The sequence below is a fragment of the Periplaneta americana genome, chromosome 11 (genome assembly GCF_040183065.1).
Source record: "Periplaneta americana isolate PAMFEO1 chromosome 11, P.americana_PAMFEO1_priV1, whole genome shotgun sequence".
Lineage (NCBI taxonomy): Eukaryota > Metazoa > Arthropoda > Insecta > Blattodea > Blattidae > Periplaneta > Periplaneta americana.
The window spans coordinates 118,651,721-118,717,043 of NC_091127.1; the positions used below are offsets into that span (position 1 = coordinate 118,651,721).

The window sequence follows — 65,323 nt, forward strand, 5'->3', positions numbered from 1 at the left end:
ATAACACAAATAACGTTTCATTACATATCACTAATACCTTTTAACGTTCGTTTTGTGCCTGTTCCAAGGTCACTTTTCGTAAATAGCAAAATAATTTATAAGTGATCACGATACAGTATACGAAAATCTACCATTTTTTGTGAATTTGTGCTGAATTATTTACATATATATACTGAAATCGTTGAAGTTAATAACGTGGTTTGATATATCAACTTTTCGAATAAAAAAGCCGTTTCCATACAGTGTAGAAAATGAATGTTTATCTTCTTATTCGGATGAGAGTAGATAATTTAACTTACGTGTCCGCATGTCTTTCGAACTATACTTAGGAAAATAAACTGCAACCAGGAATACCATGACTAAGAACTGAATGAAATTGCTGCGAAACACGTAAAACACGCAATAAAAAGTATGTGTTACATTCACGATACCTATTCTTATAAAGCTCCTATCCATAGGTATCAGAATCCTCAGAGACGATGAGGCATGAAGGAAAGACACGCAGGCAGGCAGGCAGCAGTGACGTGGTGGTCAAGGCTGGAGAGTCCCGCTCGTCGCCGACGGCCGGCTGGACCTGCCCGAACGGTAGATCCACTCCTCCAGAACAACGGTAACGTGGAGCAGAAACTGACCCGCTTAACACATGAGTGCGAGGCTGACAGAGGTAGTCGCCCGCGCCCGGATTCTGTGCATTACGTTTCTCTTACTGTATCATTTGTTTCTCTTCCTACTTTTATCTCCTTGTCCATTCCTTCTCCTTTTTCTCATTTTCCTCTCATACCTTCTTCATATCCTTTTAATCCTTCCCTTTCTTCTTTTGTTCGTCTTCTTATACTTCTGTACTTCTTCCTTTCCTTTTCATTCTCTCTTCTTTCCCCGATTCTACTGTATTTCGTTTATTTTTGTTAATCGTTCTTTCCTCATTTTGCTAATCATATCCCTTCTCCAACCATTCCCTATCCCCTTCCGTTTTTCTCCTCCTCCTTTATTATTCATCATTCGTAGGTCTATATTTCTCTACTACTCCCTTACGATGCTAATTGATCTTAGTAAGGCTTTCAACACAGTTGATACAGACCTACTAATACACAAATTAAGATTTCTTAACCTCTCTGAAATTGCTGTCTCTTGGTTTGACTCCTATCTTCGCGACCGTCAACAATGTGTCATAGCAGGTAGTCCTTCTGAATGGCTAGTTGTGATGTCTGGAGTCCCGCAGGGATCTTGTCTAGGCTCTTTACTATTTATGATTTACATCAATGACGTTACAAAAACAATAAAGCGTAAATATCACACGTATGCTAACGACGAAACGAATGATGCAATAAGTAGAATGAATGACGATTTGAACCCTATCTCCATCTGGGCCCATAAGTTTGGATTTAGGATTAAACCCAGAAAAATCTCAATATATTATAATAGGACATCAACGTCTGCATGGAACACTTAACCGTGATAACCTACCACACACAAAGCTAAATGGTAAATCAATAGAATATTCTGAAACCGTTAAGAATCTTGGATTCTTTATGGACAGTGACCTAAATTGGAATATACGGGTAACATACATATGTAAGAGAATATTCTCGTTGCTCCATTCTTTAAATCACATGAGAAAATTTCTACATTTACCCTAAAAAAATCTTATTCAGACGCTTGTGATGCCCCATTTTGATTATTGCGATTCCTTGCTGACAAATGTAACCCATAACCTAGCTGAGAGATCTACTGATGTACTACAAGTTAAATTGGAAGTATCGAAAAACTCGGTGATACAGCGTTGAACTTGTACGTAATTGAGAACGTATGCTTAAAATTTAAATGCTATGAAGTGGATAATAAACAGAATTATCATTAATCACACTTTGTCGTGTCTGCTCAAGCGTAAAACATGACGTATACTATCAACAATTCACGCACATGTACGAGAAAAGGTAAACAGTTGCTGGTTAATTTTTACGTCAAAGCAAACGTTGTGCTTAAAACAGATGTAATTAGTTCTTATTTTAAAATACATTGTAACTCAAATTGAAAATAACGTCATTTCTGTCAAATTTCGAATATGTCTACTGTCAATAATTTATGTGTTTGTGTAAAATATTTTTAGTAACAAACTGACAACTTGCTTTCTTTCAGTTCATGCTATCATCTGTAAGTTATGAAAGATAATTGCATGTTCCAAAATAATAGTCTTTCTCCTCCAAGGCTTGTTCATTTTTTTATGAAAATGGACAGACAGAATAAGAAATGAAGCTGTGTTGGAAAGAATGAGTGAAGAAAGAATAATGCTGAAACTGACCAGGAAGAGAAAAAGGAATTGATTGGGTCTCTGGCTGAGAAGAAACTGCCTATAGTAGGATGCACTGGAAGAAATGTTGAACAGGAGAAAAGTTCGGGGCAGAAGATAGCTATTAAGATATATGCGGGGACTAAGAGGAAGACAGAAAATAGGAAAGATTGAAGAATGCTGTGTTTGCAGTCAAAGACCTGCTCTTGGGCAGATAACTATGAATGATAATTGAAACATAATCATAATCAACAGCAAAACCACTCCATCATTATCATCATTATCGCCGTTCTAGGCCATTCGTCATCTCGTTAAACAAAATGCATGCGTGCGCCAGATCTTATAGTAAGAACCTCATTGTGAGGGTAAGTGAGCTAGCTAGCTGCAAGGGAAGGCGTAGAGAGAGAGAGAGAGAGAGAGAGAGAGAGAGAGAGGGAAATTTCCCAGTTCACTCTCTACTTTCCCTGACGCGCAGGTAAGTATCACGAGATAACGCATGGCCTATAAAATTATTGTATCATAACCTATAATAAAATTAATGAAAGACTTATTAGATTATCCAACAACACATTCTGTTCACTTTAAGATAATAGCAGCAGTCGATTGAAAACACAGGAAAGGGTTAAATAAATTGCTCTTAAAGAAAGATCATAACACTGGGTAACAACGAAAATGTTTCTCCCGATATTTTAATTATGTCTGGTTCATTTTTTTGCGCTGATTTCAAATCTGTAATTATTTTTTTTCTGAAATGATAACGGTTCCAGAAATATAACGATATTCTTAATTATGTTTGTTCTACTTTGAAGCATGACTTCTAGAGGTGATTGCAGAAATCCACTGGGCTCTTTCTGTTACGTTTGTGAATATTACATCAGTACAAAGCAGAAGAAGCATAACATAAGACCTGGCACCGAATATTATAAAGCTCGCAATGCTTACTTTGAAGTACCAATACGAGACCAAGACAATTCATGGGCACCACATGTGTGCTATGGTTCCTGTAATACAACTTTGGAAGGATGGCTACGGGGATCTCGGAAATGTGTGCCTTTCTCTGTTCCCAGAGTTTGGAGGGAACCAACCAATCACCATGAAAGTTGCTACTTTTGCATGGTCGATATGTCATCTTTGAAAAATTTAAAACAACCTGCACTCCTATTTGGACTTCTTTATGCAGAATCTAGGTGATGTGTCTGAAGAACATGGAAAACGATTCCACCAAGACATGCAAACTATGGAATTGCGATATAAAGGAAAACGGAGTACAGCCATGATCTTTTTTTTCTTTGCTGTCTTTTTTTCTTTTATCCCTCTTTTTCGTTTCTCTTTTCTGTTTTTCCGCTTTCTTAAACTAGTACGTATACAACATCCATGCCAAAGGCGGGACTCGAACCCATAACCTTTCGTACCAAACGATAGAGACATGCCGTGCCCCTATCGCTTGAGCCATCCAGGTTGGCTTGCACGCATTATACAGTAGATGGGAGACTAAGTGTGGGGTTTTGTCAGGGATAGTAATCAGTAACACAAAAGGAAAGCATGATCACATCTGCATTTATAACATACTTAATTCAAGACTGTTATTGTATAAATATGTATTGTCCATCGTAAATATTATATTATATAGTCATTATTCTTTCTGGTAGACCTAATAAATATGCATATTACTTAAACATATACAGTTAATTTCCCATATAACTATTGATGCTACATTGAAAATACTGATATTTCTGAACTCAGCGTCTGTGATTTATCGATATGAAACCAAAAAACCAGGAGAAACAAAAAGTTCCTCCAAATTTGTTACCCAGTGAATCAATGGCATGAGACCTGAGCTATTTATACCAAAGAAAAACTATCTGGTTTGGTCTTAGCATGGCTATATTAAAGCTCAACGCCACAGAGACGATAAGTACCAAATATTCTCCCGATAAATGCCTTCATGTCTACAAAGACGGGTCAAAAATAGACACTGATAGCTATGTTGGCATAGGACTTTTGGAAATTTTTCTCTCACCATGCCACCCAGGTTACAATAAATCTGTTTTTATGGCAAAACCAGAGCTATACTTGTCGTTCTTGACTAATTAACATGTAGAACTTCAGAATTCAGCCGTGTTATTATTTTAGTGAATTGAATTAATTCGTCAAAAGACATTACAGCATAATTGTACCGTCATAATTTAAAATATAAGTATATAAAACATCACCACATAATATCATAATATATCTGTAACGTTTTTATGTATATGTTATTATTAAATAAAATCTAAATCTAAATCTAAATCTAAATATAAATCTTTGCTTGATATGAATTGTACAATTTTGTATACCTCAACAAAAGTATGCTTGTAAATTGAATTAATATATTTACTTTGAATTGTATAATATGTTTGTATAGTTTGGCTGATGAATTGTATATGCTTTAAATTGAATAGTAATCTGTATAGCTTCACTGATGAGTTGTTTATGCTTGTAATTTGAAGTAATTTGCATGATATGTATTATTAATTTCTGTATGTCTCAACTGATTGAATTGTTTATGTCTTTAAATTGAATTAACTTACTTCCTATGTATTATATTTTATAGCTCAGCTAATGAATAATCGTTTTGGTTTGTAAATTTAATAATCTGATAGGCTATGTGCTATATATTTTTGTAGAGCCATCACTGTAGCTCAGTCGGCAGGCTGTCCTGCTGATCCGGATTCCTCGTTTGGTGTGATTGATTTCTTCCGAGGTTTTTCCCAGCCGTGGGACTGATGCGGGTTAGTCTATGGCGAGTCCTCGGCCTCACTTCACTTCACTCTCGTTTGGTATCATTACCTGGTTGGGTTTTTTTCCGAGATTTTCCCCAACTATAAGGCAAATATCAGGTAATCTGTTGGAGAACCCTCAGCCTCACCTCATCTCACTACATATCGCCAAAAATGGTAAAAAATTAAAATTGAAATTGTAAAGAAATTGTAAAAATTGCAATTGTAATCTTGTAAAATTTTGACTCGTTCCACATCTTAAAGCTTCATTGCTAATGTAAGATCTATGGAATATAATAAATGAAATGAAAGGAAAAAAATCCTTTCACGTTATAAATAGGGATTAATTTAAGTTTAGATGTTATTTTTCCTTTAAATGTCAGAATAGGTAGTTCTTAATACTGATAGGGAGAATATTAAAGAAGTTTATAGACATAAGTTATATTCAAAACTGTTCTGCGAAAGAGAATATTTCAATTTATCCAAATGTATATTAAAATTGCCACGACTAAATGATCATGAATTTCATGGGACTTTTTAAACGTATCCATATTTTCCTGGCATATAAAAGCCAAGCCATAACATCAATAGAAGGCAAAGTGGTTTACAATGCTCTTTGTGGTGAGCTCTACATATAATTCTAACAGCTCTCTTCTGTAATAGGAAAAAAGTCTTGGAGGAAGCATGATTACCCCATAACAATGTACCATAGCTCAAAAAACTGTGAATACATCCATAATACACAGTGAGTAAACTATCATAGTTTACACTATCGTTTAGTATTCTAAGAATAAATAAACTTATACTAATTTTTTTTTGCAATGCGATTAACTAGGCATTCCAACCAAGATTAGATTCAATCTCAATGCCAAGAAATCGAGTTGAATTTGTAGGTAAAGTTTCATTACGATTTAAAGTAATTTTCATGTCTACAGTTTCATCAATGTTAAGTGAAGGAGAATGCAAACAATGGCATCAATTTGATTAAAAATTCGTTTGATTCCAACACTTGTCTTAAATCATTCTAAAACCACGGTTCTACCATTTTCGTTAACATCTGTTGGTATGAAATCTCCTGATTCGCTCTTGTGTTTAAAACTGCATAGGCCTACATCCAACTGTTCTTCTAATAGTTGTAACTGTCCTATTCTACATTAATCTTCTCAAGTTAAGTATATCGGAATTATAATCGACCAACATTTACGTTGGGATAAACAAGTTCTTCCTCTGTGCAATAGATTAAGAAAAATTATTCACTATTCTGTCATCCTACGAAATTACTTGACTGTCCATACTTTACGACTCATTTACCTCGCATTAGTACAAGCTATATTACAATATGTCATTATAGGATGGGGTAGTGCTTATACTATAAGCTTTATAGTATACCTCCCTCATGCCAATACCTCTGCCACAGAAAAAAATAATAAAAATATGCCTTAATAAACCTCTTGATTATCCTTCAGAGCTGCTGTATTAAAATTTAAAGAATCTGACTTCCATCAAATTTATAAAAATATATTACTGAATTTCGTACATAAAAACCGAAACATATTTAGTTTATATTCACATAAATATAAAATCAAAAGATCAGACAACATTTGCTTGACAGTTCCTAAATGTACTACAACTGTAGCATATAATCACAATAGCAACTTCAGTCCAAGGCTTTATAACATGATAATAGGTAAATTCCCAAACGTACAATGTGCTAATGCTCCTTATTTAAAAAAATCTATTACAAATTGCTGTTAACAGAGAAAATTTAAAGTACAATAATTTTTCTTCTTTTTTTCTTTTATTGCTTTTTTACTCTGTTATTCAATAAAATGTCTTAACATTAGGCTAACTTATGTGGAATGCTCCCTGAGCACGAGTATGTATAACTTACTCTTTCTGGGGGTGCTAGTGAGTTCTTATATTTAAAAAAATCAATATGTATCTTTGTTGTGACAATAAAGTATTATGATTATTATTATTATTATTATTATTATTATTATTATTATTATTATTATTTACACTGCACCAATCATGAATAAGTAAATGAAGATCATTAACAGAAACAATATCACTGACGTTACAACTGATTTTTAGTGCAAGATCATCTGCAAAAAAGGTAAGGCATTATATTATTATGTCCACTGATATTTGTTCGGAAGATAAGACTGCATGGATTCAAAACTAGAATTTACAAAACCATAAAACTTAATAACATTACGTAAGAAAGTAACATGAGAAACCGTGGATTCTAAGGCAAGCCATTTAAGGGTCATAGCAAATATTTCGTATAACACCACCACAAGAGACGTATGGAGATTTGTTGGGATGTCACAGGGAAACCGGAGCTTCCGAAGAAAACCCCTGTGATACCTGGACCACGGGCTTAACCAATACGTCATAAATTGGGGGTATGCAGGATCATCGCTGTAAGCATTGGACCGCTATGACAGCTGAAGAGAAGATATATATATATATATATATATATATATATATATATATATATATATACTTACTTACTTACTTACAAATGGCTTTTAAGGAACACGCAGGTTCATTGCCGCCCTCACATAAGTCCGTCATCGGTCCTTATCCTGTGCAAGATTAATCCAGTTTCTATCATCATATCCCAGCTCCCTCAAATTCATTTTAATATTATCCTCCCATCTACGTCTCGGCCTCCCCAAAGGTCTTTTCCTCCGGACTTCCGACTAACATTCTATATGCATTTCTGGATTTGCCCATATGTGTTGCATGCGATGCCCATCACAAACGTCTGGATTTAATGTTCCTAATTATGTCAGGTGAAGAATACAATAGGTGCAGTTCTGCGTTGTGTTACTTTCTCCATTCTCCTGTAACTTCATTCCTCTTAGCCCCAAATATTTTCCTAGGAACTTTATTCTCAAATACCTTTAATCTCTATTCCTCCCTCAAAGTGAGAGTCCAAGTTTCACAACCATACAGAACAACCGGTAATATAACTGTTTTATAAATTCTAACTTGCAGATTTTTTGACAGCAGTCTAGATGACAAAAGCTTCTCAAACGAATAATAACAGGCATTTCCCATATCTATTCTGCGTTTAATTTCCTCCCGAGTGTCATTTATATTTGTTAAAAAGGCAAAAAAAAGGAGAGGAGGAAAAGAAGAAAAAATTAAGGATAGAAGAGAAGGAACGAGGAGAGGATGACAAGACTAAGAAAAAGAAAAAAAGGAGAGGAGGAAAAGAAGAGAAAAATAAGGGATAGAAGAAAAGGAAAAAGGAGAGGATGACAAGAATGAGAAAAAGGAAAAAAGGAGAGAGGAAAAGAAGAGAAAAATTAAGTATACGAGAAAAGGAAAAAGGAGAGGATGACAAGAATGAGAAAAAGAAAAAAAGGAGAGGAGGAAAAGATGAGAAAAATTAAGGATAGAAGAAAAGGAAAAAGGAGAGGATGACAAGAATGAGAAAAAGAAAAAAAGGAGAGGAAGAAAAAATGAGAAAAATTAAGGATAGAAGAAAAGGAAAAAGGAGAGGATGACAAGAATGAGAAAAAGGAAAAAAAGGAGAGGAGGAAAAGGAGAGAAAAATTAAGAATAGAAGAAAAGGAAAAGGAGAGGATGACAAGAATGAGAAAAAGAATAAAGGAGAGGAGGAAAAGAAGAGGAAAATTAAGGATAGAAGAAAAGGGAAAAGGAGAGGATGACAAGAAAGAGAAAAAGAAAAAAAAACGAGAGGAGGAAAAGATGAGAAATATTAAGGATAGAAGAAAAGGATAAAGGAGAGGATGACAAGAATGAGAAAAAGAAAAAAAGGAGAGGAGGAAAAGGAGATAAAAATTAAGAATAGAAGAAAAGGAAAAAGGAGAGGATGACAAGAATGAGAAAAAGAAAGAAAGGAGAGGAGGAAAAGGAGAGAGAAATTAAGGATAGAAGAAGAGAAAAAGGAGAGGATGACAAGAATGAGAAAAAGAAAGAAAGGAGAGGAGGAAAAGGAGAGAGAAATTAAGGATAGAAGAAGAGAAAAAGGAGAGGATGACAAGAATGAGAAAAAGAAAGGAAGGAGAGGAGGAAAAGGAGAGAGAAATTAAGGATAGAAGAAGAGAAAAAGGAGAGGATGACAAGAATGAGAAACAGAAAAAAGGCGAGGAGGAAAAGAAGAGAAAAATTAAGGATAGAAGAAAAGGAAAGAGGAAAGGATGACAAAAGAGAAAAGAAAAGAAGGAATAAAAGAGAAAGTTAAGGATAGAAGAGGAGGAAAGAGGAGAAGATGACAAGAATGAGAAAAAGAAAAAAGGAGAGGAGGAAAAGTAGACAAAAATTAAGGATAGAAGAAAAGAAAAGAGGAGAGGATGACAAGAATGAGAGAAAGTAAAAGAAGAGAAGAGCAAAAGAAGACAAAAATTAGAAGAGAATGAAATAGAACGGAAGAGATCAGTGAAGTAGAAGAAGAAAGAGGTAGAGTAGGAAGAGGAAAAGAATTATTGCGGGAAAATGAGAAACAAAAACGAGGAAAATAGATTAAAGAGAACGAGGAAGAGAAGTTTTAGATAGAAGATATTATGAAATGATTATGAAGAGAATGAGGAAAAGAATGAGAGATTAAGAACGAACAGAAGAAGTTGCTTATGAAAATGTAGTTCTAGTGATGAATTACGTGTACTGAGAACAAGCTTCATCAAAATTCTGCACCGCCGCTGGCCACGCAGTGGATGCCACTCAACCTTACTCAACAAATTACTCTGGTCAACAGGCAATTTTCATCAAGCTAAGTGATGTGTGAGTTTGACAGAGCTCGAGGCTCTGATTTACAAATGAATTTGCGGTTTTTTCTCCACCAAAACTAGATTCTGAGATCAGAGCAACTTTATTACAAAATTTCCTTTGAAACATTTGATGGAAATTTGTTCTTATGGAGTATTGCGTCGACTTTGACACACAATTCTAGGTTCGTAAAGGGTTCAAGCGAAGGAGTATGACATCACGAAGTCTTGACCTGCAGCGCCATGATATTGTAAAGTTGGGTAGTTAGACAATTATTTAAGAAATATAATGAAACTTTAAGAAACATTGCACAGGATAGGGACCGATGGAGGGCTTATGTGGGGGCGGCAATGAACCTCCGGGTTCCTTAAAAGCCATTTGTAAGTAGGTAAGTAATCAAACTTTAAGAAATATAATGAAACATGTTTTAACATAGCATTTTCATTTAGCTGTCTCACATAATAGTGGCATGTTTACAATGAGGACGAAGCCAAGTGAAATTTTTGACGAACAGTATCTATGATGTCAGAGGAGGTTTCCTTGGAGTACTCTCATTTGATAAAATGATCTTACAATTACTCCATCTTTATCTCATCATTCACGAGGAAGTGACAGATTATGTTAGCATAACGTCAAATTCTTAGGCACACAGTAGGTGTTTCACATCTTGAGCTAGAAACGAAGTAAGAGAGAAATAACTCAAATTACTTTGACGAGATTGTACTTACTTACTTACTTACTTATGGCTTTTAAGAAACCCGGAGATTCATTGCCGCCCTCACATAAGCCCGCCATAGGTCCCTACCCTGAGCAAGATTAATCCAGTCCCTACCATCATATCCCACCTCCCTGAAATCCATTTTTATATTATCCTCCCATCTACGTCCCGGCTTCCCCAAAGGTCTTTTTCCCTCCAGTCTCCCAACTAACACTCTACATGCATTTCTGGATTCGCCCATACGTGCTACATGCCCTCCCCATCTCAAACGTCTGGATTTAATGTTCCTAATAATGTCAGGTGAAGAATACAATGCGTGCAGTTCTGCGTTGCGTTACTTTCTCCATTCTCCTGTAACTTCATCCCTCTTAGCCCCAACTATTTTCCTAAGAATCTTATTCTCAAACACCCTTAATCTCTGTTCCTCTCTCAAAGTGAGAGTCCAAGTTTCACAACCATACAGAACAACCGGTAATATAACTGTTTTATAAATTCTAACTTTCAGATTGTACTTACTTAGAGTTATTCAGAAGAGAGTTATACAGAGTATAAACTGTCAAAATTGTACAGACAGTACATATCGGTCTACTGAACAAAATATCTATTGAAACTTAATTATTTCTTATAATTTTATTTTTAATTTGTAAAATACTATGTTTTTTTAGATTGATAATAGTCTAATTATTTGTTTACATTTCGACTGAACGTGAATGCTATTGCCAACGACCTTGCGTTCAACACATTACTTGGTTATTTAAGGACGCTGTATCAACCACGAGTTTATTTAGTGTCGATGGGATTGGTGATAGCGAGATGATGCCGAGGATTCGCCATAGATTATCTGACATTTGCCTTATGGTTGGGAAAAACCTCGGAAAAAATCCAACCAGGTAATCAGCCCAAAAGGGAATCGAACCCGTGCCCGAACGCAACTCCGGATCGGCAGGCAAGTGCCTTAGCCGACTGAGCTACGCCTCTAGCCGCGTTCAAGACACATTAATACACAACAGAGTAACTAACAAGTGATTCAGCGTACGAATCGGGCAAAGTGGCAAAATAATGCCTGTTTATTCACATTTTGAAATAGTGAGACTCACAAAATACATTTTTTTTTTCTGGGAAAACCTTGAAATTTGCAGAAAAAACATTATTTTACTTTTTTCTTCAGTTATTTATGCTCTACCACCAGTATTTTTTGGCAGTTTATATTGTTTACATCCTGTACGAGTATATTGGAATTCATACAACTTAGGGAAATAAATGTACTTAAAATCATAAAAACAAGATTATATTATACTTGTTGACAAACATTCAAATGATATTTATTGCCATTCGTATTGAATTTTACTAAAAGTCGTCAATTTCTACACTGTTTAAAAGTGTTTCTGGCTTTATACGTAAGTTGGTATAAGTCTTATTCATGATATTGTAATCATATTCGTTTATACTATACGTCTGTAAAATAGCTCTTAATTAACACATTTCTTAGTTTATCATACTTATAAGTAGGCATTTCCACAACGTCTCACCAGAGCGTATCAGGTATCAGTCCCGTAGATTTTGCTTTCGGGCTTCCAGTGAACTAAAAGATTCAACTTCACAAAAATTACAGTTTATTCACAAATTTACTGGAGAATTGCGTGAACTGTAGCTATACAAAGTGAATGTTACTTGTACTGGAATAACATAGCGTTTGTATGTCATTTATGAACCAATTACCAATTCAAGTTTTTACTCTCGCATAAGTGCCTACTTTTTTAATATTTACGGCAATTAAAATAATAATGCTCTCTTGAATAACACTGTGGAATAATGTAAATAATATTTACAACACTAGAAGAGTCTGGTGTTATAGGTCTATCACTTTTTTTCTAGAAAAAAAGTCACAGTGAAATGTAGAGAAACAGAAGCACTTGAAAGTGTTGAACTAACCAAGGAATTTCTGTTTGACGTTAGTGTATGGATAAATAAAAATAGGCAAGTATGTTTGCTACCTGTACGCAATTTATAACCACGTGCTTAGCAAACGTCAGAAACCAGCTCTATTATAGTCCAGGAAGGTATTCCTCGACCATATCTGGAGGTACTACATTCAATCGGACAAAGATGAAAACGCACACCTGAGTAAGAAACCGTTGCTGATGCGACGTTGCCAGACTTAAATTGTATACTCAACAAAATTTTTGCTAATATTAACAGTATGAATTAGTGAATGTTTGTGCATAGTGCTAAATTTTTTTTTGTTTATATTGCTCGTTTGTAAATATTGTATACATTTATTTGAGGTAAAATGCTGACCTGTAACTTCCTGAAATCTAATAGTGTACGTACATTAAGAATACTATTTTCGTAATTTAAATCTTATTTTTGCACGAAAAACTTAGTACCACGAAATTAGCCGAGTCTGCCCTATATAATTTTTACGATTTTTGTGATACTACTTCAACGATGTAGCCTATTTGTATAATTATTCATGTAGATTTTAAATTAAGAAAAAATAAATTTAGAAAAGTAATCAATAAGTTTTTAAGCATATTTTGATTTTTCGTTTGTAAAAAATTTAGAGGAGATGTTTGAAGTTCCACTCCACGCAATAATGCCTAATTGGATGGTGGACTGAAAAAGAGTTAAATAAAGTAATTTTAATATTTCGTTAAGCTTTTACATTTACTGTACATGAGCAGAATAATGCGGCTCTTATCGCCTGCGTAACGTAGCGCGCTTGAATGAAGTGACAGTATTAACAGAATGTATCGGTATGACCAGATTTCTCGAATGTGAAGCGCAAAATCTTTTCACGTTAAAAAATATTAAATCATACAGAAAATCTCTGGATTTGGTGACACTAATTTTGATTTCAATTTCAAATAAAATTCCAGTAATTGTTTACAAGAAGTTATATTTCATGTGCATCACTGCCAGTAAATTGAATTATTCCTGTTTCTAAAATATTACCTGGATACGCCTCTGACGTAGCAACCAACTATACTGAGGATCACGTACGCATAATTCCTAAAAGACTAATTTGGCCGTCTCTTCAGTGTTGCCAACTAATACTAGATATCACCAAAAGAGGATAAAATCACACAATGCCACGTACCTACTGTAATAATAATAATAATAATAATAATAATAATAATAATAATAATATAGTATTAACAATAACGATATCTTACTTATTTACCACATCTCATCTTTATGTTGGGGAGGTGTTTTCTAAAAGGTTCAATACTTTGTGAAGGAGTATATTTTTCTTCTGGACCTCTCGCACATTATGTTAGTAGTTAGTAGATTAGTGTATGATCTAATATTAAAATGTATTTTGTCTGACAACATGATATTCATTGCTTTGATTAAACAGTTTACGAATCACGAGACCTAACCTAAAAATGTATTTTGTTTCATCACGTGAATTGATTAGTATGAATTCCGAAAACGAATGCCACTTTGAAATGTATGCTTTAGAATATTTACTATATTATTGTAATAAAAGTCTAACACGAAAGAAATTAATTAAATTGTCAAATGGTATTTCTATCGATTAATCAAGTAATCACACGAAATATGTTATGTTCATTTACACTTAGCCTACCTGATTCTAATCCTGAAATTGTAACCACAACACAAAGCAGCACATACAATAACTATTATATATTAATATTAATACTGATATTAATTTTTTAGTAGGTTATTTTACGACGCTTTATCAACATCTCAGGTTATTTAGCGTCTGAATGAGATAAAGGTGATAATGCCGGTGAAATGAGTCCGGGGTCCAGCACTGAAAGTTACCCAGCATTTGCTCATATTGGGCTGAGGAAAAACCCCGGAAAAGACCTCAACCAAGTAACTTGCCCCGAACTGGAATCGAACCCGGGCCACCTGGTTTCGCGGCCAGACGCTCTAACCGTTACTCCACAGGTATGGACTGATATTAATTAATTATTAGTATGTTCAAATTTCACTAGATTCCAGTAATGGGCTCAGAAATCCAGAACAATTTGAATTTCAGAATTTAAAGTACAGTAGAACCCCGATTATCCGTCACCCTATTAACCGATTGGCGGATTATCCGACTGTCTATTTCTCGCTCTTCTTTTTCTTCAGAAATAAATAACTTATATGAAGTACTGTTTTGTGCAAGTAGGTTCTACATGTTTTTGCTAGAGAGTGTTATTACAAGCCTTTATCATTACACAGCATTGTCTACTGTTCGAATTGCCGTTCTATAATATAACTTGTATATAAAATGTTTTCCACGGGTGTTAACAGGAAACGTGTTGTGCTAAGTATCGAAAAAAAATGGAAATAATTGAATGATTTGAGAAAGAGAAACTGTGGCTCATCTCGCATCAGAATACGAGATTGGAGTTACAACTACGCGATTTAATAAAAAAAAACCAAGGATAAAGTGTAAAAAATTATGTAAATCTACAACATGTGAGCTCCTTTATTCCTATCTTTCCTGAGACAGTCATTACAAAGGGTTTTCTTGCTTCTTAAAAACCCGTCGTTTACAACCAGACTTAAATTAGTGAACTTCTGATCCACTACCTTGCGAGTTAAATACAAGACCATGGAGGAAATAACGAAATCTTTTATTGTACGGATTATCCGATATTTTCGATCAACCGTTCAGTCCATACCCTTCATTACCACGGATAATAGAGGTTCTACTGTACTGACAACTTGTGTCACTACTGCCAACATAACAGTTACAAAATCACTACCAGTTTTAGTATTTCTCAATACCGAAATTCGAAACTAGGTTGGCAAAAGAAAATTCAACCTGCAAACTAGAAAATCACCATAATCCACTAGCTTATGTAGTAATGAGGGAAACATGGTTAGGATTCATCCTTAGGGTATTAAGTGAGCTGACCCGGACTATAGTCGTAGTTCAGGAGGAAACAACACGAGGAAAACAGACAGAGAAACGCAATTCTGAAAACGATCATTTCCGTGAAAATCTCAATTTTTGTACTCTTTATGATGAAAAATGCAGTTATGGTTCAAAGAGGGAATTCCGAGGGAGGGGTTGCTTCCTCGAGCCATTGTATGCTGTCCAGCCAGGCGATGAGTCCTTCCTACGTGACTTCCATACAAATGTGCCTCGTTGTTCCTTTGTATTGTAATGACTAACAGCTTGTCATTCTGAGCATTTCCGAATCTGCAAGCCATACACACCGATAATGGCTGCACGGACAATCAAATTACAGCACATCACGTCCCATCAGCTTAAATGACGCGCTGCCTATATATTCCACAGATTCAGGGTTCAACCCCCAAGGCCGGCAAAGACGCCTTTAGTTAGGTAAAAGAAACAATGGGGACTTGAGCCTCGTCCTCCGCTGTGACGCAAGTGGTGGCTACAAATGAAGTCGATCCGAGTTCGATTTCCGGAGCAAAGGGGATTTCCTTCTATAACAACTGGACATATGTCCATTATCTTGCGATAGCTTTTCGCCATGCTGAACATACAAACAGAGTCCTCCCGGGTCTAGGACGTTTCGTCACAGTCTAGTTTAGTCACTGGCAGTTCGTCACAATGAAAATTTGGTCACGATATCTGTTGGTCACAATGATAAGCTCTTCACAAGTATTTTTTGTAACATGTGACATATTCGTTACAATGACAACATGATCACAGTACTCTTGCTGCCAATATGAATGAATGAATATTGTAGTCTTAAAAATTTTATTAATCTTATTATATAATCAGTTACTTTTTTAATTTAATTATAAAACTTTAAAATCTCGACGATTAATAAATAGTCAAATTTTACTCTATAAGACTGTTAACGGTATATTGAATAACTGCGATTTTCTTAAATTCCTTCAGTTCAATGCAAAAAAAAAAAAACAGAATTACGTCATAGGCAACCCTTTGTCATTCCCATTCCTAGAACTGTTTTCTTCAGGAACTCTCCATTGTTTGTTATGTGTAATACAACTCTCTGTCTTTAAACTGTGATTCTCAATTAAATTTCAGTTTAACAGCTGAAAAATGTAATATAACATTAAAAAGAATTGTAGCCTATTTCCTTAGATATTTAAATTATGAAGAAGTTTATTATAATGTTTTTACTCTAGTTTTTAAATAATACTGCATCATTATATTGACATTTGGCACTATATTAACTGAAATATTATATTCTAGCATCTATTACCGTTATATATTTTCTTTCTTTCGTTTATGTTGTTTTTGTTTTTTTTTCTTATTATGTATTTTGTGTACGTATCTGTGTAAGCCACCTGTAATTGGAAGCCTGCTTCTGCTGGTGGTGGATTTAAATAAATAAATTATGTTTTCAATATATAAAGGTCAAAAATGTCCTCCTACGTTATGTCCGAGACACCTTAAGTACCCTAATATATTTTTCAACACTTATCTGAATTATTTTATCTAAGTCAACGTATTTCTTTTTCTTGCGTGAAGATATGCCACTTGTCATTCTTTCAATTTCCACGTTGATTTCTGCCGTCTCTCTCTCTTAAGGAGTGCCAGAAGATGATATAGTGAGGGGTGCGCTTTTCCCATCTAAAGTTTAAGTCGCCTATGCCAAGCTTCACGGGTGTTTGTTGTTCTTGGTATTTCCTTTAAGGTCATATCATAGCAGTTCCCTATGTTCGCGCGTCTTCGATCTCTAATGAAATTGTCTTCCACATAATCGAAAATGGGGAACAGTTCTTCTTCAGACTATCCATCACGAAATATATGGGAACAGTAGACAAGCTCACAGATTGTATCGGGCCTAGTACCCACATAGGAGACATCCGGCCTATACCATCTATCCACGACAGTTCCAAAGGTTAAGGGAAGGAGGGCACGTGGTGCGAAATCACAATTTCATTTCCACACAACTATTTTTGCTCATAACATTCGACTCAGTCATTTCCGGACCAGAGTTCCTTATCTCAAATTGATACATGTGCCCTTTCCCATCATCCCCGAAAGTTTGTAACACCAGCCCGGAAAAACCCTGTATTTATTTGTGCTAATTTTATATATTAAATATTTGTTTGAATGGAATGTGAAACCGAAACTGTGGAAACATTTATACAATTTTTTTAATGGTATGTGAAATCGTAACTGCGGAATGATATTGTTATACAAAAATGTAATGTGTTACGAATCGCCGGGTAACGAAATTGTAATGTGTTACGAATCGTCCTAGTGGCAAAAAATTTGTGACGAATGATCCGGATCCCAGTCCTCCCACCCTTTTCTGTGAATGCCTAGTGTTCGTTCAAAATCATCACGAAGTAATGAAACAAGAGATCAAGAGAGTTCATTGTAACAGTGGCGATGATGATGATGATGATGATGATGCAATGTGGCCTTACTACTGTGCAATTACTATTACTACCACGGGACATGAGTAATGGCTCAGTACTGAATAATGATGTAGGCTACTTCTTACAAACACTAGTAGTAATGCATGAAACATACCGCGTTTCCTATCCTAACACTTCCCATGTTTCTAATGGCGATGCCATTATTACGCCTAGAACAACTTACTCTGCCCCTTTCGAATTACTCGTTTTCCAGTATTTCAACATGTCTGTAGAATCTATTGCGGTGTTTCATCCTGAAAGATAGTTTATTGCAGCCCACACTTGGGCGTACAATGTACCACATCTCTCCCCTTGCATTGACTATTATCCCATTATCTCGCGCTGGAATGTAGATTCCTTTATGAGAGCCGCATAATTCGGAAATGTAGGTGCAGTGGTCTTGCAGTGTTGAATGCCGTGTCTTAGGTGAAGGAATTTGTGAGGCATAGGGGCGACTTCTTTGAAATATTGGGAGAAGGGGCAGGACTCTGCGCAAAAGTCTGAGGAAACTTTAATTGTTGTTTCTAAAAAAAATGTCGTTACGTATTTTTCAGAAAATAACATCGTCTGATTTTTCATGCAGTACCCATAGAAATTGCTTAACCCAAAATAGTTGAAAACTACAGCCCTTATATTAGGGTAAAGTTGCCTAATGCCGTGATACCCCTAATCCCGTGATACTTTTTTTAAACTGAATGTCAGTCAAAGTTTTACCGTTCGATCATAGTGTCAGACATATTCCTCGAAAGAGTGCATCTTTCAGCTACTTTTGAGATATCGGTGAACTTTCAAGCAAGATACCCAATCCCGTGATAGTCAGTGAAAAAAGCGTATCACGGAATTAGGGGTATCACGGCATTACGCAACTTTACCCTACACTACCTTTTCTCTTTCACTGCTTTGCTCGCCCTTTGTTGATCCTTGCAGCGATGATGAATGTGAGCTATTAGTTTCACTGCCACTGCCATAACCCAGTTTATCATTGTTCCCGTTTTTTGCAGTTTTATTTTGGACAGTTTTCTTTATTAGCCATTATCAGTAATATTAACATTGCACTCGCTGATCACTTAACGATCGACGATTATCAAGAGTAATCTCACTAGAGATTTTGATTTATCTAGAGAAAATCATAACTCGAGTGGGATCTAATTGACTATTACACGATTTGAAGAAAGTATATAAAGATTAGAAGAAATAAAGTACTCTAATACATTAAAATATTGATTGATTTATTTAATAGGCGAGAATAATATAAACAGAATTTTATTTTGATATTATCGAGAAACGACCAGTAAATTTTGTCCGGAACGCTTGTATTGAGAAACAGTACTCTTTTATGTCTCATAATATCCGACATGCAACACTGGAAACTAATTCCCTTCCGATAGGAGGCATATTAAGAAATGAATCACTTCCGATGATATAATGAGAGGCAAGAATATTGACTAGCAAAGTTGAATTTTAACATGGAAGAAAAATGCACTTTCTTTGAGGGACAGAATTCTTTAAAATGCCGTAAATATATTACACGTACGGAAATCCCCGGTATTAATTAAATCCCGAAAAATAAAAACCGTACAGAGAAATTTTAAAGTGAAATGTTTAAGCTCGAGAGTCAAATGTTACGGAAAATTCAACATCTGACGTCAGTTGTTTAGCAACGGCAATGAGTTACGTTACGCTATTCTGACGTCACCTTCTTAGCAACGAATCATTCACATGAAACACAGTAATTTCATTGTAAATACTAATAAGCCTACAGATATGTGATATACAATAAGTAATGTCATTAATTTCAGGGGGCTATTCTTTGAGATACTTCAAATAAAACTTTTAATAAAATTGTTCTTATTTTCTCTTCCTTTCCAAGACAAAAATTGTTTTATATGAAACATTTATAGCGCGTTCTGGGAAAGCCATTCTTTTAATTTCCAAATGCTCGGTCAATTTAAGAAAGCAGTGTATTATGATATTTATTAATGAAATAATATTAGTTTTGTCCTTTAAGTGAGCAGAAATTTGACCCGAACAAATGTAACTTTTCGTTATGCAAAGGAATATTACAACAACGCTGTAAAAGTTAATGTCTGGAGAGAGCATAAGCCTAGATACCCTGAAGTTTGCGTATACGTTTGTGAAAGGGGTGACAACGCAAAATGTAAACGGAAGATGTGAACATAACACAAACAATTACATTTTCAGAAATTTGATTTATTGTATGTGAGATTACCAGTTATTACTTTAAACATTAAAGTGAGCGAGAACTATTTCTGATCGGCTGAAGAAAGTGTTTTCAGTACGATAAATTGAGTTTTTTAATCATTAAGTTGATTTGTATGAAGAAAAATTACGCTTTTCTTATTGCCTGTGTTCACTGAATAATTAATTAAAACTAAATCGAAGACTTTACAATATTTTTCATTTCGTTCGTTTAGCGTAAAATAAGCATATCGTATTTTCTGTTTTTTTTTTCCTGTAAAATTTTAAATGATTTAAAATTTTGTTCCTATAACATGAAATAAAATCATTATTGTTTATGTTCTCCAGAACATTAAATTGAAATGGGAACGTCGAAGTATTTGTTAATCTTTTAAATTTAGTTTAAAATAAGCGTATCTTATTGTCTGTGTTCTCCGAACACTTAATTAAAATCACTTCGTGGCGTTTGTTTTAAATTTTCCAAGTTCTTTTCTGTAACGTAAGTTTCCGTTCTCTGATACAATTTAAGCATAAAAATTACACGATGTAGCAACTGTACTATTTCGTACGATTTTAAAAGCGATATACAAGGCAATGACTTCCCACTCACCTATTCAAACAAGCCAAGTGAAGGGGTTGTTCAGAGAAATACAACAACATACAGGGCATTCTCTACTGATTATAGCGTTGCACGATCGCACAACTAATGTCTTTTAAAATGCACGTTTCTTCTGAAAAACTATTCACAATCCAGCAAAATGTTACTTGGCTTCTTTGTTGCTGTTTAATAAGGGAATCACCCACCAGAATAAGTGATATTACTTACTGTTCATTCTGTATATTGAATGAAGAAATGAAGGGAAGATAACAGTGCAGTGGATCAATCGAAATATTTAATCGATTAACGGTTTGAATTTAATAGATTAATCGAATTTTGATCAATTTGGAATATGTAGTTTTAATACTGTATACTGTAATACACAATTATTGTTAAATTTAATTTGTGTTCGGTGATAAGCATAAGTATAAAATGTTGCACATTTGTATGTACTGTATCGTTGTATTACAAAACAATACTAGCCTATTTTAGTTATTTACTAACATATTTATTATATAGGCTTATAATTTATCGTGTCAATTTCTCCGGAAATTTTTGAGACAAACATAAGTATCAAATCTATGGGACTCACTTAGTTAATATTGCTTCATCCATGATTTTAAACATGTGAGTGTATTCACATGCTCCGAATTAAGTGTCATTCTACGTTTAGTAACAATGTTTCCTGCATCACAAAAAAAAAAAAAACTTTTTTTCTGTCAAGCACTTATCCACGATCGTTCAATTTAAATCCAAACGTTTCACCGAGTTTACCTCTCAATTTCTCATATGACATAACGGAGTTTTCACTTTTCACAGACCACAGAAATCTGTTTTTTTTTCTTTAGCAAACTAAACACAAAAGCTTAATCTAAAAACTCAGTAAAGAAACTGCAACAGTGCAGCGATCCAAAACAACAGACTGGCCCCTATTGGAATCGGGTTACAAAATTGTAGAAAGAGAAGTTACTCTCTCACTTACACACAGTGTATTCATGGATAAGGGATAAGGGGGCGAATCCCAGAAAAGTATGTATTTCATATGCTAGGAAAACGAAGTGACAACAACATGGAAGTTTTCTTAAAAAACCATAAAACTTATTAAGGGTTTCGCATTGTTTCAACTTTCAATAGAGATAGACCAGGTCACTGTCTTCATATCTCCATCTCTTTTTGAATTGTTTGTGCAAAGATTTGTCCTATGCTATCTGCCACCTGCTTTTGTAATTTCAAAATTGTGCTTTTAAGTAACCAGTTTCTGACAGACGAATATTGTTGGAATTTTTAGTCTGAGTTTGCATTAACAAAATAATAACATTACACTACACAAACACACCCCCAGAGTAAACAAAACAAGAGGAGCCAAGACCAGCAACGACCACTTCTGAAGAAGATCAATAATAGGTCGAAACATGTAAACCAGGTACGATAGAATTTAACACGAGAAAGTCATATAATACATATTCCGAAGTGATACAGTGTTAAAAGTTGTGTAACCACTTATAACAGAAATTGATCGGTTAATCGAACAGATTAATCGATTAAACACTAGAACATAATAATAATTATTAATACAACAAATAAATTGCTCACTGCAATCATATTCACAATCAGTCTAAATAAGAACCAATTCGTTAGAAATCTAAAGATCACAATAACACACAACAGAAAGCACAAACGTTGCATAAAATTACAGATATCCTACGAATTCCCTGTCAGTTTTTGTTAAAATAACGGGTAAAGGCGGAGTTCTGACGTGGATAAAAAATTGTCAGTACATTCTGTCCGAAGTTTAATTTCCCTTCAAAGGAAGTAGTAAGAATTTTTGTTGTCCTTTAAACCCCATCGACCGGATTTGAAGGCGCGGTCCTCGCTAAGTATAATGGCAATTAGAACACAGTACGACTGCTAGCGGCATATCATCGCCTTCTGATGAACTGGTCAAAATTCCCAGCATCGTCGCACACGCCCCCCGCTCAACACCTTGCAGACGTAGAGTGATCTTGTCCCAGGCCGCGCGGTGGTGGGGAGGTGACGTAGAGGTCAATAACTCTCTCATTGTATATATCGAGGCGGCGGAACGACCGGGAAATTCGGACGTCGCATCTCATCAGTTGGACTTGTGGCATCGGCAGCAGCGGACGCAAGGTAAGCACCGTGCTCCTCACCACTGTTAAGAAATGTCACTCTAGTTTCTAACTGGATGACATTTTAACTTAAGCAAAGAACAGAATGAACAACCGATTTTAACAAAATTTAGGACTAATTCGATTAAAAACATTGAAAACTTCTAAAAACAATAATTTATATTAAATCAACGTTAATTTATTGAAATATAAAACTTTTCCCATCAGTTCTTACATTTTAATGAGAAATTAGTACAATATATCAATTAACGACAACTGATATATTTATAATATATTTCGAATGCTATATTATAAAATGTTGGCAGTTATTTCTTTAATAATGTTACTTTAATCTGGAGTTAGACTCTTCCCTCCTCCGAAAAATTTTACTTATTACTACTAAAAATATCTTAAACTCTAATAAAAGAGTAACTGAATGCTATAAAAAATTGTGTAAGAATTATTTTTGAAAAAATATTACATTTATTTGTGTCTAAACTCGGTCTATCGTAATATTCGTTTTCTCCAATTGTGTAAGAATTATTTTTGAAAAAAATATTACATTTATTTGTGTCCAAACTCGGTCTATCGTAATATTCGTTTTCTCCAACTGAAAATGAGAATGACGAATCAAACTGATAACTCATAACGTAAAAATTTCTTGTGGAATCATTAGAATAATTTTTGGGGATTTTAATGGAAGCATTACTTTAAATTGCACATGATTTCTCTCTCCGACTAAATATATATAAAGCAAGTATGAAATACTTTGAACTTCACTGTTTTGACAATCATTGTATTAGATGTTTCAACATTTTGTAAATTTTGAATTAATCATATTATCGTAATAAAATGCTATTAAGATTGAAATGCTAAAGAAATCGTAATATTATTACGATTTTGACATCCATCTGGATTAAATGGATTAAATGTTTATAGTTTACAATTTTAAAGAAATTACATTACTACGATTTTGAAAACAATACTTATTAAATTTAAAAAAAAATGGAATTCTATAGAAATTATATTATTACATTGTGATAAAAATCTTACTACATGTTTTCGAAAATAGGAATTTTAAAAGAATTTTAATATTACAATTTTAATAATCATCCTACTAAGTGTTTTGAAAAATTGGAATGAAAAGAAATTATATTACTAAATTTTTACGAATATCGTGTTACGCGTTTCTATAAATGGAAATTTAAAGATACTTTATTACTATCATTCTGGCAAATATTGTACTAAATGTTTCAAACAATTGGAATTTTCATGAAATTGTATTGCAACGATTTTGACAAACAACGTACTAAAGTCTTAAAATTGGAATTCAAAACATATTATGATATTGACAACCGTCTTATTAAATGTTTTAAAAATTTGAATTTTAAATAAATTATATTGCTACAATTTCGACAATCGCAGTAAATGCTTCAAAAAGATATTTTAAATATATTATATTACTATGATTTTTGACAAGCATCCCATTATGTTTAAAAAAATTGGAATTCTAAGGGAACTGCATTCACCACGACTTTTACAAATATCGTATTAAATATTTTAGATAACGAGATTTTATACAAATTGTATTACTACGATTTTTGCAACCATTTTATTACATATTTAAAAATTTGATATTTTAAAGAAATTATATTACTATATTTTACAAATATCGAATTGCATGATTTAAAATATGGAATTTTACAGAAATTGTATTACTACGATTTTGACAATCATCTTATTAAATGTTTCAGAAATTTTGACAACCTCATATTAAACGTTTTAGAAATTGGAATTTGAAAGAAATCATATTTCTACGATTTTCGACAACCTCGTATTAATTGTTTTAGAAACTGCAATTTAAAAGAAATTATATTACTTCGATTTTCGACAACCTCGTATTAATTGTTTTAGAAACTGGAATTTGAAATAAATATTACTACGATTTTTGACAACCTCGTATTAAATGTTTTAGAAACTGGAATTTGAAACAAATTATATTAATACGATTTTCGACAATCTAGTATTAAGTGTTTTAGAAACTGGAATTTGAAAGAAATTATATTACTACGATTTTTGACAACCTCGTATTAAATGTTTTAGAAACTGGAATTTGAAAGGAATTATATTAATACGATTTTCGACAACTTAGTATTAAATGTTTTAGAAACTGGAATTTGAAAGAAATTATATTATACGATTTTTGACAACCTCGTATTAAATGTCTTAGAAACTGGAATTTGAAAGGAATTATATTAATACGATTTTCGACAACCTCGTATTAAATGTTTTAGAAACTGGAATTTGAAAGAAATTATATTACTACGATTTTTGATAACCTCGTATTAAATGTTTCAGAAACTGGAATTTGAAAGAAATATTACTACGATTTTTGACAACCCCATATTAAATGTTTTAGAAACTGGAATTTGAAAGAAATTATATTACTACGATTTTTGACAATGATCTCATTAAATGTGATAGAAATTGGAATTTGAAAGAAATTATGACTACGATTTTTGACAATCATCTTATTAAATGTGTTAGAAATTGGAATTTTAAATAATTATGTTATTATGATGTTAACAAACATCCTATTACGTGTTAAAAAATTGGAATCTTAAAGAAATTATATTACTGTATTTCAAAAACATCGTATTACATGGTTTAAAATATAAATTTTAAAGAAATTGTGTTACTACGATTTTGACAATCATCTTGTTAAATATTTCAGAAGTTGGAATTTGAAAGAAATTACAATACTACTAAAATCTCGTATTAAATGTTTTAGAAAATGGTACTTTAAAGAATTTATAGCCTAAGTTCGGAATTCTAAAAAAATTATATTATTATATTTCACAAACATCATATTACATGGCTTAAAATATGGAATGTTAAAGAAATTGTGTTACTACGATTTTGACAATTATCTTATTAAATGATTTAGAAATTGGAATTTTAAAGGAATTGTATTACTACGGTTTGGACAACCTCGTATTAAATGGTTTTTAAAAGTGGAATTTTAAAGAAGTTATAAAAACTTACTACGTTATTGACAAATATCGTATTATATGTTTTTCTTAACTGCAATTTTAAAGAAATTATATTATTCCAATAAGTAAACATATCTACTTTTATATTAAATTTAATATATTCCAATTTGGATAAATTTATATAATACATCGGCAGCATGGATGGTAAAATTCGTATTATGAATGTAGTGTGTCTACAGATGTGATAATCAAGAACAGCATATGCAAAAATACACGAAAATTACCAAATCGAAGATAGATTATATCTGTTGTATTATTTAGATCAATATAGACTACTTTGTGCTGATGACTAATTCGTCTAAGGAATAAATCATAGGCCAAATCATAGAGTCATACCATATGAAATGCTCGGGTTGGTGTGTGCGATCAAGCAAGTAGTGAGAGATCAACAACCAATTTCAGTAACGCTCCTGTTACGATATACATCATAATAAATTAAATGTTAGAAAATTAGGCAACCCCTCTTGCATGTACAAGGTGCAATCAATGTATTTCCGAAATGCACTTGTATTTATTGTACCGCTAAACATGTATTGCGCGTGTCACTGAAGTTCATTGCTTCCCTGACTGTTGAATCTATCAAACAGCGCCAGATTGTCTTTAAGAACTGAGCTTCTACACGTTATTTTGTGCAAGAACATGTCCAAGACATATTGCGATTTTTCCTGAGTCTCTCCTTATATATCTTATGGTTAGTCTTCTGCTCTGCCTTTCAAATGATGCATTTAGTATAGATTCCAGACGTTTCCTTTATTATTATAACTTCTCCGTTTCCTATGTCCTGTTTCTTGCGTACATTCAGGACAGTCCGGAAACTTATTGATTCTTCCTTGTACTATATTGAGACGAATTGTTGAACTTCAAGAAGCGAAATTGAAACTTACTTTTCTGTACATTACTCATTAGTATTACTGTAATATTACCACAAGCTAGTGTTCTCTACGTCTTTTTAGTGTCCTCTTTAATATAAAATAGTAAGTGATAAATTCTAAATTGGCTCGAACGATTTTTTTTTTCCTAATTCGTGCATAATATAAAGAGAGAATTAAGTAAGTAGAGCAGTATTATTATTATTATTATTATTATTATTATTATTATTACTACTACTACTACTAGCGCATTAACATTTATATAAGTTTTCAAAATGGCGACCTACAGCTTGGATGAGGCGATGTATCATCGAAATATGGATTGACGTTCACAGACAGCAAAGTTTTTCGAAAAAAATTGCATTGCTTTGTCCACTCAGTGTTTCTCAATCATTTTTATGATAAGGACTCCCTTTTCCTCACATGATTTTAGTGCTTCCCCCTGGCTAAGTTATAGAGTGAACTCACAGTACACGTATTTAAATATGTATATAGACTGTAGTGAAATATAGAACATAGTAATGTGAAATTTGGTATCAGTTTAAAAAGAAAAAAATTGTAGTTATGTCTTATTTAATACAAAATAGTCGGATGTTTAAATTTTTATACAAAACTAAAAACAAATCATAATGATAATAATTATAATTATATTGTTATATTATTCTTATTCTTATTATTATTATTATTATTATTATTTTGTTCGCGGCCCTCCGGTTGGGAATCACTGATCCATGCCGTACACATTTATTGCAAGAAGGTTTACCTAATTACTCGACATTGTCACAGCCTACTGAAGGATGCACTAGAAAGAATGATGAACGGAAGAAGAGTTCGGGTCAAAAGATATAAAATAATAGACGACATTAAGATATATGGGTCATATGCGGAGACTAAGGGGAAGGCAGAAAATACAGAAAGACTGGAGAACGCTGGGTTTGCAGTGAAAGACCTGCCCTTGGACAGAACACTATGAATGAATGTAATGACAATACTATTTATAACAAACTTTTTAAGAGAGAAGTTGCTGACCTTCCTAATTTCACATTGTTTCTTTTGATCCCTTTTATCATCCTACAAGTTCGTAAAACAATGACCCTGTATAGCCTAGGGAACCGATCATGTGTAGCTTTAACGGTATATGGAAGTCACGGTCATGGGTTCGAAGCCGTTTAGGGCGCGCAAGTTTTTTTAATCGTTAATGTGATGTTCTGTGTTATCTTAGATGGACACTGGGCACCCTTCCAACTCCAGTAGTACGCATCAGTGAACCATTCAAGCAAGGTTTAAAAGAAGTAGTAATTTGCATAGAGCCTCATTATAAGCCACCAGTCTAATTTTGACATTATGACTTCCACGGTGGCTCAGTGTTAGAGCATTGGGCTTATAAGAGAGAGGGTCCAGGTTCAAATCCTACTACTTTTTGAGTTTAGGACTTGTTGGGAAAATACGAGGTCTAGGTAACACGGGAATTTTCTGCGGATACTCCGGTTCCTCTGTGACTTCTAAACAATTCTTCATTATCATCATCATCATCATTCATTGCGTATGCAACATATTGTAGACTCACCGCCTGTGGTGCATTCTGGTTTTGGATAGTCTCTGACGAACTAAGTGCTCTACGCTTCTCGAAACTAGCGACATCTATGAGCCAGCTGGTAGATTCGGGGTGAACAATGTTAAGAGCGCTGCCATTGAAACAAAAAAAGATAGACGTTTATATAACTTTAGTTTCCATTTTCGCAAATGGAGTATATTACAGAAAATTGCAGTATAAGTCGTAAGGCTATAGAGGTATTTATATAAATTTTCGTCAAGTAAAATTTATTAATTCAGATCTTATTTTTGGGATAATCAAGAGTCCCTTACCTGAGGAAAAAAAAAACGGAATTTTATATTCTTATCCGGGTGTACGAGTATATTAACGGTTTCAATTTCAAATATCAAATTTTTTTATTTAATACACAAAGTTTACACTACAATAGACATTGCAGCCCGAAAGAGCAGAAGCTCGTGCTCGGACGCAATTCAGTCTACTTATATAAAATTGAAGAGCACAATAATATTAATATAGGCCTATAGTAAAATACAGACCATGTAATGACATAATATACAAATATAGAAAATACAAAGTAGGCCTATATGAGTATTAGATTGCAATTTTAAACTCATACAGCTTAATAAAATGTATCGAATATGAATGAGGTCTCGCCCACCTCATTACATATTGCACGACTAGTATGATTAGTCAGTTTGTTTTTAATGCCATTAAGTACGAGAAAAATTCGTACCGGCACCGGGAATCAAGCCCAGGACCTCTCAGCTGTGCGCGCTGAGTGCTCTCTAACCAACTGAGCTATGCCGGGACACGATTCACGACGCCGACCGAACTCCTCTCGTAGTATCATGTTACGGCCTTACTACCTGCATTTAAGACGATACAAGTCATATATATATACAGGAGCGCATATTAAATGACTTTATGGCCATATTTGTGAATCGTGTCCCGGCATAGCTCAGTTGGTTAGAGAGCACTCAGCGCGCACAGCTGAGAGGTCCTGGGTTCGATTCCCGGTGCCGGTACGAATTTTTCTCGTACTTAATGGTATTAAAAACAAACTGACTAGTCATACTAGTCGTGCAATATGTAATGAGGTGGGCGAGACCTCATTCATATTCGATACATATATGATGTTAACAGTTTTAAGAAACTGTTGTTGAATATGGCCATAAAGTCATTTAATATGCGCTCGTGTATATATATGACGTGTATCGTCTTAAATGCAGGTAGTAAGGCCGTAACATGATACTAGGAGAGGAGTTCGGCCGGCGTCGTGAATCGTGTCCCGGCATAGCTCAGTTGGTTAGAGAGCACTCAGCGCGCACAGCTGAAAGGTCCTGGGTTCGATTCCCGGTGCCGGTACGAATTTTTCTCGTACTTAATGGTATTAAAAAGCTTAATAAAAGACAAAACAATTAAACAATTAATCGAATTTGTTTCCTAAATTTATGTGTGTTCAGTGTACTTAGTTCAGAGTAAGCTCTAATTAATGCGTTATATATTCTGGGTCCAAAATTTCTGCTGTGTTTTAATTAATTGTGTCTTTTAAATAATAAACCAAGAAAATAAAGTTAAAAGACGTAATTCGCAACATGACAAAGAATTTAACTCGAGAAACACGTAAAATGTACGACGAAAAAGTATTGTGACGTTGAGTTTCATTTTAACTTAATTTTTCGTTTCGGAGTCCCTTTATAACTCGATCAGTCACTGGGAGCACGTTTCAAGCAAGCGAGTTAGTCTTATGACGCCATCGAATTCCTTGATAGGTAGATATAGAATTGGAAACAAACAAAATACAGTATATTCACTATCATCAACCGTTCAACTCCTAATAAGTTAACCCCTGCTAGTGAATCATATGTCAAGTTTACTTGCTGTATCATCCTCTGCCTTCTGTGATATGCGTACAGTGAACGCAAATACAAGAATAAAGTCACCGAGATAAGAGAAAAAATAATGATAATTAATTTTTTATCTGCCCTTATATTTTCTCCTTGTCTTCGTCAGGGGCCTCAATGGTTTTATGAGGTACTTCCCTGCAGATATGCGCAGAATCATTGGCTCACAGAGACATCTATCTGCACAGCAGGGGATTTGGCGAAGTTGGAAACAAGCAGTCGGAAATCTTGCCTAATTTGGAGTTCTTTTAGGTACTTTAAATCTTCTTCTTCTTCTTCTCCCTTCAAGGTTTAGGTGATATCACCTGTTCCGGTCTCTATCGTCCAGCCACCTCTTGCGAGGTCTACCCAGATCCCTTTTCCCGATCGGGCGATAATTCATTATCTTCTTTGGTAGCCTATTCTCTGCCATTCTGTCAACATGATCTTTCCATTTTGTTTTATTTTCTTCTACCATGTCGTGTACTGAGAAAATATTTAAATCTGATCTTATTGTTTCATTTTTTATTTTATCGGCTTTAGTGCATCTTCTTACGTATCTCATAAATTTCATCTCTGCTGATTGTATACGTGATTCTTCTTTTTTTGTTATTGTCCATGGTTCAGAGCCATATATAAGAGTAGGTACAGCCATAACTTTATAAAATTTCATTTGAGTTTCTTTTCTCGCTTTTCTTCCTAAAGTTCTTCCAATTGTTCCACATATCATCTGAAATCTATTAACTTTCTTCTCAATATCTTTCTCATAATTAAAACTAATATCACATCCTAGATAATTGAAGTGGGATACTTGTTCTAAAATATTTCCATTTACTATTATCTTAGATCTAACAGGATTTTTCCCTTTAAAAGCCATTATCTTTGTTTTGTTTGCAGATATAGTTAGATTGTAAAATATTGCGTTTTGGCTTAATGTATACACTGCTCTTTGTAGGTTATCTTCTGTTTCCTGGATAATTATTTGATCATCAGCGTATAGTAAAGTATTTAAAGGTGTGTTAGATTCTATTTTAATCGCAGTCTGTATTTCATCTTTCCACTTCAAAACTAGATCGTCAATATATAAATTAAACAGAGTGGGTGATAAACTGCACCCTTGTCGAACACCTAAATTTGTTAAAATTGCTTCTGACACTTTAAAACCTGAGCTAATAACTATTTTGGTATTTACATATAAACTCTTAACGGCACTAATAAGGTGCTTAGGAAAGCCTCTTATTTCCAGTATTTTCCATAAAAGGGGTCTTTTCACTTTATCGAAAGCTTTTTCATAGTCAATGAATGCTAAGTGGGTTTCCAAACCAAACTCTCGACGTTTTTCAATAATCTGCCTCATTATAAATATATTATCACTAGATGAGCGTCCTTTTCTAAAGCCTGATTGTTCCTCTGATATTACTACATCAGCAATAGCTTGTAATCTTTGATTAAGAATTTTTCCATAGATTTTATATCCTGCATCTAATAAGGTTATTCCTCTATAGTTTCCTGTGTCATTTCTATTACCTTTCTTGAATAGGGAAATAACTTTGGCTGTATTCCATTCCATGGGCACTGAACAATTTTTCCAACACGTGTTCAGAAAATGAAGGAAACAGAATTTTAATATCATTCCACCATATTTAATTAGTTCAGCATTAATTCCGTCCAATCCAGTAGCTTTTCTATTTTTTGTTACTTTTAAAGCCGCTTCTAATTCTTTTATGTCTATTTGATCTATAGAACTACTGTCACTTTCTACATAATAATTCTCTTCACAGTTTTCATCATACCATAAGTTTCTGTAGTGTTGTATCCATTGGTGTTCTGTAATAATGTTAATACTTTAAATCTACGACACGTAACTTGAAGTTTTAATCCTCTTCTAGACAAAGTAGTCCTGATCAAGAACTGTAGGGCTATCATCTCTTTAATATCAACCACTATCGGTTTGTTTCGAACCAGAAACAAAGAGAAATAACTTCTATTTGCTATGTGTTGAACATAGATCATGGAGGTCCTTGCACTTTCTTGGGTTTGAAGTAACTACCCCTCAGTTCTCACAAATTCTTAACGAGCATTTAAATAACCAACATGCATGACTAAGCAGGATTCCGATAATTCATCGGCTCTTGTGGAAGGCAGTTTTCAGCTTTCGCAAATAACTGAAAGAAACTTGTTATAATCATTATGGTGAGTACTAGTTAATTGAAGAAGGACTTATGTAGCGTTCACAACTATACTATACTTAGCATTTTCAACGAAGTTCACCACACCACTGCAAGTGAAGTATATGTAAAGCTACTTCCATTTATGCTTCGCAGTATTGCTATAATTATGTTGTATTTAATTTTTTTCCAAAAACTAAACATTCTCAATAAATTATTCTGTCTGAGGCAGTCTGACTGCAGTGTTGCCTTTTTCTTCCAAAGTCACGTTACTACAGTTGAGTGAGATTTGTAACTCCTTTTCAGGCGAGTAGTCGAAACTTGTGTTTTAAAACAAATCGATTTTTTAAACAATTTCATGGAATCCGCAATTAAAATTTCTAAAGAAAATGAATCTTTTCCGAAAGTCGTCCGAAATGGAACAAAATAATGTTATATATTTTTTTCGTTATTAGCAATTATATCTGAAAAAATAATTCGTTTCCTTTCACTTTATATATATTACAAAATTATGGTCTACTTAACGACGCTCGCAGCTGCCGAAGTTATATGAGCGACGCCGTTGTGCCGAAATTTTGTCCCGCAGAATTTCTTTTACATGCCAATAAATTCACTGACATGAGACTATCGCATTTAAGCACACTTAAATACCATCGACCTAGGCCGGGATCGAACCCCCAACCTCGGGCACAGAAGGCCAGCACTTTACCTACTGCGCCATCCAGGCGTATGTAGTACACCTATATAATATTTTTTTCGGTCAATCCTGATGCCCCTTGACAAAAGGTGAGAACGTCATAAATTACTTGCATATTTTTCTTTCCTAATCTTTTCTTTTTGAATGTCATGTCCGTTGCAGGCCTACATTAAGGATGTCACAACTGATGATCACTTGCGCTGAAGTCAATTGAATTTGAAAATTATGGCTGATAGGAAACGTATAATTGGCTATTATGTAACCCTACAGATTTTCCTGCAAATTCATCCATTCAGGCCATGTAGCTCTGTACAGCAACTTGTTTTTAAGGTCTCTCACTGTATAAATCTGTATATACAGTAACACGTATATTTACCATTTTAATGAAATTAATATATTAATTGTATAACTCCTTTCCTTCTCTTGCAGGGAAGATGAAGAAGTCTGGCTATCTCCTCCTGTTCGGAGCAGTGTTTCTCTCTGCAATTGTCTACACATCAGGTGAGGAAATAAAAACAACGATATTTTGAGTTTAAAAATTGTTTTGCCCATGGGCATGTCTTTCACTGCAAACCCAGCTTTCTCTAATATTTCCTATTTTCTGCCTTCCTCTTACTCTCTGCATATGATCCATGTATCTTAATGTCGTCTATCATCTGATATCTTCTTCTGCCCCGAATTCTTCTCCCGTTCACCATTCCTTCCAGCGCAGTTTCTTCTCAGCCAGTGACCTAACCAATTTCTTTTTCTCTTCCTGATCACTTTTAGCATTATTCTTTCTTCATCCACTCTTTCCAAAACAGCTTCATTTTTTTATTCTGTCAGTTCATTTCATACGCTCCATTCTTCTTCATATCCACATTTCAAAAGCTTCTAGTCACCTCTTTTCATTTCGCTGTAATGTCCATGTTTCCGCCTCATACAATGACATACTCCACACAAAGAACTTCCTTAGTTCTTTTTCCTGAGATCGCCAGAAGATGCTCCTTTTTCTATTAAAAGCTGCTAAATGTTATGGATCCGAAAATAAATAAATAATACATAGGAGGAACTCACAACCTATATCAATTCTAATATAATTAATGATCCATAAATATTGATCCGGAGCAGCGCTTGAACTTAAGTTCGATTCACGTTTCGACTGATTATCTTATAAGGTTTTTCCCGAGAATTTTCCCACTGTAATACAAATGCCAGGTAATCCCCTGCAAATTCTCGGCCTCATCTCGCAAAATACCATGCAGCTATCACCAGTTCCGTGGACGCTAAATAACCTATTAGTTGATACAGCTTTGTCAAATGATCTTAAAATGATCGTTCTACTATAGTGTATTAGATTTGAATACATCACAGAGAACACTATATTTAGTCACAGTTCGCTACTGAAGACGATTGACTAGCATTACAATCTAACTGTAATTGTAACAAATTAGTTATTAGAAGAGAAGAATTCGCTCTTTCGCCGGGGATCGAACCCGAGTGCTTTGTTCTACGTACCAAGCGCTCTAATCACTGAGCTATGCCGAAGTTCAATCCACAGCACAGGATCGAATCCCTCTTCTCTAGTGTTTTTTCCTTTGTGGCCTGAGGACAGGGATTGGATCCGGTGCCGTGGATTAAACTTCTGCGTACCTCAGTGGTTAGAGCGCTGGTACGTAGAACCAAGGATTCGGGTTAGATCCCCGACGCCGGAGCGAATTTTTCTCCTCTAATAACAATTGTTACCATAACAGATATATTCTGTAGGACCAAAAAATTAATTATTAAGTAGCAAGTTCTTTTTAATATTTATATACATCGGGCTCTTAACCTATGATACAAGAAATGCTCTGAAATGGGTATTCCCATAGAAGATAAAACACTACATTCATAACTATTCGCCGATGACCAGGTGATATTTGCGGGGGATGAAGATGATATGATATGATATATATGGTAAATAAACTAATGGAAGAATATAGAAAATGGGGACTAAACATAAATCTACAGAAAACAGAATATATGTGTTTAGGAAAAGATGTGGGTGACCTCATACTTGAAACAGGAAAAATTAAAAAATGTGAATCCTTTACATATCTTGGATCAATAATCACAAATATAGGTACATGTGAGAGAGACATTCAAAATAAAATTGCTTTGGCAAAAAATGCTACCAAGACTTTGCATGGAATAATCTGGAATGAAAATATTACAAAAGAAACTAAAATTAAAATCTACAAGAGTATAATACAGAATATTTTATCATATGGAAGTGAAACTTGGTCCATGACAGAACTACAAAAAAAAAAAAAAAAACAAAATTAGAACAGTTGAATTCGACTATCTTAGGAGAAGTCTTCAAAAAACAAGACAGGATAAAATTAGAAATGAACTCCTTTGGAAAGAAATGAACGTCACCACATCTGTTGTTAAGAGAATAGAAAATCAAACTCTGAAATGGTATGGACATGTACAAAGAATGGGGAACGAAAGATGGCCAAAAAATATATATCAATGGTCACTCCCAGGAAAAAATAAACGTGGTAGACCAAAATTGAAATGGAAAACCCATGTCAGAGCAATAATGGACGACAGGAATTTGGAAGAAGGAGATTGGAAAGATAGATATATATGGAAACTGAAGACGGCGAACCTATAAGTGGGAAAAAGCCGAAGAAGAAGAAGAAGAAGAAGAAGAAGAGGAAGAAGAAGAAGAAGAAACAAATTAGGCCTAACTGTAATAATATTTAGACAACCGTATGTGGCGCTGGATGCTGCTTCTTGGCAACACTGCGAGGGACCTTCAAGGACGTTCTCCTGGTGATTTCTCTATATCTCTTTTGTGTGCATTTTCGCAGGTGACAAGCCTTCTCGAGTGGTGTGTTACTTCAGCAACTGGGCCATCTACCGACCGGGAGTTGGGAGTTACAAGATCGAGGACGTCCCTGGGGACCTCTGCACGCACGTTATCTATTCCTTCATCGGCGTCAGTAATGTGACATGGGAGGTGCTGGTCATCGACCCTGAGGTCAGTACACACCTGCGATTACGATCGTCAATTAACAGACATCTATATACTGTGGTGGCGATCAGGCGTGCTAATGGGCTTCCCTAATGAGCGTCTTGGGGATGTGTTAAGTGTATGTATAATGAATAAGGGAGGCATTAAAGATTTCACTGACAAAGAGAATACTCAAACGTAAATACACAGATAGAGTGTAAGAAATCCTCTGCATGCAGAACCAATTTCTGTTCAAATCAAGTGACAAAGTGGGAGAATATTTCACCCGATGCTAGTAGTGAAATTTCTTCACCTTCTTAATTTTTTCTTTCTCCTTCATTTTTCTCATCCAATATATCTTCTCTTCCTTCTCTCTTGCTTCCGCTTAATTTAATCTATCTTCTTATTCACTTCTTCCCCTTCACCCCTTATTTTTTTAAGCTTCTCGCCTTATTTTTCATCTTCTCTCTCTATCATTGCTTTTGTTTGTCATTTAGGTTCTTTAAATTATACAGTCTCCTAATATTCTCACTTTTATTGTGCCACTGTTTCTTCTGTTAGAATAAAACAACATGCCAATCACGATTAAATAAGGCTTAATTGAAGAGTTCAGAACCATAGTGGGCCAAGCGCCATTTACTAAAATCGTAGAAAACAAGAGTTAAAATGAAATTATTACCATAATTCAATGAAAACATAAGCAAGTAATATAAAGTATACGCATTCAAACTAAATGATGTGTCAATCTTCATTAAATTATGGTAATCACTTAACTTTAAGGGGAGAGGATGGTATTTTTTAAAACTTTTTTCCTATTTGGTGTAAAATATTAATTTTTTGTATGTAGAGAGCTCATAGCTTTGGCAACTCAACCAAATAAAAATATTTTGAAAAAATATACCCAATGCAGGATTGTACTAAAACCGATATATTTAAACCGTTTTTAAACGTATATTCAAAAAGTTTTTTGCAATGTATTTGAAAAAGCATGTTATACAAACTGTCTGTAACAGAATTTTTATATTAGTCCCTACGTTCGTAAAATAAACAATTAAAATTTAATAACAATTTTCTTATATCCTTTCTTGCAAACAAACCGACGTATTTTTAAAACGAAATCAATTAACAATTCTGTTACAGAGAAAAGTTTCCTAATAGTCTAAAGAATGTGTGTCCTAAATTTCATTCATGTATTTTTAATAGTTCAGAAATTATATCCATTTTTGTCTGGCAATGTAGCAAAAAAAATGAAGTTACCGGAAGCCGATAAAAGCGGGCGTGTCATTTAAAAATCCATAGCGCAGGAAGTTTAAAAATGACGTCTCAACATCCGATAAGGGCACAAATACCCACAAAATGTTATGCAATGCATTCCACACATATCAAAGGATATTTTAAAGAAAAAAATTATAGCCTATATACAAGAAAGTACGTGTACTACATCGAGTTTTGCCAAAGTACAATATTGTAAATTTTGTCTCAAGTTTGACTATGAAGAACTGTTTTCATTATTGAACAGGTGGACGAGGAGATGACGGGCTTCGCTAACTTCACGGCGCTGAAGCAGAAGTTCCCTGGACTGAAGACACAGGTGGCCGTGGGAGGCTGGGCCGAGGGCGGTCGCAAGTACTCCGGCCTGGTGTCCGTCAAGGAGCGCCGAGATTCCTTCATCGCCAGTGTCGTCGGTAAGCGATCAGACAAAGCTTGATAAGAGTGTCAGCACAGTCAAGTATATACAGTCTCGAAGCTTGGGGTGATTTTTTTGCATTTCTCGCGATAGTTGCTGGTCGCTTGGAGCGCTGTGTGTACTAGGAACAATCGACTGTGTCACTGCCATCGTGATCTAATACAGGCCGTAAGGCAGACCATGTGACTCGCTTAACCCGATCACGAAGGGGGGCGTTTCAACCATATAAATTAATTGGAATGCATAAAGAGTAACATATATTTCTCTAAAATGTAGTGTAATTGCATTAATAAAATGTAAAACAATGATTAGGAGACATTTCAGACATAATCCTTGCGAGTTAAGGTGCAATATTATTTTTGGTGTGAAAATTACGTTGTTCGTATGTGTAATAGATCTACCTGCCTTTATTTCGATTAAATATTGCGAAATTATTGTACATTCATTTATGCACGATTCAATAATTTTCAGTTGCACCGCACAAATATTTAGATATGTTGAAATTATAGGTTATGTTTACTGTCCCAGTTGCCCCTTTCTGTCTAATTTTAGTGGTCTCCAATGCCCTGCCATTCATATGGAAATATTATAGGTTATGTTTACTATATCTTATATTCTTAAATTCGCAATTATACATTATAATTAAGCATAATGTCATGTATGAAACTCCGCACATTCAATTTGTCTGTATTTTAATACTACAATTGAGTATTGAATTATTGTATTTATCTACTACCTAAGAGACGAAGTAACAATCGTAAGTACACTAATTTCATAAGAGTGGTATGATAAATTTTCTGTCTTTACCAAGAAAGGTAGATGTGCTATATTAAAATCACAATATAAATTCTTTTTTATTAAACCTCAAAATAGCTTCCATTCTAAACTTAAAATGTTGATGCGAAAAGATTATGTTAACATGTAAAATTCTCTTCACGTTAATATAACACAGTTTTGTAATTATTTCTGTAACATATTATGCAACAAGAAGTAAAGGGAACTTATGGACACATTACACTAAATAAAACTTAGCTATGATACGCAATAAAGTTATAATATAATAATTCACTGAGCTCCATAAACTGAAATAGAAAAGCCGAACATATATTACGACCTGGTCTAGATCGAAAAGGCATTGACTGTGCCGTATTTCGCATTGTTGTGAAAAGTTGTGTAAACTGTGAAATGTTCGTTATCGGTTGTAATAACTGTAAATGGCTAAAATACAATAATTTGAGTATTAATATGGGACAAGGAGACGTTTGTTGCTCTATAAATTCTAAGGAAAAGAGGTCAGAGTTATCCTTCCGAAAGATCCAGGAAGGTGAGTTTATAAAATATAATATATACTTTATGAAAATAATATATAAACCTTATGTATTTCGTATTTCAATAGTGGAAGGAAGGTGTTAATTTTTCAAAAGAACACGATATCAGAAGTACAATACATTTTATCGTCTGGTAGGGAAAGAGTCTGTGATGAGGAGATAGTAGCGATCCTGGTGGCTAGCAACTATCTATGGATGCATATTTCAACTGTCTATTTTTGCTTATTTAGTAAGTATTGAGCTTCGCAACTGTATACCTATACTAAACTGTGGTGTCAGCATAAAATATCCAGAACTGCTTCCTTTTAGGATGGCAGATTTTGAATCTTTCTTATACGAATTCATTTATAGTCCTGATCAACTTACTTAATACGCTAAGGGTGAAACCTAACCATTTTTGCCCTATTACTACATAATATGCTAGTGGATTATAGTGCTTTTATAGATGTCAGGTTGAATTTTATTTTACAAACTTTGTTTCGAATTTTGTGTACCGACAAATACGACAACAAGCAGTTATTTTGTAACTGTTATGTTGGCAGCAATAATCTTAGTTTACAGTATAGGAAACTGATGAATGGAAGCAACTAGCTTGTGAAATTTGAACCTAATAATTAATTAGTAATACCGATATTAATATTAATATCAATCATGATTCAGTTGTGTTGCATTGTGATTCCAATTCAACACTAAATTCAGATAAGTGTAATTAAACAAGATATAACTTATAGACTTACTTGTCATGAATGAAACATGCACGTAGCAAATGGACACATATATTTTTTTAGTGTTCAGATTTTTATTAAAATGTTCAAGAGAGGAAATGACATAGTAGCGACTTAGAAGTAATTTAAATAGGATATACTTTTCAAAGTGGTGTTCTATTTTTGGAATTCGTAATAATCATTTCACATGATCAAACTATAGATATACATTTTTAGGTTAGATCTCTTGAATTATGAATTATTTATTTACACTGGTGGAGTTAAGGCTATCAGGTCTTCTCTTCCACACCACCAAAAATACAATACAACTACAAGAAAAATTATACATCAATGCAACTAATCTACAGTAATAACGAGTGACAGAATGAATATGACATAAAAAAAACAACTGAACATACAAGTAGAAATTGAAAATAATAAAAATTAGTCTAACATATTAAATGATGCAAAAAAGCAAACAAAAAGTGAAAACATAAACAACAAATACAGACACAAAATAACAGTGTCACTCAGCATCATTATTATCAACTAAGGGAATCGTAATCTGTTTAGTCAAAGCAATGAATTTCATGTTGTCAGACAAAATATATTTTAATATATATTTCACCATACTAATCTACTAATTACTAACATAATATGCGAGAGGTCCAGGAGGAAAATATAATCTTCCATAAATTATTGAAACATTTAGAAAACACCTCCCAACATAAAGATGAGAAGTGGTAAATGAGTAAATAAGCAACACATTGTTATTGTTATTATTATTACTATTATTCTATTATTATTATTATTATTATTACTATTATTATTATTATTATTATTATTATTATTATTATTATTACAGTAGGTACGTGGCATTGTGACTTTACCGTCTTTGGTGATATCTGGTATTAGTTGGCAACACTGATTAGAGACGGCCACGTTAGCTTTTCAGGAACTACTCTTACGTGATCCTTACTATAACATAGGCCTACTATGCAAAATGAACGGGGCGGTTCGCTGAGGAGAATGAATGAATATAAGTTTCATTTATAAAGCGTAAACGACTGGGTAGACCATTGAGCCATAAGCTAACCCAACCCAGCCTAACCTAACATAGGCTGAATGCTCAGTAACAATCCCAGAAATTGATGCCGTAGCATTCTACTTAACATAACTACTTGTATGTCTACTAGTATGGTAATATTACAATCTGTAATGCTAAACTGCGTGTATTATTATTTTGTGACAGAGGGGGAAGTGATACAAGGACTAACAAGTGAACGATTTCGTAGATTGCAAGAAATTAAAAGGAAAGAGAATCTTTATGTGGCGCAGAATTGAAGAGATAGATTCAAAACTGGTCTAAGTCCAAATGACACGTTATGAGAAAATTGATAAAGATTGATCAAATAAATTTGATCCCTTCGATCCGTTTGAAAAAAAACACATGCAGACACTTAAGTTCCCCGCTATTTCATTATCTGACTCATCTCTGGTTACCACATGAACAGCTGTTTTAGTTTAAAGACAGAGTGAACCGTAAGTAATGTCTTTAATTTAAGGGAGTTATTCTTTGAGATATTTCAAACAAAAAAAGTTTATTATAATTTTGTTCGTTTTTACTTCCTTTTCAAGATACATATTTTTTATATGAAACATTTCATAGCGTGTTTTGGGAAAGCTATTGATTTAATTCCCAATATGCTCAGTCAGTTTAAGAAAGCAGTGTATTAGGATAATAAATTGTTTAAAGAAATCTAGTTTTGTCCTTTAAAAGTGCAGAATTTTGATACGAATGAATGAATGTAACTTTTCGTTCTGCAAAGGAATTTCACAATGTTACATTTGTTCGGATCAAATTTCTAACATTTAAAGGACAAAATTAAAATTCTTTCAAGCATTTATTATCATAATATACTGCTGTCTTAAATTGACTGAGTATAATGGGCATTAAATCAATGGCTTTTCCAAAACACGTTATGAAATATTTGATATAAAACTGTGTATAAGTAAAATAAATAGAGCTATATTACACAGAGAAACCTTACAGAACCTAGAGGGAATCGAAATTTGGTTCTTTTGATAAGAAGTCATTAACTACGGCTATAAAGTAGATAATAATAATAATAATAATAATAATAATAATAATAATAATAATAATAATTCTTTATTTATACTGGTAGAGTTAAGGCCATAGGGCATTCTCTTACACTCTACCAGGTCACAAAGTATACAAGCAGTTAAAATTTAACAAAAAGTTAAAAAACAGAATACTGACATATTACAATAATAATAATAATAATAATAATAATAATAATAATAATAATAATAATAATAATAATAAATAATAATAATAATGATAATAATAATAAAATCGACACTAAACAACATGAAAATAATACCATAATAGAAAAAAAAGAAAGTAAAATACATTGGAAAATAGTGAAAGCAACTCATTTAGTACAAATGGTTAATATGGAAAAACGTAAGGAAGAATATATCAAAATGGAACGTAATAAAATAATAATAAAAAAGAAAATAAATACGAAAATTAAATAAAATTCACGATAAAAAGGCTATGATAATAAATTAATCGGCTGATAAAGAGAACAAAAAGGGGATAGGAAGGGAAAACCAATATTTTTACAAAACTATGGTAGAGAAAAGGGCTTATAACTGAAAGGAATCTAATTCAAAAAGTGCAACTTTAATTTATAGACAATGTCCGACAGTCTCTGACATGTTGTGGTAGAGAATTCCAGAGATGAGCTGCAGAGACGGTGAAAGATGAAGAGTAGAAGAATGTTCTGTGTTTAGGAATGGAGAGTGTTATATCTTCTAGCTTTAAGTTTTCCTCGCTATTACTATTCTACAATTACTCCGTTACTTCATTATCACCTCGCAAACTCTAAACATTTGCTAGAGGAACGTAAACTAAGTATATTATACAAAAATCTTACAGAATTTAACGAGAATCCAATTGTGGTTTCTTTGATGAGAAGCCGTCAGTTTCATTAGTTAAAGGTGGGCTCACTTCCGTTGTTACGGTGGATATGGAAAATCCCAATTCTAGAGAAATGCTAAAAGACAAAAACATTACGAAACTTGTGCGAAGTATTCCTGCAGGCGACAGAGATGCTCAAAGCCACACCTCCACTGCTCGGGCGTAGCACGGAATTCCACTAATTCTGCAAATGCGTGACCTCCTTTCCGCCGGAGTATTAACCAGTTCCAAGTACCTGATTCGATTGTTTCTATTATATGATTATTCTATTCAAAATCTGTCTTTACACAATATTCCGAGAGTTTCGATTGTAATAGCAGGCTGACACAAGGAAAAAATTACTAAACGTTTTGGGTGTGTTCTTCACTTCAAGTGGCTGTTGTAGTCTTCGCGGACCGGAAATACTATTAGGAATTTCCTGAATAAAGTTACATTATTACTATGGAAGTTATCATACGATTTAAATACAATATTACTAAAACCTACTGAGAAATTATAATAGCAAGAGTAATAATTAATTTAACTTCCCGTTTGTGAAACAGAAGCTATCCGGAGACGATTGGATGACATAAAAATATGTCTTAATAACCCTCTTGATTATCCCTCAGAACTGTTGTGTTCTGAATTTATTTTTTTTTTAATTTTATTGGGTTATTTTACGACGCTGTATCAACATCTAGGTTATTTAGCATCTGAATGAAATGAAGGTGATAATGCCGATGAAATGAGTCCGGGATCCAGCACCGAAAGTTACCCAGCATTTGCTCGCATTGGATTGAGGGAAAACCCCGGAAAAAACCTCAACCAGGTAACTTGTCCCGACCGGGATTCGAACCCGGGCCACTTGGTTTCGCGGCCAGACGCGTCTGAATTTATAGTACAGTATTTGATGATGATCATAATAATAATAATAATAATAATAATAATAATGATGATGATGTTAAATGTTATGTTTTATTTAACGACGCTCGCAACTGCAGAGGTTATATCAGCGTCGCCGGATGTGCCGGAATTTTGTCCCGCAGGAGTTCCTTTACATGCCAGTAAATCTACTGACATAATCCTGTCGCATTTAAGCACACTTAAATGCCATCGATCTGGCTCGGGATCGAACCCGCAACCTTGGGCATAGAAGGCCAGCGCTATACCAACTCGCCAACCAGGTCGACAATAATAATGATAATAATAATAATCATCATCATCATCAGTCGCCCTCGGTAGCGTAGTTGGTATAATGCTGGCCTTCTATACTCGAGGTTGCGGGTTCGATCCCGGCCCAGGTCGATAACATTTAAGCGTGTTTAAATGCGCAGTAAATTTACTAGCATGTAAAAGAACTCCTGCGGGACAAAATTCGGCAAATGGAGAGTAAATGGTATGAATTTCTGGAAACTCGTATTCTTTGTGGCAGTATCAAGTGAGGATCGTCTGTTCCAGCCTTTTTGAAGAAGTATGGGTTCGACGGCTTCGATCTGGACTGGGAGTACCCCGGAGCCACCGACAGAGGCGGCACCATGGCCGACAAAAACAACTTCTTCTACTTCGTGGAGGAGCTGAGGAGAGCTTTCGACAAGGAGGGCAAAGGATGGGAGATCACGATGGCTGTGCCCCTTGCCAAGTTCCGTCTGCAGGAAGGCTACCACGTGCCTGAGCTCTGCGAGTGAGTAGACCTACCACCATTACTGTCCTCTCATTCACATCAATAATCCCTCTTATTTCGTACCTTTTTTTCAGATCTCGTTTTCTCTGTTTATTCTCTTTTTCTCAATTCATTTTCCCTATCGTTCCACTTGTTATCCTTTATTTCTTTTTCTTTTTCTGTCCGTTTTCCCTTTCTTTTCTGTTCTCCTTTACAAATTGTCTTGTTTGCAACTCAGTCCCCTTTCTGTCCTCTTCCTCCCTCGTCTTCTCTTTCACCATCCTTTTCTTTTCCAACTTATTCTCTTATTTCCCTCTTTATTTCGCATCTTCTAATGTCCCTTTTAACTTTTTTCTCTGATCTTCTCGTCTCACTTTCTATTTCTGCTTTTTATCTCTCCTTTGGCTTGTCATATATGTTGCCGTCCCTTTTTCTTCTCGTTAGCTCTTTCCTCCGCTCCCTTATTCCTTCTCATTTTCGTCTTTTATTTATTCCTTTCTTTATTATGCTCTCTCTTTTTCTCTACTTTTTCATACAAGAACTATTTCTCGTCTTCTTTCTGTTTTCCTTACTTTCTGTTTTTAATTCCACTCTTTCCCCTTCTTTATTTCCTTTTGCTCTTCTTCTTGTCTTAAGAGGTATGCTCCATTTTCACCGCATGTCCAGTGAGTATTTAGGCTACTGTTGTGAATATCTAATGTCGGTTGCAAATCCTATAAAACTGAAGACGGAATCGAATAAAGCCAATTCCTTTAATTTTGTTAGAAAGATAATAATAATAATAATAATAATAATAATAATAATAATAATAATAATAATAATAATAATAATAATGTAACTAGCGAAAAACGCTTTCTAAGATCATTTAATAATAATAATAATAATAATAATAATAATAATAATAATAATAGTAATAGTAATAACAATCATCATCATTGATGTATATATTTCTTTAATTTTCAATCCGTAATTTTCTGTTAAGGTATAAGATGAAAGAAGTACTCAGTAAAAATTACTTTGAAAAATAAATGTAAAGCAAGCATCACATTAAAATAATTTCTCTATATACGAAAGTTATGTAAAAAGCTAGCGATAAGTAAAAGCGTCTGAGATGTTCAAGTACTGACCTTCTTAATAAATGTGCCGAAGAGACCGACGATGTTGAACATTGAGTTCATTGACATTCTCTTCAATTATTCCAGTTTTTGCGTTGTACAATTCAAGTTCACGTGATATAAAGCCACTCAGCCGCTTAATCAACGCAAATCAGCAGTAATTCACTGTTACACAGATATATTCTGTCAATACTTCCACTTTCACCATTCACATCATAATCAGCATTCATCACCAATATCATCACCACTTTCTCGATCGTTATCACTACCACTGTCACCAATATTGTCATCACTATTAACACTACCACCATCACCAACGTCAGTATCATCTCCATCAACACACCACTATCGTCATCATCATGATAACCAAGCAGTGAGCACCATAATTCAAGACCTACATTACATATACAGGGTGTTAAAAAAGTATCCAATATTTCAGAATGCATCAAAACAAGAAAAAATGTCTAATAAACATAGATCCTACAACATATACTTTCTAAGATCTGAACACTTGTTCATAGGAGGTGCTCAATGTGACGTCCATTCATGGCAATGCATTCCTCTGTCCTCCGGCGTAAGGAATCACGCACTCTTTGAAATTGACCTGGTTGTTCTTCATAACCAAAAATCCAGGGGATTTAGGTTTGGGGAACGAGCAGGCCAAGGTGTGGGACCTCCCCAATCAATCCAGCGGTCCTGAAATGTCAGCGTCAGGTGTTCACGCTCATTGCTGAAAAAATGTGCTGGAGTGCCATCATGCATGAACCACATCTGTAGTCTTTGCTGACATGGCATATACTTAAGTAAGGTAGGCACTACGTTAATAAGAAAATCCTGATAACGAGTCCCAGTTAATCTCTGTGGTAGCACGTATGGCCCTTAATGTATTGCCAAGAACACATGCCAATACGTTGATTGAGAATCGCTGCTGATGCCTTGTTTCTTCAAGTGTATGGGAATTGAAGGCTCAGAGCCATAGTGTGCCAAGCGCCATTAATTAAAAATGAAGAAAGCAAGGTTTAAAGTTAAGTGAATACTATAGCTTAATGAAGATTGACATATCATTAAGTTTTAATATGTATACTTCATATTACTTGCTATATGTTTCCTTTGAATAATAATTACTATGGTAATAACTTCATTTTAACCCTTATTTTATACGGTTTTAGTAAATGGTGCTTGGCCCACTATGGTTCTGAACCCTTCAATTTTCATCAGCCCACACATGATGATTACGAAAATTTACAACACCATCTCTGCTAAACCTTGCCCATATCTGCAATCAAACTTTTCTTTTCAGTATTCCTTGCGATGTATCAGTATTCCATGCCAGGGGTGTCAACTACGGTATGATTATCTGGTAGTCTGCTGCATTTTAGGGCAGAAAAATGCAATGCCATAAATGGACGTCACATTGAGCACCTCCTATGAACAAGTGTTCAGATCTCAGAAAGTATGTGTTGTAGGACCTATATTTATTAGACATTATTTTCTCGTTTTGATGCATATTATCACCTCATAAAATATTGGATACTTTTTTAACACTCTGTATACAGTATATCCCTTGGAAGAAGGTAATACATAACAAAACCTTGTGACGTCACTTTTCAGGCTGACAGATGCAATCCATGTGATGTCGTACGACTTGAGAGGAAACTGGGCTGGATTTGCGGACGTACACAGCCCCTTGTACAAGAGGCCAACTGACCAATGGGCTTACGAGAAGCTCAATGTTGTAAGTAAACTCTGAACATCTACATAAGGCTAATTATTGAGGCATCTGTGCCCAAAAATATTACGTAATATATATTTAGTGAGTAGCCTATCTGTGGAGTAACACCTCTCTACTCGTACATTAGAGACTATGGAGACCCTTGTTAAAACATAATTGCGATTCAATTCTCGGAAATTCACTGATAAATTAGAATTTTTTTTTCCAACAAGTACCAGTAACTCGACTTTAGATATAGTATAGCTACTGCGTCTTAGCTGTTCGTTCTGATATATTTTAACATAGCCATTCGAATTCAAAAGGACTGCGTCAGTTAAGAATGAAGAATTATACGAGTAGGAAATATTTGCTGTTTAAATAAATTGTTTAAGAATAAATAAGCTGTTAAAGTTAAATATGTTTATGTTAGATGGAGTGGACACGTTATGCACAGTAAGTAGCACAAACCAAGAGCAATCTGCTAGTCGTGGAAGAAAAGTGTAAATGAAAAACGTCATAGATAAGGCCAATAATGAGATATATGGGTAACGAAAGTTCTCAGACTACTAAGACATAAAAAAAATCATGATAAATATATAATAACATAGAAGTTTGGCTTAATATTATTTTCTCACCGATGAATGTCCTCCATGACTACTACTACACTACTACTACTACTACTACTACTACTACTACTACTACTACTACTACTACTACTACTACTACTACTAATAATAATAATAATAATAATAATAATAACAATGAGACGTATATGGGATGCTAAAATTAAATTGGTACTTATAATGTAAACTTTCTAGCTATGCTTTGGAAAGGCTGGGATAAAATCTATCGAAATTACCTGGACAGGCAATTATTTAAGAAATACAAGTACAGTATTACTGGGAATTGCCCATATGCTGCGGAAAGTATAGGCCTATTGCACTCTCCAGAGCTTTTTTCAAGAAACTGAATATGATCTAATAATAATAATAATAATAATAATAATAATAATAATAATAATAATAATAATAACAATAATAATAAAGGGAACAACACAGAATCTTGATTGGAAAACTGTGGATCTAAATAAACAAAGCTGTAGTTTTGTTTAGCTTATTTATCATCTCTGCCAAATCATAGACTTTACTTAAAGACATTAGGTATTAATATGTCCACAATGGAGGACGGTGAAATGAGAACGATAGAGAACAATGGACGAAGTAATTATTGATATTGGAGGAGAAAAATTCGCTCCGGCGCAGGCGATCGAATCCGGGTCCTTGGTTCTACGTACCGGTGCTGTGGATTGAACTTCGGCGTAGCTCAATGGTTAGAGCGCTTGGTACGTAGAACCAAGGACCCGAGTTCGATCTCCGGTGCCGAAGCGAATTTTTCTCCTCCAATATCAATTGTTACCATAACAGGTATATTCTGTAGGATCAAAAATTTAATCTTTACGTACAATAGACGAAGTAGTCATGCTCGAAATGTCAGGAATGATGAAAGCGTATATGTCTGCGAAAATCTCGTAATCTAGTTTTGTGGCTTTACAATAATATAATAGGGAAAATAATATCTTTTGTACTTTCCATGGCGAATATCACACTGATATTTTTACATCCTGACGACCAAGTCACATTCACACATAAACGAGAATAATATTGCAATATTTAAATTCAGTAAAATATATTATGGATATGGCTTGGAATGTAATGATCTTTCATGACTGAGAGATTGTACTTGTAAGAACGAATATTATGACAGAAAATATCCCCACAGAACAGATAAACAGATTTAAATTTTAGGTATTGCTATATCACATTTCAGAAATTGTGATCAAAAAGGGAAATATTTTATTAATAAATGGCATCATCAGAAAAACTTTTAACAATAAGGCAAGGAAGCCTTAAAATGTAATAGTTCCGTCACGTACAGAATTACTCACTTTTCCATTCTTTTTTAGATTATTTTATCTGCATTGATACACAGAATACATCGCTAAAAGCGATGTGGGAAGCAAAAATAGTCTACATCATAGATGTCCAATTGTAACTCGTACAAGGTAATCCCTGGTGTAAGCAACCCACAGCGCATATTCTTTAAGGTTGTTTTTTCCTATTTTATATGGAAAGTTATTGACCTTAGCAGAGTATGCTTGACGTGCAAAATCTCCTGGTTCTATAGGCGTTTGGACATCCAGTATAGACTATGTCCTGAATCAAAATTTCTTCAAAAGCGTTAGGCTATCAATGACAGTTTTCAAGCCCTCAATTGCTGTTGAATTCGGTAGTGACTTTTGTTCTCTTTGTATATTAAATCTTAATATAAGTAGAGTTCAAAAATTCGATAGTTTTCTGCACAAAAACATAATTTTATCTTATTCCACCCCGTAGCTGGTATCTAACCTGCTCTTTATTTCGTCGTCCTTGACAATCTAAACCATGACTTTATTCTTAGCAATGAATTCACCAATAAAAATTTTAAATCACTCTCTCCATGACAACCAACACATTACCAACAATAAAATTCACACATTCATTGACTTGCCACTCTTTCGCAATTAAAATATTACAAATTCTAGGCCTAGAATTTAAAATTAAAATTAAACTAAAATTGAATTTTTCTTATATACTCTGGTTTTGATACCAGTAATGAATAAATAGGTGAGAAATAATAACCCTTGACTACACGTCGGACGCTGAACTTTGCACTCATGAATAAAATCCTACTTTACCCTCATGTAGCACGGTTTTAAAGTAAGTGTAACCCAGAGTGCTGCATTGGAGTTAAATCGCTCGCTTGAACTCGGTCGAGTGTCGCACCCTCGAGTGAGATACGATCGGTCGTGATACGCTCGTAATAAATAGAAGCACAGTACAAGGTCATCTCACCGACATGTCTTATCTTGTATGGAAGGCGGCAGATAAGATACACATATGTTTTGCTCACACGGTAAAAATAAGGCTTTATTTTCTGCGTTTATGACAAACGTTTAATGGAACAGTCAATGGAACGTACCAAAACAAGAACATGAAGTTATAAATAAAATAGTATGAAAAACTTCGATATACAGTTATTATTGCTAATTAATAATTATTCAATATTCGATACCACATATATAATATGATAAGTCCATACATAGTGTTCCGCCTATATACTGCGACAATGTAGAAACGTTTTACAAAATATTATTGATATAGCAATAGATTAATAACAATATTAGTACAGAGATAACGTCACAGAAAATATAATAAAACGAATAATCATGCTGCACAACTGTTACAGACGCAAAGATTGACACACTAATTATTAGAGATTATTATTATTATTATTATTATTATTATTATTATTATTATTATTATTATTATTATTATTACTACTAGACAACTTGATACAGTTCTTGCATTATCGTGATTGTGTTCTCCGTTTATAATAATTACATTTACATCCAATAACATCTATCAGATGTGGCAAAAATAAAATCACTCCTGTGTGGGGGAAAAAAAAAAAAAACATTTACCTATAAAATTTAGGCTATATTACATTTTAAAGCAAGTTTTGTAGTTGTACTATGGAGAGGTTAGTTAAACACTCCAAAGTTTTGAAATGATAAACATCTATGATGTTATTACACAGTTCATCACTGTAACAAAAACGAATGTCTAATGCTCGGCTTATACCTTTCGAGGATTTATCGCTCGTGACAATTTTACCCATCATGCATGTGCGCTACCTATCGGATTATGCTATGAACTACTTGGCGCTCGAGCGAAAAAGTCCGATGCAGACCTCTGGTGTAACCCATATATTATGAAGTAATTTGAACTTGCTGACGGTTCAACTGTACGATTCTGATTCCAGAACGATGGACTCCAGCTGTGGGTGGACATGGGCTGCCCTCCCGACAAGCTGGTCGTTGGAATCCCGTTCTATGGACGTACCTTCACGCTGAGTCTTGGCAACAACAACTACGACATCGGTACCTACATCAACAAGGAGGCGGGCGGCGGCGACGCCGGTCCCTACACCGGCGCCAAGGGCTTCCTCGCCTACTACGAGGTGAGAGGCACATGCGACCAAGTAGGCCTATACATTATGACAATGATGTCAAAGCAAGCGCATTTTTCTAACCTTGGCATTGTGCGCGGGCATCAAGCTCTAGGTATGGAAGGAGAAATGAGCAGCCTGTTGGATTAAGAAAATAGTGCACAAACTTTAAACGGAACGTGAAATTTTGTCGTTGTTTTTATACGGCTTCTTCCTGTAAAACAAAAGTACTAACACCAATTTCTTAATACTGCAGTTGTGTTTTAAACGTTAATAACATAATAAAAAGTTAAGAAGAAATATTCATATAAATTCCATAGTAGTACAACTATACTGTGCTAAGTGGATGAAACACATCATTCATAAAGAAAGTGATATCCCCCCCCCCCCAAAAAAAAAGAAATTCAGTATGACATGTGAGGTTGGAATTGATATTGATGGTATCTTTAGCCTTATAAAAGTAATCAATGAACTAATGAAAACAATATTATAGTACAAAGCAAAGTTACCTAGTATTGTTTATGTTTTAAGTGTAACTAATATTCTATAACAAAACTCTTATCGCATTATGCCTTTAAGGTGAAATTGGTGAGCAACTTCCTATCATCAGAATATTAAATTATTTTCTCGAAACCTGCTGAAGCTATAGAGCTGACATTTCTACAACATATAGACACATATCTTTTGCTTATGATGTAACAGTAGTTGCTTTGTTAATTCATTTCCTTAAAAACATTTTCCATGCGAATATTTTCAAAATTTGTAATACACTATCTTCAGTAATACATATTTACGGTTTATTACATTTAAGAAAACATTGTTTCAGTACCTGTAAGGCTACTAAATAAATAGGCCTATATCTGAAAATTCACTTTTCTATAAAAAAGTTGAGAAAATAATCCTTTTGAATAAAAAAAAAAGTTTTACTTACCTTTCGAAGGAAGACATACTTAGGATTCTTTGTCCGAGAAATCCATTGCCCTCGACTAGATTATAAGTTAAAGAAAGGATGGATGGAATCACCAAATTCACCGGAAAATACTTTAATTAATTAAAATAATAAATAGACAAAGCCTTACAAATATCAAACTTTCTGTTTCAGATCTGCACAGCTCTCCAAGCAAATGACAGTCAATGGGTACAAAAGTTCGATGACATTGGAAAGTGCCCTTACGCCTACCAAGGTAAGTTTCGTACACCTTAATGAATCTCAAAATTAAATAATAACTATATCGAATTTCATCAGTACAAATTTTAACATAGATATATCCGTTCTGCGAGAATTTTATCATGATTTATAAAATTAATTAATTTGTACTAAATCATATTGCAGCATCGTAACAAGGACAACAACTCCCGAAACTTATTTCCTCAAACTTGTGTACTCGAAAAGTAAATACGGGGCTTCTTATGTCACTGCTATGTGAGGCTTCTGCGACTTTCCGATCAATTTATCTCGGGAATAACCCTTGTCATCTTATTTCATTTAATACGGTTCTCCTCCAAATATTTCTTAGTACAAACATTTTCATATTTCCCAGTATTATTTTATCTGTTCCCTACCTAGTTTTCTCAGCGTGCACGATTCAACACCATTTTTCTACAACATTTGCTTTGAGAGGAGTTAGGCCTACTCATAAAATAATATCGTGTTGATAGGAAAAAATTTATATTAGCAAACTTTTTTTACTATATTGGTAATTTTAAGTTCTCTACTAGAAAAGTATTATGTGACGTATTAAATTTGATAATTTACATGAAATAATATTGAGGAATACTTAATGGAATTCGAAATAATTATGAAAGTTTGAATAAAATGTAAAATAAGTCAAAGTTTAAGATTCCATAAATATATGCAGGTAATTAGAAAAGTTGCGTTTTCCATTATTATAGAGGAAGGGCCCGAATGCAGGAGTATATTTCAGGCATAGCGGGGCCAGAGTATTATTTTTCGAGGCCAGGAGGCTTTCATTATTTTCATATCAACTTATCGTCAAATTTTGTATTTAGGAAATCATATTTTATTAATATTTTAACAATTCCATAATGGGGTCTACTCCACAGACCTAACAATTTCTTTATCTAGATTTGAACCCATGTATTTCGTCTGACATTCCATAAGATTTCTGCGGAAATGGTGATGATGATGATGATGATGATGATGATGATGATGATGATGATGATGATGATGATGATGATGACTACTATCGATTCTACCGAAATCCCAGAATCAGTGCATTTTTTTGTTTAGAAATACACCACTACTCGAAGGTTAGCACTGCAGCCTCTCGTGTTCTTATTGCTCCTTACTTTTTCATAGGATGGATGTTTAAGTCCGAATGGTCGAACTCTTGTATATAACGTGACTTAGTTAAGTGATGCTATCTTTCGATTCAGTTTAGGCCTACACGTCTTCCTTTTCAGAAGTAGTTCCATTACATTGCCCTCCACCACCCCGGAAGCATATTATGACTCTTTAAACTGTACGCCAGTCACAATACTACATCATGCCGGCACCGTTTTGAATAATGGTACTATAATGATGACAATGAATAATGAAATTGAGAATGACGGTGGAGTTACGGAGGGAAACGGGAGAATCCCGAGAAAAATTCTCAGAGAACGTGGCTGTTTTCACCATAAATACGACACCAACATCGCCGGGATTCGACTCCTGATCAGTAGTCATCGTAAGGTCTACTAACTGAAATACATTGAGAACGATATTTCTAAATCACTGAGATCATTCAATGTCAGTAATTTTATGGTATGGCAAGCCAGAAGTAATATCAATTGATCGGATGGAGAAAAATGTTGTCGGAAAAGTATGTACTGTTGTGTTTAGATAGCTTGGCCGGTTTTATGCACGAACATTTGAGTAGGGGTGATGTGGAGTGAATCAGTTGCTCAGCATATTCAGTGGGACAGAAGGGGAAAGAGGAGAACTGCAAGCATGCTGACGTAAGTTATAGCTATGTTGAAAAACATTGGTCACGTGCCTGCGCCCCATGGGCGATCACAGTTCTTTCATTCACTGCTATCTAAACACTCGTACTCAACACAACACAGTCTTATCCTTTCACTCTTCCACACACAATGAAGTAAACTACAATGTCTTTATTGGTTTCATTTCGATACAAATTTTTTTTCGCAATAGTTAGTATATTATGCATTTGCACAAGGTAAAGAAGTGAACTTTACAGGAGCTGCACAGAAACTAACCCATACACTCTTTTTTTTTCATTAGCAGTAACTAATGGACTTGCCTGGTTTACTGCGCAGAATGTTATGACAGGCCAAGCTATCTAAACACAACAGTAGTATGCATGCGATTCGGCTTGCACACATGTCAAAGAATTTACTACGTACTTCAGTCAGAAAATTCTGGATTATGGTATAGATGTTAAATTAGATTGGAGTTATTGTGAAGTTATTAGAGTTTGTGTTGATTAACAATTTAAAAGAGCCTTCATAAAACACAGTTCGTCCTCTGCTTGCTTGGATGAATAAATTATTACGGACTTCAATCAGAATCTGGCTGAACCAAAAATCCTATTTTGTTACTTACACTTTCTAATAATCATATAAAGAATTAAAGTTCTGAATTCTATAGACAAGTATACCGATAGAACGTTTCAATACATAATACAAAATATTATTTACTTTAAACTCGGAGTTCTTAAATAAACACACTGTTGCAGGCACGCAATGGGTCGGCTACGAGGACCCCAAGAGCGTCCAGATCAAGATGGACTTCATCAAGGAGAAGGGTTACTTGGGAGCTATGACCTGGGCCATCGACATGGACGACTTCCACGGCCTATGTGGTCCAAAGAACCAGCTCATCACAATCCTGAACGACAACATGAAAGGCTACGTAGTGCCCACACCTCACGTCTCTACTACTCCAAGGGTAAGTGCGAGTAACGTGACTATGTTATTATTAAAGAGTTTTTTATGTATATTTACTTGTGCTTGTGATATTAGAAAATGAATATATAGTTTACAATTCTATGAAATGTTGCATTTAAAAAAAATTCAACCAGGCAAAATAAGGAATGAAAACTTCCAGTGGATACTTTTCTTCCAAGTCGTGTTCATGAATTGCATTGCTGTTTGTGGGACTATTTTGATAGTTGAAGATGGATCCATTTGTTTGAACTATTTCCATTGCTGGTGATGAATAAGACTTCACAGAATTTCGAACATTGGTTCTACTTAAGTCTTCAGGCGAGCAAGAGAGATACAGAGAAAGAGAGAGAGAAAGAGAGTAGAGTGAAACTATATCCTGATGTTATTGTTATTATTATTATTATTATTATTATTATTATTATTATTATTATTATTATATACTCTTAAGATTATGTGTGAAAAATGAAATTGAAAACTTCGCAGGGTTTGATGAGTTACGAATCATGATTGTTTGTTATCGAATCTGTCTCGCTATGGTTCTCACTAGTTAACGTCAATTGAAAAACACATGCAATGACGCAACGTGCCTGAAGTTTGTCGTTAATGATGCTGCTGACAGTAAAGCATAACATAGGGAAATTCAAATGGTCATAAAGGCGAAAATTAATGTTGCAGCCTGAGTGGGATAGACCACCAAGCACCACACCATCCGGAGACTCGGGGACCACGAGTACAACCACCAGTACCACCACCACTACCGGTACCACCACCACCAGCTCAAAGCCACCGACTGAGGACCCAGGCACGGGTACCAACTCCACACCGACTACCCCAACCACCCCCAGTTCCACTATCGACTGCAGTAATGCCAATGCCGACTTCCTTCCAGCTCCCGAATGTAACAAGGTAGGAAGAATTGCTACGTTATGAGAAGTAATGTTGTCAGAACTAAGAAAGCAGATACTAAGCAGAACAGAACAATAACCCGGAAAGCGGGACAAATTCAATTGTAATTAGTCACTTAATAGATATGGGAAGAAAGATTATTTAAATCTTGAAACTTCAGTTACTCATAATCAATTAACAGTGAAAGTTCTTTGTCATTTTGTTTCACTACCTGATTATACAGAATGGAACGGGAACGATGCACCAAAATGTAAAAGGTTATTCTACATGTTAAATATAAAAAAAAAAAAGCTTTTATTACACTTTTCCTTCGATGAAGAACCGTTAAGCAGGAAAAAAATAGTCTTTGCCCAATGTTTGTAGCGCTCTATTCCGGTAATGACTTGAGAGAAATGGTTGATTGCTATACAACAAGATAGGTAAAAATAATCTGAACAGTTAATTTGTTGAATCTTTTTTTTATTAAATCGTTTAGCCATGAATTTAAATTGAATAATTGCGAAAAAAAAAAGTTAAAATAAATCTTGGAACGTAGCGCACTATCGAGTGCATTGACTGATTACAGCAGAGGGGGAGAGGAAGGTAAGGAGTGCAGGCCGCGTTTGCGAGAGTTATTGCAGTAGCCGTGATGTTGTCAAATGCTTCTTAGAAACATAACGATTTCCTCTAAAACGGTGGATGTTAGAGAAAAAAACTTATTTAGAGTTTTTTAAATCTCTCCTCATGATCAATTTATTACCAGTTTCATTTTGATGCAGAAGTTACCATCCACCCTGTGTAATGAGAAGATAAATTTATTATTTTGTGGAAATTCAATTGCAAATTTAAAGAGAATAATTTTCAGTATTTCGTATCATAAAAAAAGGTTATTGAAACATCATTAGTGTATTCGTTATTTATCCGTTTGTTTTCTTCTACAATTATCACATTATATAGACATACTTATCCATACACCCCCACCCATCCATCCATCCATCCATCCATCCATGCACCCACTTATTTATTTATTTATTTATTTATTTATTTATTTATTTATTTATTTATTTATTTATTTATTTATTTATACTGGTGCAGTTAAGGCCATAGAGCCTTCTTTTACGCTCCGCTAGGACACAAATACATAATACAGTATAAGATAGGCTTATTCAAAAAGATAAATTAAACGAAGCGTGAAAACATATTACAAAGTATCACACACAATAAAAAAAAGGTAAAATACATATCTATTATCTGGATTACACCATAAGTAATTCAATCAATAGGCCTACAAATAGTTAGGAGGGGAAACAAGAAAAATACCACAAATGGAATGTAATAAAATAATAAAAATGAAAATATGAATAAAAATTGCAATAGATAAATTAATCTGGCGATCAAGGGAGTGTAGTGATAGTCAGACGACGGTTTCTGGAGATTTTTCATGGATAATGTGCCGATTATCTGCGATTTCCCTTTTCAGTATGATACATTATCATAATCATTACAGTACAGATGTTTAGGCATTTATAATACTTAAAATAGACAGCCAAGAAAGAAACATAATATATTTTATCAGACAAAATGCGATATTCACGCAACACACGCTGATATTATTTTCTCATTATCACAAAGTTCACGTTTAGATTTTCTGATATCGGATAGAACAGTTTTCATCAATGAAAAATATCGATCTAAATCAATTGACGTAACTGGAGCTTGTTTGAAGCAAGCCATTGTAGACGGACTTCTGTCTGCCACAATTCATGTACTGTAGTATCACATTAAATTATTTTGCAGATTTGTTTAAATCCCTGTAAGCCAGAGTTTAGAGCATTTGGGTGGTCGGAAGAGATTTTAATCGTACTGGTATTTCCGCCTGAATAATAAAATAAGTACTGTAAAGAGTTAGAACTGTCGAATGATTAATATTAAACTTGCACATTAGAATGGTAAATTGAAGGCAATTAAAATGTTGATTTTAAGAATAACTTTAAAAAGTAAATAAATAAGTAAATAAATAATAAGAAAATAAATAAATAGATAAATAAATATATAGATAAATAAATATATATTTAAATCCTTAGGTAGGTAGATACGTAGATAGATAAATACATAGATAAATACATATATAAACAAATAAATAAATAATAAAAGGCAGCAAAAGAAAAAATATGCAAAATAAAAAGTGATCCTATCATTCCTAAATACATCGAAACGCATTTAGATCTATACAACTTTTATATATGTAATTCTAGAAATAGGATCCATTTTGCCAAACATCCGGGCTCTAGTTATTATTCTGATTCTGTATGTCTTTTCTTTGTATTCTGTTTTAGTACTATCGCTGTGTGTATGGTGATCCAGTCCTCTTCACGTGTGAACCCGGAACAGTGTTCAACATAGAGAAGAATATCTGCGACTGGCCAGAGAATGCGAACCGCACGGACTGCGAAAACGAGGCGTGATGCTGCATACGCAATGCTAGTGTTTCCATAGTGATGCAATAACACAGACCTCTGTGAATGTACAGTCTATGCTTTAATAAATTATCAATGCCATTCAAGCACTATGTGTTCAGACTCAATTGTAACTCCAATTCTGATATTGTGAATAGATAACTTTTTACTGCTAATCCCAGAGAATATCATACAAGAATGCAATATAATATTGAATTAGGACATTTTCTTTCGGGTGGAGACATAAATTCATGAGAAATAGTGAAGAATCAATGATGTATTATAAAACAAATTAATTTATTGAAAGATGAAATAATGTAGTCAGAAGAAGAATATATTGACCATGTTTTGTGTGTGAGCATACAACAAATAAATTATTGTCAAACTATAAATAAATCTATTGAAGAATGTGTACTACAATCCACATGGGTGGATCACGTTTGCGCCAATTATTGTTTATAAAGTCTATCATAAGCGTCAATATTGATATAACTAAAGCGCCAACAATAAATTAAATGAAATGGTCCGTAAGAAAGATTTGGCAACATCGCTACAAACGAAGTTGTGCCATCTATAGTGCGAGAAAGTTAAAATAAATTTATCGAAAAATACGTGTAAAGCCCGGTTCAGACGGTGCTTGTTTCCGTGATGGATTCCAAGGTGGCTGCGCTGATGGCTGCCCTGCGTGCTCACTTGTTGCAAGTAATGCACTCTGGTGGCTGCTTTGGTGGATTTCGAGGGTAGGGTTCTTGCTATTTTTCGTGTTGGTTTGCAGGCTGGAAGCAAAGATGATCAAATAGTGGGTTATTTTACGACGCTTTATCAACATCTCAGGTTATTTAGAGTCTAAATGAGCTGCAGATGATAATGCCGGTGAAATGAGTCCTGGGTCCAGCCCCGAAAGTTACTCAGCATATGCTCGTATTGGATTGAGGAAAAACTCCGGAAAAACTTCAACCAGATAACTTACCGCGACCGGAAAGCGAACCCGGACCACCTGGTTTCGCGGCCAGACGCGCTAACCGTTACTCCACAGGTGTGGACATGGCCATATAGTATCACCACTGAAACCATGTCACCATGTTCGTTGTTTTCCAACTAAACCTGTTTTTTTTTCTATATTCTTTAGTTTCTAAGAAACAGCAATTAAATTTCGGACTTTAGCTGTTTTGCACTTAATAGCTTAATTACTTTATTACGACATTTACTATTGTTAATGTAGAATTTTAGTTGTTTTCCACTCACGGTTTAGTTTCTTTTTGACCATGAGTGTTGGCAACAGATGAAACAGCAGATGATTTTCCAATTTTAACTGTGAAAAGAGAACAACAATCATCACCGTAGCCAACACGGGAGCCAGCACCGTACCCACTACGGCACCCAGCTTGCTAGCCAGCAAGGAAACACGCAAGAAAACAAGCACCGTCTGAACCGGGCTTAATAGGCGGTGGTGAAATACTATGAAGGCGTATTTATAAAGCTTGTCCGAATAAAATTTTAACTAACGATAAAATCATAGATATTTTAAATTAGTTTGGAAATCATATACCGTACATGAAGTATTTATTGAACGTTTAGGTACTGGATAGCCATGTTTTACGAAATACTTGTAAGCGTAAAGCAGAGCACAGTTTAAATGAGAAACCCAATAAGTTAATACGACAGGAGTTAAGTGTGATAGAAAATGCTTGGTTGAATTCGACAGCTATTTTGAATGTTCGAATGGCTATACTCCTCGGTGTTTGAGTATAGTATACTATACTTCAACGTGCATTTAGTTTCAAATTTTCCACTAGGTGGAATCGTTATCTATCACTTCTTTTCTGTGCTTGTCAAGCTCCTGACATGTCTTGGGACTTAGAGAAAGCACAAGAAGATCGATTTAATCATTGCAATGCGTGTTTCAACTATTTGTAAATGAAAATGGTGACTAGCAACTCAACGCCAAGGCACCGTAGGACATGCTTTCGAAGTAAGTACACAGTAAACGTTATATTTTAATGTTAAAAAAATAAACTTTTTTATCTGCCCCCGTCAGAATGTTTGCTTGTAAGATTCAAGTTTCAGAAATTCTCCCTTCGTGCATTTTCGACGTTCAAACCCAATGAAGATCAAACATTTAAAAGGGTTATAATATTTTATCCTCTGTTCATAATGTAAAAATTATTTCAAAATTTCGGTTATTAAAATTTACGCAGCGTAACTTCTTTATACACATTTTATTTTAATGTATTTTGACATTCCATCGTTAACATTTTATAATGTTAACGTTATTCAATAATTATTATAGATGTTAAAAATGCGAAATAGACTATGAGTTTAACGTAAAAAAACACTTTTTAGTTAGACTGTGTAAATTACTATTGAATTTATGACGATTTTGTTTAGTTCGAATGTTATAAATATTTTGTCCGTATTCCTATTCTTCATTCATTAGGCCTATATTATCGCCGTGCTCTCATGGTTAACATGTCGGCATCATACAATAACTTGTGGTGTGCTTTTAAAATATAATTTTACCGACCGATTGTTGCTGTGTAAGTTTCACTCTACGCGTCACTTTGTCACGTCTACTTCCTCGATAAGAATAAGCACTAGTTTGTTATATTGTTAAATGGCTATTATTATTATTATTATTATTATTATTATTATTATTATTATTATTATTATTATTATTATTATTATTATTATTATTATTTCATATACGAGTACGTGGCCGAATATTGGGGTGAAGAATTTGGTCAACATCTATAATGCACTAGTAGAATCAAAGATATTATATAATATTGAGATCTGGGGTAGTAGGTTATCCAGCAGAAACATCGATAAAGTAAGAGCCAAAATATGTAAAAAAAAAATGTCTAGGAATACCGGAGAATGCTTCTAACCTGGCAGCGTTACTAGAGATGACAACCGATTCGAGTCTGGGAATTATTCTAGAAAGAAAAATCAAATATTTAGGTAATATTCTGTGTAGGAATGTTTCAGCAGTTATGAAAACGTGTATCTTTCGTATGAAAGCCGCTAATTGGACAACGAATTGGCTGAAGGAGCTGGAATAAGAAATAAACAGATTAGGTCTAAATTGGCTATGGAGAGAACTAGGGTCTATAAACACGAAAACTATTGGAAGAATAGTAAAAGAGATGGCAAACGAAATTTCGAGACAAGATATTTTTAAGTATAATATTAAAGACCCAGGATCACTAAAATACTATAGGGAGGTTAAGCAGATTTGGGAACAGGAAGAATATGTTAGACTAAATTCAAGGGAAGAGAGAACAGGAATGGCATGGTGGAGATTAGGTATCTGGAGACTCAAGAATATGAGAGGGAACGTAGAGAAGGATAAATGTTCTTTGTGTGGACTAGCTGAAGACGCAATGCATATTGCGCTAAAGTGTCAGGAAACGAGTGATTTGAGACACAGTTGGGTAGATAAAAAATTTCTACAAATAAACGCTATAGTAGCTTATAAAAAATGAATGGTCACCTAAACGCCAGCAATCTGCATAAATTAGGAAAATTTCTTTTTAGAGTTAAAATTAGATGGGAAGAGAAAGTGAAAGCTCTAACGGAGATGGAATTATAAATGTTGAGTAGTCACACGATAATAAACTACGAAGAGTAGTCTATGAAGTTAACAGAATAATTCTTAAGAGATTAAGCATAAAAAATGAAAAATCTAAGGTAGGAATTTTAAATACAAGAGCTATGCTTATTATTAGTTGTGTATTATTATTATTATTATTATTATTATTATTATTATTATTATTATTAGTAGTAGTAGTAGTAGTAGTAGTAGTAGTAGTAGTAGTAGTAGTAGTAGTAGTAGTAGTAGTAGTATTGTAAACAGAGGATACTTACAGGTTCATTATGTATTAGTTTTTGTTATATTTGTATAGAGAGTGATGTCGGATTAAGAACTGGAACACATCTAATCCGCCATGACGTGAACAAAGATTGATGAAATAAATAAATAAATAAATAAATATACGAGTACGTTGACATTCTTAACTCTAAATAATAACTCTTTAATAATAATTTTTAATCACATACCTTAATGTTCGTCCTCAGCACAAGACATTGCAACCTCGGTTTTAGTCCACGTGGTTTAGACAAGTAAGTGTCATTTAATAATGGAAGCAGTTTATTGGTTGCAATATTGAAATTGAGGCGAGTGATTGGGCGGCGACATAAGAAATTGAAAACAATAATGCAATTAAATTTCAAAGACCTGCCGAATGTTATGCACGAGGCCGTTCAAAGACCTGCCGAATGTTAACCATGAGAGCGCGGCGATAATACAGTAGAATACATAGTGATAAATAATAATGTTTGTTATATATCCTATCGTAGTTGGAAATAATAAATTATTGTTCTGGTATATATATATATATATATATATATATATATATATATATGTAGTAGCCCTGTATATATATATATATATATATATATATATATATATATATATATACAGGGCTACTACAAAAGAATCATTCGTTTTCAAACTGCTATATTTTCCAAAGTATTACTCGTACAACAATGTGTGATACATCAAAAGCACCGTACACGCAACACATTTATTCCCACCTCTACAAATGTTCTATGTGTGCCCCTCGGGTGACACGACATACGTCCAGGCGGTAGTCCAGCTCGTTCCACACATTGTGTAGCTTTGTCCTGTCAATGGCCATTACTGTATTATTTATGTGCTCCCTCAGCTGTACCACTGTTTGTGGCAGTGGAGGTACGTAGACGCGGTCCTTAATGTGCCCCCAAAGGCAGAAGTCACATGGCGTTAGGTCTGGTGACCTGGGAGGCCAAGGGAATAGAGCTTGGTCATCTGCACTAACACGCCCTTGAGTTGCCGATACCACCGCAAAATGCTCTGTTTACATGGCGGTTTTTGTCCATATTCTCGTCTGAATGCACGTTGCACTGTTGTAACAGACGTAATTACATCTCGCAAAGTCCAACACACAAAAACTCTTTTCTTGTTTTGTCACCATTTTGTGCAGGCACTACACTCGTGCTGCCAACTGGTGAACACAATGCAAACCAGGTGCGTTTCCGGTTCTTTTGATGTACTACTCATTGTTGTACGAGTAATACTTTGGAGAATATAGCAGTTTGAAAACGAATGATTCTTTTGTAGTAGCTCTGTATATACAGTATATATATATATATATATATATATATATATATATATATGTATAGGGGAGAGTCGGGTAGTATCGGACATCGGGTAATATCGGACAGTCAGCTTCTTTCATCTACCGTACCTGATTGACATGATTACGTTTCTGTGATGTCGCATAGAGAAACGTAACCATGTCATTCAGGTACTACCATGGTGGTAGATGAAAGAAACGCACTGTCCGATATTACCCGATGTCCGATACTACCCGACTCTCCCCTATATATTACAATGTTTCTTTCTTATATTATGCTTCCGCGAGTATTAAAAATTAGTGTATCTGTTTCCACTCAATTATAAGAAGTCGATGACAACACAGATCACTGGTGTGCATATTGACACCTAAAAACAGCACTTTTCAGGACTCATGATTTTCCTAAAATGTATTTAAAAACATATAATTTTCAGTACTAACACAAGACATTCACAGTGGTGAACCGAACACGGAACACTTTCTTCGTAGGCTAGCGCACTTGTGCGCACGTCAGCAGATATCGTGTGATTAGCACAATGATCACCCTCCAAACCGTTATATAACGATGATGATCATCATCACCCGTAGCGCGTTGGCCCGTCAAGGGTCAAGGCCAACCAGCCGACTGCTGGCCTCACGTCCACACGTCTCAGCAGAGGTTAACGATCATCCAACCAGAACGGAGGTATCGTGTGGTTAGCACGATGATGTCCCCAATCGTTACAGTATAGCTGGCTTTCGAAACCGGATTTCACTACCTCATTTCGCTTCCCAAATTCATCATGTTGCTAGGTGTACACCGGTCCTATGTACTATCCAAAATTTCATGATAAAATTCCTTGCCATGAGGACTCGAACGAGTGCTCATTACGTAAGTGTAGTCCTAGGCATAATACCTTACACCACGATGCTAAGACGCGGGACATGGGAATATATGTAGATCTAATACAGGTAAGCGTTCAACTATCACTTCGAACGAATATACTGTTTTCTCCCAATATATTAACTAGTCGGGATCATAAACGGACGCAGTCATTCCTTACGAAATCTTCTTTTTTACAATATAATATAATATACATCTAGCAACGAACGGAAGAATCTCACAGATGATAGAGGGTAAGTAAGATAATCTGGTTACTAAAGACAAAGGGACTAAAGAATTCTGTGAGGAATACCTATATTATACATTTAGGAGTCAAAATTAGTAGTGATGGTAAACATGCTACAGAAATTTAGGAAACGGTTAAAAAACAAAAGTTGGGAAAACTTGTTAGATAAACTTTTAACAGTAGGCTATATTGTTGGATAACATTGACGAAACCAATGCACATGTATGAGAGTGAAACTTTCACCATACGTAAATGTGATTATTGCTAATGAAATTAAGTCTTCAAGAAGAATTTCAGGCTACACAAATTTAGACAACAAAAAATAATATATATTTTAGAAGAATTAAAAATTGACCCAATTTTAGAAAACATTGAAATGGAAATCTCATGTTCTTAGAATGACAGCCGAAGAAATATATTTTTATATGCTAAATTACTATCCACGAGGAAAACGATGTTGTGAAGTCCGAAGAAACGGTGGAATAATACCTCAAGAAATATTAGGATTAATACATGAAAGGAAGAAGAAGAGAACAAGTTCGCAACGAAACAAGAACTGAAACGTATAGCGTA

The 65,323-nt window shown here is 34.4% G+C and overlaps 1 protein-coding gene across 1 annotated transcript; it reads left to right on the forward strand.

Moving 5' to 3' along the window:
- The first annotated feature begins 22,640 nt into the window (after positions 1-22,640).
- Positions 22,641-58,574, forward strand: LOC138709280 (endochitinase-like). Its single transcript, XM_069839933.1, has 11 exons — positions 22,641-22,790; positions 33,423-33,494; positions 35,831-36,000; positions 37,493-37,658; positions 44,137-44,359; positions 47,065-47,188; positions 51,026-51,223; positions 52,314-52,395; positions 54,913-55,124; positions 55,799-56,029; positions 58,345-58,574. Exons 2-11 carry the CDS (start codon positions 33,428-33,430, stop codon positions 58,471-58,473), a joined length of 1,602 nt encoding a protein of 533 aa, XP_069696034.1. The 5' UTR covers positions 22,641-22,790; positions 33,423-33,427; the 3' UTR covers positions 58,474-58,574.
- Positions 58,575-65,323: the final 6,749 nt, after the last annotated feature.

Excerpts from the sequence above, each read along its gene's own strand:
- LOC138709280 (XM_069839933.1), top strand. The coding sequence starts at position 33,428 with ATGAAGAAGTCTGGCTATCTCCTCCTGTTCGGAGCAGTGTTTCTCTCT. Across the intron at positions 51,224-52,313 it reads GCTTCCTCGCCTACTACGAG|ATCTGCACAGCTCTCCAAGC; the intron begins GTGAGAGGCACA and ends TTTCTGTTTCAG. Across the intron at positions 56,030-58,344 it reads CAGCTCCCGAATGTAACAAG|TACTATCGCTGTGTGTATGG; the intron begins GTAGGAAGAATT and ends ATTCTGTTTTAG.